Genomic DNA, 70,380 nt, shown 5'->3' with positions numbered 1-70,380 from the left:
ATGCTATATTGATTAAACTTAGTTCTACTCGTTGAAAACGAAGGATAACCCACAGTTTAATCATTTAGCACATATGGCCTCATATGTGTTTGTGTGTGTACGTATACTTTAGAAACACGTACCAAATATAATGTTGAGATCGAAATGTGTTACACGCTTTGCATCTGTTTTGAGCACTTCATAAGTAAGAACCGATACTTCATTCATAAGTAAGAACCAATACTTCATTCATAAGTAAGAACCGATACTTCATTCAAGTGGTAGAAGTTCTAAACAATCTTAGATAAATTGTTTGTTTGTTTGTTTGTTTTCGAATTTCACGCAAAGTTACACAAAGGTTATCTGTGCTAGCCGTCTCTAATTTCGCAGTGTAAGACTAGATGGGAGGCATTTGTTTTTGTTTGTTTGTTTTTGAATTTCGCACAAAGCTACTCGAGGGCTATCTGTGCTAGCCGTCCCTAATTTAGCAGTATAAGACTATAGGTAAGGCAGCTAGTCATCACCACCCACCGCCAACTCTTGGGCTACTCTTTTACCAACGAATAGTGGGATTGACCGTAACATTATAACGCCCCCACGGCTGGGAGGTCAAGCATGTTCGGCGCGACGGGGATGCGAACCCGCGACCCTCAGATTACGAGTCGCACGCCTTAACACGCTTGGCCATGCCAGGCCGACGATGGGAGGCAACTAGCCATCACCCCAACTCCAACACTTGTATGTTTTTAGTGAATTTTGCTGTTGTACAGTTGATACCACATGAACGAAACCCACCATTCCAACGGAACACTGAACAACGCACACTTAATTTACGAGTGTGACATTTACTAATTACATTACTTTCTTACTGCTAAAATAAAAAGTGCAAAATATATTTTTAGAATAAATCATAAGTAGAAATATCAGCCAGACATTTTTTTTCTCAAACATATAGCTACAAACCTGTATCCCAGAACTGCTGGTATGGGTATTAACACTTTTATTAACAAGTAGCGAACAACGTTTCGACTCTTCTAGGTCATCTCCAGGTTAAGAAAGAGGGTGTTTGAATGTGTCCGTAGACGGACACATATCTTAGGGACAAGAGTATAAACGGGTACACGATTGTATGGGGCGTTGCAGGTGGATATTATGATATTAATTAGTGTAGGTATAACGGTGTTTCTTTATATTGATTTAATTTTTAGTTTTAGTTGCAGTACAATTCGGGCTTCACCCTTTCTGGATTATACATTCCCTGGAACTCAGCACATGAAACAAAACAAAAGTAAACCAAATAAACACAACCACAAAACTATGTTCATCTGATAACATTAACGATGAAACCAACAAAATAAAACAACACATTATTAAAATCAACAAATTTCCTCAAACAACCGTGGAAAAAGTTATAAGCACACACCTAGACCAACAACAAACAAATAATAATAAATCCCAAGATACAATAATCGACAAAATCTTATACTAGTGCATGCCATATATTCCCGACATCATCTAAAAAATAACCAACATTTGGAAACATTCCAGTAAACACCAAATTTATTCAAAAACCAGGTACAAAACTAAAGTCCGTACTACGTAAAAACTACACTGACAAACACCACACCAACATTATTTATAAAATACAATGTGATAACTGCCACGACTTCTATATTGGAGAAACAAGTAGAAAAATGGAAACCAGATTCAAATAACATAAAATACACCTTCAGACGTTTTTAAACACTGCAAATCAAATAAACACAACATAACCATAGAAAACACCTACATATTAATCAGAGAAACAAATATAAACAAACGCAAAATGGAAGAAACCCTATTTATACAGCAACTAAAACCAAAATTAAACTAATATAAAGGAACAACTTTATACCTATACTAATTAATAATCTAACATCTACCTGCAACGCCCCCTACAATCCCGTACCTTTTATACTCTCGTCTCTGAGACGTGTGTCCATCAACGGTCACATTCAAACTCTCACTTTTTTGACCTGAAGATGACCTAGGAAGGTCGAAACGTTGTTCTCTAGTTATTAATAAAAGTGTCAATATCCATACGAGCAGTTCTGAGATACATTTTTATTTCAAGTGGGTTTTTCGTCATCAAGAGTTACAAACCTGACTAGGCTTACTGTATTTATTATGCTTACGTATGAATTAAAATCTAAGAAATATTAAGTAAATTCCTAATGTGTAAGTTCTACTTTGGTGTGACAAGCTATTATAGTTACCGCTAGTTCTCATGTGGAACAAAATGTAACACTAAACATGATATTGGAAGTGTTATTTCTCTCTCTTCATTTGTGTTTTTGAAATTTCACGCGAAGCTACACGAGGGCTATCTGCGCAAGCCGTCCTTAATTTACCAGTGTAACGCTAGAGAGAAGACAGCTGGTCATCACCACTCACCGACAACTCTCCGGCTACTCTTTTACCAACGAATAGTGGGATTGACCGTCACATTATAATACCCCATGACTGAAAGACGGAGATTCAAACTCGCGACACTCAGATCATGAGTCGAGCTCCGTAACCACTTAGCCACTTGAACTTTATGAACAGTTTATGTATGCATTCTAACATTCGTATATATCACAACACTTTCACTTCTCCCACTTTTCGAGAGTTAATTATCTTTTTATTACAAGTAGTCGAATAGAAATAGCAAAATCACTTAGTGAGCAGTAAAGTTGTCACCTATTTTGTGTTATTGTAATCCAGTTTTTCGTGTCATTCGTAACAAAGTAAACAGAGTATACACCCTGTTATTCTGTTAGAAAAGTGAACATAAATGTTGACTGATATCCTTTGCTTTTCGGTGAAGATGAATACAAGCTGCGATATGTAGTGGTACATAACACTAATTAAGAATTTGTAATATCCATAATAGGGTAAGTAGCCAAGATTAATTGTCTACTGCCAGTAACCTGTTCATATAGTGGTTCTGTGTTTAGGTAACCAGTCTTCCATGTAGCCTTGTTATCATATTTTTCAGGTGTTTTTGACACTAATTACTTCTTCGGCCTGATTTTCTGTTTAGTATTTCCTCTTCCCTGTCTATTAGTGTTGCCTGGTCCACATACAATTCATCTGCGAAAACTAAGAAACACAAGCTAAAAGTCACGTGTGTAATCCTTTAATTACTTTGAAATGTTATGCATTAAATTATTAGGATGTTTGGTTCTTGTTTTAGTAGTGGGATTCCCAAGAATATAGCGAAGAGGAATTTCAAGCATAATTAGTTACAAACAAAGAGTTTCGATGGAAAATATTCTGTGCCATCAGTTAATTACGTTGAACCTTACTAGTTGAACTCATGTCTTTAAGTGATTTCAAAATATTCTTTAGGCTTACTTCACCATCAGGCTAAACAATCGAAGGCTTTCTGCATTGTTTTCGATCCTTCCAAAACCTGATGAGAGGCTAAAGTTAAAATATCGATATGGATGTTTACCCTTTACCGTACAATACATTTTCCTATATTTTTGCACATGTATGATTTAGCTGATAGATTGTCTATTATTATCTACGGCTGAACAGATAGTCTACAGATAATCCATTCTGAAAGACCATGCGCAAAACGTTAAGGTACAGCGTAAAAAAATGTTTTAATATAAAACTATGGAGGCAATAAAAACATTCTTTATTTTCATGCGAACGTTTCTTTTATATTTATATTCAGCGAAAGAGTCATACTCAATTTAAAACATATTTTTAAATGTGCAAGTTAATATGTACAGCTAATAATATCTAATTATATGATGTTTCTGTAATTTGTGTTTTAAATTAGGATAAGTTTCCACTGAAAAACTGCTCGTGTTGGAGAATGCTTTCTTGTCACTATTGTTGCATATTTTAATTGTTAATTAGTTTGTCTTGGATGCTTCGGTGCTCAACGAATCAAATGATTTATACAAATATTATGCATAAAATAGACTAAAAAGTTATAATTAGCCAATGAGATTTGTTTATCATTTGGGCTTTTACCATAAATATTCGATTACCCTTGTACCAGCCTCGAAACTGGACACAGTTAGAACATATGGATGTCATGGAAACCCTTGTTTCAGCTAATCCTGGAAACATCTAGAGAGCATATATGGATTACACTATAACCCTTAAAATGTGTGACATTAGCCACACGTAAATTAGGGATTTTGTGCCTCTATAAAGAAAAGTTGTTTTTTTTATTTCCCTCAAAGCTACTCGAGGACTATCTGTGCTAGCCGTCCCTAATTTAGCGGTGTAAGACTAGAGGGAAGGCAGCTAGTCATCACCACCCACCGCCAACTTTTGGGATACTCTTTTACCAACGAATTGTGGGATTGACCATGACATAATAACGCCTCCATGGCTGAAAGGGCGAGCATGTTTGGTGTCACAGGGATTCGAATTCGCGACCCTCAGATTATGAGTCGAGTGCCTTGACCACCTGGCCACTGTTGTGAGTAATGCATCTATCAGCTGGTCACGAAAAAGAGTTATTAGCCAATTAACAGTTTCATTAGTAAAAAAAATATGTTTCATGTTACGATTTGCCAAACGTTTAACGATATATATATATATATGCCTGCATCTTGTATTATATCATACTTAGATTAAACAAGACGAAACTATAAATAACAAATTTAGACTTCCCGGAAATGTGATAAAACCCTTGCAAGAAAGCATACTTATGTGCATTTATTCAGTTAAATTTAAGTTAATTCGGTAATAACCTGACTTCTTTCATAAAATGTTAATAATTAGTAGCCACGGGATGTATATTTTTACTCGTAAAAGTTCTCCAATCCACCCGACATCAAAATGGAATATGAGCAGATGGTGGATGGTGGACACTTTGGATTAAACTGATTTATTTATTCATATTTAAAATGTGTGATAAAAGTTTAGAAACGCAATCTTTTCACACACTTTCTGGGCGGAGAAAGTTCTTGATAGCCACATAACGCAAAACTCTGCACGTGCCTAATTTCACATCCTGCATGAGCTTCCTCTTCAGACTTATCTGTTGCCGCAGACATCTCGTCAAATTGAGAAACTGGTGTCAGTTTCTTGGAAAAACCCAGGAGATGAGTGGTGAGATACCATTTTCAAGTCTTATTAGATAGTGTTTTCTTAGTATATAAAGAAAATTTGCAGACTTTTTCCCCAATAAAATGTTTGATGGATACATTCGTTTTGTCAAGCGGAAACTAAAATGAGCAACATTTGAAAACGTACACAAAATGCTAAACCATTCGCCACATTTCAGGTATCGCTGGAGGTGGAAGTAATTACGCTGAGGATTTATGGATCATTTTAAAAGCATTTACTCTGATTATTTCCTATAGAATTGAATAAACATTACATACTATATTCGATATTAAGTACAGGCTATTAAGTAACAAAATCGTATAAGCAATTAGTTTATTATAAAAATGATTAAACCTATTACACTGTAGAAATTTATAGAATCACAGACGACATCTTTTTTAAAGACTGGAGTGTCATAACCGACGATCCAAGATGCATAACAATATAAGATAACAAAATACGTTATGATGGATATATGTTACAATGCAGAGTTATCAGTTTCAGTCTTACCTATGAAAAAGTCGTGTCATTCTCACACTAGGGTTCGTAAAATGTAATAAGTATCTCTAAACGTAACTACAATAAACTCATAATTTCATTTCTATAAATAGCTTTATTACTTCTGTTAATAAATTAAATGTTTGTTTTGGGTTTGAATTTCGCGCAAAGCTACACGAGGGTTATCTGCGTTAGCCATTCCTAATCTAGCAGTGTAAGACTAGAGGAAAGGCAGCTAATCATCACCACCCTCACCCAACGCTTGTACTACTCTTTTACCAACGAATAGTGGAATTGACCGCCACATTATAACGCTCCCAAAGCTGGCAGGGCAAGCATTTTTGGTATGAAGTGGATTCGAACCCACGACATTCAGATTACGCCATCAGAAAATGTGCTTTTCGTGAATTCGTTGGTGGTTACGCGTCAGTGCCTCATTAGTTTAATTTAGTTGTTTACTGTGAATATTATCTGAGTCACAAGTTGGATATTACTTGAATGATAACTTACGAAAGGTAATAATACTTTATAAGAGTCATGTTGGAGGTCCTTGCTGTCTTGGAACTTGTTTTCTATCATCAGTTTTGCTAAGCCTAAACGTATACTAACACATAAATGTCCGTTATTACTATGTTCATTAGCGAGAGGTTAATTTTAAACTTTTTACAGGACTTCAACTTACGCGGACTCCAGCGCTTAAGACGACGTCTAAATAAACCCAAAGAACAATGACCTATTTAACTTTCACTGTTGACAAAAGTTTGTTTGTGATTCTAATTTCGTCTAATTGAATACGACTATCTGAGCTGTTTATCCGAACCTCACAGAACAGATTCATGATAAGATACTGTACACGTTTATGGACCTACAACACTAACGTTCAGTGTTCGATACCTCCAAGTGGATAGAGCACCTAGTCCAAAGCGGCTTTACTCTGAAATAAACAAAGAGATGAAAGATGTAGGAATTATGTACCTGCGCCAGACAGTCCTGTTATTATTATACCTGTGCCAGACAGTATTGTTATTATTGTACCTGTGCCAGACAGTATTGTTATTATTGTACCTCTGCCAGACAGTCTTGTTATTATTGTACCTGTGCCAGACAGTCTTGTTATTATTATACCTGTGCCAGACAGTCTTGTTATTATTGTACTTGTGCCAGACAGTATTGTTATTATTGTACCTGTGCCAGACAGTCTTGTTATTATTGTACCTGTGCCAGACAGTATTGTTATTATTGTACCTGTTATTATTGTACCTGCGCCAGACAGTCTTGTTATTATTGTACCTGTGCCATACAGTCCTGTTATTATTATACCTGTGCCAGACAGTATTGTTATTATTGTACCTGTGCCAGACAGTATTGTTATTATTGTACCTGTGCCAGACAGTATTGTTATTATTGTACCTCTGCCAGACAGTCTTGTTATTATTGTACCTGTGCCAGACAGTCTTGTTATTATTATACCTGTGCCAGACAGTCTTGTTATTATTGTACCTGTGCCAGACAGTATTGTTATTATTGTACCTGTGCCAGACAGTCTTGTTATTATTGTACCTGTGGCAGACAGTATTGTTATTCTTGTACCTGTGCCAGACAGTCTTGTTATTATTGTACCTGTGCCATACAGTCCTGTTATTATTATACCTGTGCCAGACAGTATTGTTATTATTGTACCTGTGCCAGACAGTATTGTTATTATTGTACATGCGCCAGACAGTCCTGTTATTATTATACCTGTGCCAGACAGTCTTGTTATTATTGTACCTGTGCCAGACAGTCTTGTTATTATTGTACCTGTGTCATACAGTCCTGTTATTATTATACCTGTGCCAGACAGTATTGTTATTATTGTACCTGTGCCAGACAGTATTGTTATTATTGTATCTGCGCCAGACAGTCCTGTTATTTTGTACCTGCGCCAGACAGCTCTGTTATTATTGTACCTGCGCCAGACAGTTTTGTTATTATTGTACCTGCGCCAGACAGTATTGTTATTATTATACCTGTGCCAGACAGTCTTGTTATTATTGTACTTGTGCCAGATAGTCCTGTTATTATTTTACCTGTGCCAGATAGTCTTGTTATTATTGTACCTGCGCCAGACAGTCCTGTTATTATTGTACCTGCGCCAGGCAGTCATTTTATTATTGTACCTGTGCCAGACAGTATTGTTATTATTGTACCTCTGCCAGACAGTCTTGTTATTATTGTGCTTGTGCCAGACAGTCTTGTTATTATTGTACTTGTGCCAGACAGTCTTGTTATTTTTGTACCTGTGCCAGACAGTCTTGTTATTATTGTACCTGCGCCAGACAGTCTTGTTATTATTATATCAGCGCCAGACAGTATTGTTATTATTGTACCTGCGCCAGACAGTATTGTTATTATTGTACCTGCGCCAGACAGTATTGTTATTATTGTACCTGTGCCAGACAGTCCTGTTATTATTGTACCTGTGCCAGACAGTTTTGTTATTATTGTACCTGCGCCAGACAGTATTGTTATTATTATATCTGCGCCTGACAGTCCTGTTATTATTGTACCTGTGCCAGACAGTGTTGTTATTATTGTACCTGCGCCAGACAGTTTTGTTATTATTGTACCTGCGCCAGACAGTATTGTTATTATTATATCTGCGCCTGACAGTCCTGTTATTATTGTACCTGTGCCAGACACTCTTGTTATTGTTTTTCAATAATTTCAACTCGGGCAACAAGTAGTTAAGGTATCTGACTTGCCCTTTAGCCTCTGAAACGCACACAATAGTATTCATGCTGAAATTACAAATTATTACACTTTGGACCACTTTCACATGAAACATCTTACGAGCATTTTCCTTGAAGACCCTCTTCGGCTTCAAATTTTCACTTATTATATTATTAATGGAATTGAGAGATATTTCCAGCTTCAATGATTTTCTAAATCAACTGTTTCTTTGTTTGTTTTTAAGCGCAAAGGTACACCAGAGGTTATCTGTGTTCTGCTCACAAACAGTTTTTAGCGGTGTGAACCTTCATACTTGCTGATGGGGGTTCCTAAGTCAAATGGTTCTCTTTAACTACCGCCCGACGAAAGCGTTGACTTTGGTTTCCAATAGTTTTTTTCTTAAATTCTCTGCTGTGTGTATTATGTCTTTCATAAGGTCCATTTTTTGACCAATACATCAATACATGTTCCTTAGACAAATTACCGTATTTTATTTACCTGTACCAGAAACACAAATACTCTATACTGTACAATGTCTTGAAAAGTTTCAATTTATGCCCCAGAGACCATAAGTTTATGGACTTGCAGCTTTACAATTCAGGATTCGACTCCCTGTGGTGAACAAAGCTCAGACAGCATAATGTATAGCTTTGCGCTAAAACAAAAATCAGTTCATCCGGGAAGAAAAAAAACATCAAAGTATGGATATTTAGAAAGTTAAAATGTGGGTTTAATGTACTAAAGTTATATTGTTTTTTGTTTGTTTTTTTGGAATTTCGCACAAAGCTACTCGAGGGCTATCTGTGCTAGCCGTCCATAATTTTGCAGTTTAAGACCAGAGGGAAGGCAGCTAGTCATCACCACCCACCGCTAACTCTTGGGCTACTCTTTTACCAACGAATAGTGGGATTGACCGTAACATTATAACGCCCCAACGGCTGGGAGGGCGAGCATGTTTGGCGCGACTCGGGCGCGAACCCGTGACCCTCGGATTACGAAGCGCACGCCTTAACGCGCTAGGCCATGCCAGGCCTAAAGTTATATTAATTCATTGATGTCCCCGTATGTAATAAATTACAAATAATTATTTTCAGTATAATATTCGATTTATAATATGTCTTCATATACATAAGGTAAGGTATCTGTTTTGAATAGTTTCTTGTTTCTATTCTCTAGAACTTTCTATTGCGAATAATAATATTTAAATTTTAAAAAATAAACGACGTATGAAATCGTTAAATAACGTTTGTTTGTAATTGAGTACAAACAAGCAGAATGGACTATCTGTGCCCTGCCCACCAAATCCCTCTTTCTAGCGTTGTATGTCCCTCTGGAGGGAGAAGGTATAATGAACCGTGCCTGTAACCAAAGACATGCATACATTTTTATATGGCTTTTTGAGCAAATACATTTTTAGTACATCAACGCATTTGGCTTGTTATAAAATAATCTATTATTACATATAGCTAGTTCCATTAACTATGTTTCTTATGAAATACCTATCTCAGCTCCTCCCAAAATAGATTAACATATGCTTCCCTTCCTGCTTAAAGGATCGACTAATTCTTCGAAACCTGTGCACCATTAGATTACAGCATGGTATAAAAAGCCTTCATTATTCACATGTATTCACCAAGCTCTTCAGAGGAAGAAGAACCCGACACCAGAAATGGAGAAGGTAGAGATAAGTATATAAAATTTTTATTATGAGACCTCGTGTTTTGAGTAAACTGTTTCATTGTTAAATCTGTTTGATTAATTAACTTGTTTCTTAATATCACCCAAAGCTACACAACGGCTATATGTGCAAATACGTCCCGAATTTAGCACTGTGGCTAATTCTTCAACTCTTCCTATTTGATCAAATTATGTGGTTTGTTTGTCATAGGCCCGGCATGGCCAGGTGGGTTAAGGCGTTCGACTCGTAATCTGAGGGTGTTTGGGTCGAATCCCCATCGCCCCAAACATCTCGCCCTTTCAGCCGTGGGGGCGTTATAATGTGATGGTCAATCACACTATTCGTTGGTAAAAGAGTAGTCCAACAGTTGGCGATGGGTGTTGATGACTAGCTGCCTTCCCTCTAGTCTTACACCGTAAAAGTAGGAAGGGCTAATTGTTTGTCACTGTTATATCGCTCGCATAACCCCATAATTCAAAACATCATGTTGCACCAACGGATTGCATATAATCTGAGTTTGAGTCCAGATACGCTTAACTCTCGGCCACGTCCGACTAATTTTATTGTTAACAATCATTAAGTTTTCTTATCAGTGCTTTTTTAACAATAATTTAGTTTGTAAATCAAGCAACGTTTTTACTTGTCGTTTCACTGTCACAATTATCCTATTTATTACAGTTGAAAATTTCGCGCACAAAACGAATCATTCAAATTTTACAATCAACTGTTGGAAAAATACATTATGTGTTCTGTACTGTTAGTAATGTTATGGATATTCGATAAAAGCCAAGTTTCACCTTTATTCCACCCTCGGGTATATTTTCTTTTTAAATACCCCTCTCTTACAAAGTTAGCTATAAATTTGAAAGTCTAACAATTGATATATCCGATCTTTCTTCTCCTACACAACAAAGAGAAATATGAAATACTTGCTTTCAGCTGTGTTGGAACGTAGTTACTTTGACAAATAACAACAAAGGAAAACGTTTCAAACATGTCTCTTACTGGAGCAGTGTAAAACAAAGATAATAGGTTTTACTTTGAATTTGTTTTATCGCTTCACCAAAACATGGCGAACTTATTTGAACTTCTGTCTCAGAAGTTCGTTAAATTTGGAGTTAAATTATGACTGTAGTTTAGGGTCACACTCTTACGTCAGTATTTTATAGCTATGGTAACGGGAAAACTTCATTTTAAAAACTGCTTTAGACTCGTTAAAAGAAGACTTTTTATGTATACTGAAGTTTTTGATCAAACTGCTTAAATAATCTTAATATTGTTTTATTCATTGCACTTTGAAACCAATACATTTCTAAAATAATTCTGCAGTTCCGCTGTATTTTGTTATTCACAGAACAAAAAACATATTTATTTTTACAACAAATTTAATATTTTTCCACGATATTCTTTATATTTTTGGGTTTGTTACAGTGATTATGGTACATAAAACTCTTTTTAACAATGGTATTAGATTGAATGAAAACTTCTAAAGAATAGTATTTGAATATAAAAATAACGTTTTAACAATAGCATTATATTATAAAAATAGCTTATTAACAATAGTACCAGATATCACAAAACAATTACAATGAAAACGCAGTCTTCAAACGCATTTTCTCAGTAAGAGATGAAATAAAAGGAACACATCTTAGGGGAAGTTTGCATTGCTGTTAGGCCTTTATGAACTTTGTTAATAATTTTAATAAAAACGTTATATTCTGGTAATTTTATCAATCATATTCTTATTTAAGACAAGACTAGACGCTCCTTGTTTGTTTCCTTATTTAGTTCCTTAGAAATGTTTGTATATAAAATAACTTACACAACGAACACATTGTTTAATACAATGTTATATTATTACTGATTAGATATTCAGAGGTTCAATTAATGGACACATAAATATAGAATCTCTTTTTTGTTATAGCTGCTAACAATCAGAAAGTTTGCGTGACAACAGATTTCCCTTAATAAAACAGTTCGAATGAAATGGACGAACAGTCCATGATATTATTCATTGAGTAATGGCTTAATTAACATAGTCAAAACTGCATGCATATTTCAAACTAGACAAGTGATATTTTATTTAGACATGGTTTGCACGTGTGATTTATATAATTTTAACTGTCTTGAACAGCTTTAAGTTATCAAGCATTTCGGTATTTTTTTTTAATGTTTACATAAATGTACGTGATGTGATTTCTATTTGAGAAACAAATATCTGACCAAGTGAAAAACACTCTATTTATATTAACAGATTTTAGAAGATACGTCTTTTATGTCTACACATTAATTCAATAGATAAGTTGTGTAACGAGTATTCATTGAAAAAATTAGCTTGTTGGTAGGTGTGAGTGAATCGAAAGTGGTATAAGACTGAAATTATCAAATAGTCCTAACAAAAGGAAGACAGTGAGCTGTTGGTGAGTTATTACTAGATTGTGATACTTTAAATCGCTTTAGTAATTTGTATTTTTCACTTTTATTTTTCTAGAAATTGTTTGGTATCGCTTTACTCTTAACTACTGTAGCCTCAGTTTTGGCCGCCGATACAAACGCCCCAATATGTCTTTGTGACGAGCCAGGAGTTCTAGGACGGACTCAGATCGTGACGACGGAGATTAAAGAGTAGGTCTTTGATTTTTAATTATTTCATTAATTGCTTCATAATTGTTTGACACTTGACAAGATTTTTCATTACTTCTTCAACCTGGTTAAAAAAATATTTTTAATTATATGGAGTTTTCTGTTACGAAACAAGATGGCAATTTTACTCTATTTCTACATATAGAACGTAAAGAACTTCCTATACTTTTGCTAGTTTACATTTAATATTTTAAAGTTCAAGGGAAGGTATATATTTAAAAGGGATCGGTAATTTCTGGAGGGTGTAGAAATACCTTTGGATCACCTTTCCGTTCCCTTCAAAGGTGAGCTGTATATCTGAATAAACCAAGTACAGCAAGGATCAAGAAAGTAATATTTCATAAAAAATATTAAAACTTCAGCTAACGAATGTGAATTAAAAATATTAAAAATTCAGCTAACGACTGTGAAGTAAAAATAAATTTTATTAACATTTAACATTTATAATATATTGAAACATTGTATTAACATTTAACATTTATAATTTATTGAAACATTTATTTCACAGTCAATTACTTTAAAATTCTGGTTATTATGTGAACACAATATTTCAGAAAATTCATGATGTTATGAAAGAATTAGATTAAATAAGTCTTAACAGAAATGAAGTGCTGGGAATGCTTCTGAAAAATAAAGGTTTTACCTTGTGAAAGCGCCCGGGTTATACAGTTTATATTTCACATTTTAAAAAAAAATTATCATTCACATTTAATAATATTTGTACATTCGTTAAGTTTCTTAAAACAACAAATCATTTATATATTTTTTTTTCTGTTAAAATAATAATTCGTTTAATATATTAGTAAGATCGAGAAAGCTGTCGAAGCTGTTGCACAAGAGAGTGGTGTATCAGGAAGAGGATTTTCTATATTTTCTCATCATCCTGTGTTCAGGGAATGTGGCAAATACGAGTGTCGAACCGTGAGGTAATCAGTTTTCTAACAGTAGACTAATTGAACCTGGACACACATGTAGCTTTATTTTAACTAATTGAACCTGGACACACATGTAGCTTTATTTTAACTAATTGAACCTGGACACACATGTAGCTTTATTTTAACTAATTGAACCTGGACACACATGTAGCTTTATTTTAACTAATTGAACCTGGACACACATGTAGCTTTATCTTAACTAATTGAACCTGGACACACATGTAGCTTTATTTTAAAAGGGTTTTTTATCTACAACTGCTAAGTGAACACGGATTAAAAGTGCCTTCATACGTATGTGGAGTTAGTTCAAATATACAATTTTACATTTCTCTCTGATTTATAATGAAGAGAGTATGGGGGGTGTTTTCTCATAGCAAAGTTCACCAAGAGGAATCGAACTTCTGATTTTAGTGTTGTAAGTCCATAGACTTAGCACTGTTCCAGCGAGGGACACGAAGAGAATATGTTCATATTAAATGTGGGCAATGGATAAAATTTAACATACTGTGGGAAATAAGATAATAAAATAAAAATATATATTACTAAAACTTGGTAACAATGTAAACAATACCACATGTTCGGCGGGGAAGGAAAAGACGTACGCTGAACCTTAGATCTTTGTGGTCTAAAACATAAGCTGAATTCAGACAAAGAAGGCAATGTTTCAAGTAAACAAAGATACACGATAGTTAAACAAAAAGTATTGTTTCTGGTCAAATTTTGAAAGTTAACTGTACTTGTATATGATTGGCTTCAGACCATTTTTTAGATGGTTTATATTTTCCTGTCGCATCTTAGGAGAATAGTTCAGTTTATAACATGGAATATTTTATAGTAATTTATATTATTGAATTTTTTCAATGTGTTTTTGTAGTATTTTCGGAGTCTTTCAACCAACGGTTTGAGAAACTAATGTAAACCTAGGAAATTGTTTCAAAAGTTTAGACTAACCCTTGATATTTTCTACTTATTCGTTTTTTTTATTATTAATTACAAGTTTGTATTGAGAAATACTCACTTTCATTTAACATTTCTCTAATTTAGGCCTGAACACAGCCGTTGCTATAACTTTCCCCCGTAAGTATATTTTTTCGTATAATTTTAAATAATATGTTCTGTATATAACTCTTAACAACTAATTCAATTTCTTCTAGGTAATAAAGTGTTTTTGATTCCTATCTTAAGAGTTATGTTTAAGTTGAAAATGGTTATAAGTTGGATATATTGTTTTCTACCATTATCATTAAGTCTTACTTTATAATTAATTTCTAAAAAAGCTAAGCACCCAAGTGAAAATACATAACATTAATTATAAAGAAACGTATAATATAACATGTGGTAATAAGGGAATTATACTAAACTATACCAAATCTAACCTTTCGACATAACATTGGTCTATCTTATCATGTTTATAAGTCGTTGTTTCTAATGTTAATATTATATTAGTATAATTTACTCAAGAAATGCACGTGCGTATAATTATATCTTTTATTTCTGTTACAATTTTACGTCAATTTTAGGTTTTACTGATATATATTCTAAAAAAACGCATAAATTATGACAAATATGCTAAATATATAAATAGACAGTTATCCATATTAGTCGAACCAAACACTCACTTACTTAACGACATTAAAAGTTTGAATTTACTTCGATCGATGAGAAAAAGTTTCAATTGTTTATTTTTGAATTTCGCGCAAAGCTACACGAGGGCTATCTGCGCTAGCCGTCCCTAATTTAGCAGTGTAAGACTAGAGGGAAGGCAGCTAGTCATCACCACCCACCGTCAACTCTTGAGTCACTCGTTTACGAACGAATAGTGGGATTGACCGTTACATTATAACGCCCTCATGGCTGAAAGGGCGAGCAGGTATGGTGCGACTGGAACTCGAACCCGCGACCCTCATATTACGAGTCGAACGCCTTCACCCACCTGGCCATGCCGGGCCAATGTTTTTAATATACATGCTTTAAAATGTATTAAACGCGAATGAGTCTAATTTGAATTAAATTAATAAAGTTATCAAATAAAAAGTAAAAATAGGGCTGAGCTTAAAACGTACGAACTATTGAATAAATACATAAAAACGTACGAACTATTGAATAAATACATAAAAACGTACGAACTATTGAATAAATACATAAAAACGTACGAACTATTGAATAAATACATAAAAACGTACGAACTATTGAATAAATACATAAAACGTACGAACTATTGAATAAATACATAAAAACGTACGAACTATTGAATAAATACATAAAAACGTACGAACTATTGAATAAATACATAAAACGTACGAACTATTGAATAAATACATAAAAACGTACGAACTATTGAATAAATACATAAAAACGTACGAACTATTGAATAAATACATAAAAACGTACGAACTATTGAATAAATACATAAAAACGTACGAACTATTGAATAAATACATAAAACGTACGAACTATTGAATAAATACATAAAAACGTACGAACTATTGAATAAATACATAAAAACGTACGAACTATTGAATAAATACATAAAAACGTACGAACTATTGAATAAATACATAAAAACGTACGAACTATTGAATAAATACATAAAAACGTGACGATGACACATTGTATGCAAAATATAAGCACTTATTTGATTCAATAAAGTTCTTTGATTAAGGCCAAGTTGAACAATCTAACTTTTTTGAGAAATGTTTTATTAGCATGTCTAGTTTTCCAAGTCTGTACGTAGAACTATAAGTTGGAGTTATCAGTTGAAATGAACTACCTTAACAAATAGTTAGTTTTAAGATAATATTGAGTTTTGTGGTTTGTTTCGAAATATTTCTATTAACGACATGTTTTTACTAGGTTTATTCATTTCAAGTCAGAATGCCCTGTTTCAACTCGAGACTGTGAGCCAGTATTTGGTTATACGGTAGCAGGAGAGTTTAGGGTTATTGTACAGGCTCCAAGGGCTGGGTTTAGACAGTGTGTGTGGCAACATAAGTGTCGGTAAGAGAAGAATATATGGTTATCTTAATTAAAGTTTTCTAATTTCATATTTAAAAAATATCGATGTTTGTTTGTTGTTAAGTACAATCATGGGTATCGAAACTCGATTCGTAGCGTTATAAACCCCACACTTGCCCTCAAACCCCAGAGATGGGGTTAAAATAGTAGATTTATTTCTAATAAGTCTTTATGGTGACGTGAATAGACTTTTGTTAAAGATGGTTACCTAAAAATGAATGCCTATGAAACGTGACAATTACACACAGGGGCACGTGTATAGTTTCTCAAATAGACCGTTCCTCGGAGGCATTATTACCACTAACCCCAAAATATCACATTCTAGTTGTGGAGAGAGATAGACAAACAAACATAACAAAAAGTGTGTGTGTGTGAATGATTCAGGAAAAAATTAATTTAAAAACAGAAACCATTTTTTTTTCTCCCTCTCACGTGACTGAATACTCTAATACGCCACCTATCATTACACATAATCACTACATTTTGCTAATATTCTGAATTTTAAAAGATGGAAGTATGGTTGTAACTTTGCCTTTTGTACAAACACAAATAAATAAGTACGGGTAGTATTTAATATAAAAATCAGAATGTGACAATATTTGGTTATAATTTAGCACTAATAACCAGATTACTACCTGAGCGACGTTTGGCATAAAAAACTTTACCCCTTCCCCTGAAAAAAAGTTTCATTCTTGTTTGTTTTGTTTTTTTTAATTTCGCACAAAGCTACTCGAGGGCTATCTGCGCGAGCCGTCCCTAATTTAACGGTATAAGACTAGAGGGAAGGCAGCTAGTCATTATCACCCACCGCCAACTCTTGGGCTACTCTTTTACCAACGAATAGTGGGATTGACCGCACATTATAACGCCCCCACGGCTGAAAGAGCGAGCATGTTTGATACGATCGGGATTCGAACCGGCGGATTACAAATCGAACGCTTTAACCCACATGGCCATGCAGGGCCGTTTTATTCTTTCAGAGAAATTAAATATTTCTTTTTGAGGTTTTTTTTTCTTGACTATTACAATAAAGGTTGTATAAGAGAGAACGTCAAATGTTTTATTTACTTTCTTAGATTCGGTAGTAACAGCTGTGGTTATAATGGGAGGTGTACTCAGCAGAGGTCAGTGGTTCGTTTGGTGACCTACAACTTGGAGAAAGACGGTTTCTTGTGTGAAAGCTTCCGAACATGCTGTGGTTGTCCTTGTCGTAGTTTTTAAGCCTAACTCATGGGTTTTAGTTCTTAAGTCTAACTCATTAAGACTAAATTGTTAAGCCAAACTCATGAGTTTAGACACAAGGATTATTCAGTACTATCTTTGCAAATATTACTTTTTGATTGTTAGTTTCGACAAATTAACGATGCTTGTTCAAATTTTAAAACATTCTAAACTACAGAACTAACATTCAGTAAAATATAATTTGATTTCGTAATTACAATAAGAACGTAACATGTATTGTTATCACCTTCTCCATCCAATCATTTTTTATACTCTGTATGAATAAAATAATGTATGGAATGTACTTTGTACAATAAAGTTAAATATATATCTATGCCAATTATGGTCTGTGAAATTTGTAATTTGCTTATTTTCAAGTTTCCAACTCGGAATTAAAAACACCATAACAATAAATATATATCTACTTACATCAGCTTTTCAATTGTTTATCGTAATACAATACAGAACACACGATGTTCAACATATTGTTTAAAATTATTAAAATATTTGGATGTCAAGTTTATCACGTGATGTACATAGATATGTTTATCCTTCACATATGTGTTATTTTTTACGGAAAATCAGAACATTCTCAATAATGGCAGTGTTTTAAGGCCAATCTACTATTAATTAAGCTATCTGGACTGAATCATCCACTTTGCTATCTTAAATTTGAAGATTCCCTACATCTATAAAGGTTTATCCTGAGTCCACAACACAATATCGTACCAACCAGCACGCGCACAGTTATCCATCTCATATGATATTCCGGATTGTACCAACCAGTAACTTCGAACCATCACGACAAGTTGGAATGTTAAGTAACGTACACTTACAAGGGTTTTAACTCATCGCCTTTAGCTCACGTCTTTACATGAAACTAATACTTTACTAACTGAGTTGTCAGGATTCAAACAACGAACAGTATATATAGGGTTGAGTACATTACATACGAAAAATGTGGGACGTGTAATTCGATAAGTCACATGACAACCAAATTATTTGGCGTTGTGTGAATAGTGTGATGCGGTCGAATTCATAAATATGTGTATTAACTAGAGGAGCCAGGACTACTGTAAAAAGCACCTGCAACATTTCGTATCTCGTCTTCTCAGATAAGGATTCACAAACATAAGGATTCGTGAAAAATACATCCACGACTTGAAGATAACAGTTGGCAACATAATTAAGAAAGATCTTATGTGTAAAAGCGACTCAAGTTCCGAGTGCGTGTACACAGCCTGCTTCCACAACACGTTCTTTTCAACTGTTGCAAACCTCAAGCAGTTGAGAAATGAAACTAGTATTTAGGTCGTTCATTACAAAAATATACAAGTCAAGTTGTTAGATGACGGACTGTTTAACCACCAGTTTTGTATACTGGGCGAATTATAAAATACTGAGATTAAGAATTATGTGCTTTGTACCTGACAATTTAACAACAAAATTTTTGTCAACAAACCTACTCTGTTCGGCTCTTCTATAAATGTATGGTCATTAAATAAAACATGAATAACAAAATGAACTGTAACGACATGGTGAGGCTGTAAGTTTGTTTTAATATCCTTAACGTAACATTTAATGTAATCATATACTCTTCTCATACAGTTTACCTTACACGAAAGCTATCTGCGCTAGCGGTCCCTAATTTAACTGTGTAAGACAAGAGGGAAGGCATCTAGTCATCACCACCCACCGCCAACTATTGGGCTACTCTTTTACCAACGAGTAGTGGGATTGACTGTCACATTATAACGCCCTCAAGGCTGAAAGGGCGAACATGTTTGGTGTGACTGGGATTCGAACCCGCGACCCTCAGATTGCGAATCGAACGCCTTAACCCTCTTGGCCATGCTGGGCCCCTCACACTTTGGAATTGTATTTGTCCTCATTGATTTTGTTATCTCGTGTACAAATGAAATAAGAAACTTATGTTTTAGCGACTGGCTCACAGAGCGGAACTAGTTTTACTTTGCTTTTCTTGAAATTTAAAAACCTTTTCATAAAAATAGAAACATTAAAAGCCAATTTTTGGTGTAATTATGACATTTCTTTCGTAAATTGTAAGCGTAAAAAAACGTTTGTACAATACCTGAGTGAACCGTATCATTAAAGCCTGATTAAAACTCGGCAGTACAGTGAATCTCCCTTACACTACATTGTTATCTCTAATTGCCGAAGAGAATTATTTTCAGGTTAAGAGGAAACAAAATAAAATATTCCAAACTTGAAACAACTAATTACTTAAAGAACTGTATAACTCAAGAAATTGTCTTTTTCAGTCGAATTCATTAAGCCTAAAACCTCTTCAAATAATCAGCAATCGTTTCTCCAATAACTGACTAATTTATTTATTATGGTGCATGTTTGCTTATAAGTGCATAGCTACTCACTGATGTGTGTAGTACATTGCAGGAATCAAAACTCAGTTTTTAGCGTTTTGAAAGCGATAAAAAATGTATTGAAGTATTTCATGTGAAAGATGATTTAAAATAGTACTTAGTTGATTATTAATTAAACACATTTTGTCAAAGTAAGCTTACCACACAGATCTCAACCATCAAAGTAGCTAACAGACCCCCCTCCAGTGTCTCAGCGGTATATCTGCGGACTTACAACACTGAAATCCGGGTTTTGATACCCGTGGTGAGCAGAGCACAGATATCCTAGTATACAGCTTTGTGCTAAATTCAAAGCTAACAGACCAATGACTCGAATTTTACCTATTAAACAGATGGACAGACATTAATGGTGTATACAAATGCATAGGAAAATTGAAACTAAAGTGATTTATACTGAATAATTAGTCAGGTTCACTTCGTATTAAAGACATTTGGACAAATTAAAATATTTCTGTTTGTTCTATATGGTTTCCATAAGATGTAAAAGTTGATAAGAGGAAAACAAAAGTAATAATGATATTTAAAATTATTCTAACCAATATATGAATGATATTAATGTTAATAAACAATGAAACCAGTAACTAGTTACAATAATGTTTAATCCCAACTATTCCATTTGATATCTGTAGAGCTTACTGTTAGATGAAACCATTGTAGTGATAAAAATATAAATTGAAACTGACCAGAGAGACGCACACACTAAAAACGTTAAAAAAAAACACTTAATAAAAACGTTTTAAACTTAGGCTATTTATGTTATTCAATTATTATTCTTGTCGTGTTATATTTTTAAACAACTGGTTGTATTGTCGTTATAACTATACTGAATAAATACAAGATTTCCTTTCATTTAATAATGTTCCCTACTTTTAACATATTTTTAAACAACTGGTTGTATTGTCGTTATAACTATACTGAATAAATACAAGATTTCCTTTCATTTAATAATGTTCCCTACTTTTAACATAAAATTTTGAAATCTACTATTTGATGATAAATCTGGATTCTGAATTAGTTTGTCTCGTTACAGGAGCACAGAGTAGTAAACTGTGCATGTTAGCTAGAATTATTTTCTGTTGGAGCCCACGCTTTAATTTCTATTCTTTTATCATTCGCTAATTATTATTTATCACATCAATCAAATATTCTTTTAAAAATAATTGGACTGGCGTTGCCTAATGTTTAGACTCTTAGAATCACAACTTGGAGGTCGCGAGATCAAACCCCGTCGCTGAACATGCTCGACCTTTCGGCTGTGAAAATTTTATAATGTGACGATCAGTCCAACTTTTCATTAGCACAAATGTTCGTAGTGTTTACTAGCTGCCTTTCGTTATGTCTTCAAGTTCTAAATTACGGACGGCTAGCCTAATTAGTCACCGTGTAGTTTGACGTACAATTCATTAACCAAACAAACTGAATATAATTAAGAAACAATGTTTTAAATTCCATCCACAAAAATACATTTGAAACACTCAAAAGGCGCCGTAATATATTAACCTACCAATATAGTCTGTATAGGTAACATTTCTTGCATCAATATTACAAAATGTTTTGAATATCACCTAAAGGAATGGGGCCAGTAGTGGCCTGTCAGTTATCGTTCTTGGACTGCAGGGCATAGGTTGGGTGACTGTTGCTATAAAAAGATGCTCCGCAGTTTGAGGTCAGTGTGCTCCACAACAGCAACAGCCAAACCTTGTTAATCGATCACACACGATTAGTCCATACGTGCTGTTGGTTGGCTGCCTTCCCTTTTGTCTAAATTTCAAAATTAGTTTTTTTCTCTAGATTTGAGAAAAATACCGAAAAGAAACCGTAAACGAACATATTAACAATTTGTTCAATTATGGCTTTCTTAATATTCACGACTTTTCATTTTTTATTGTGTTCATTTTCTTTTTCCCAATATTTTTGCAACAACAAATATTTCATATTGTCCCCCAGTATTGTTGCAACAAAAATTTTTCATATTGTCCCCAGTATTGTTGCAACAAAAATATTTCATATTGTCCCCAGTATTGTTGCAACAAAATATTTCATATTGTCCCCAGTATTGTTGCAACAAAAATATTTCATATTGTCTCCCAGTATTGCTGCAACAAAAATATTTCATATTGTCCCCAGTATTGTTGCAACAAAATATTTCATATTGTCCCCAGTATTGTTGCAAGAAAAATATTTCATATTGTCTCCCAGTATTGCTGCAACAAAAATATTTCATATTGTCCCCCAGTATTGTTGCAACAACAAATATTTCATATTGTCCCCCAGTATTGTTGCAACAAAAATATTTCATATTGTCCCCAGTATTGTTGCAACAAAAATATTTCATGTCTCCCAGTATTGCTGCAACAAAAATATTTCATATTGTCCCCAGTATTGTTGCAACAAAATATTTCATATTGCCCCCAGTATTGTTGCAACAAAAATATTTCATATTGTCCCCAGTATTGTTGCAACAAAAATATTTCATATTGTATCCCAGTGTTTCTGCAACAAAAATATTTCATATTGTCCCCAAGTGTTGCTGCAACAAAAATATTTCATATCATCCTTTTGCTTCTTAAGGTCTATGAAGAATAAATTTACGTTCAAAATTCATAAATTCTTGCAATCCATTCTCTTACTTTCAGCAGTTCTATTTCATTAAAAAATAAATTCGGGTTAAAAGAAAAACCCATAGGTCTCACTTGCTGAATAATTTCTATCCTCACCTAACTAGGGACCAACGAAAAAAACGTAACCAGTTGCAAGACATGAATTATGGGATTTTTAGATTCTCTCCTTGTGTATGTATGTGTGTGTTTTCTTTTAGCAAAGCCACATCGGGCTATTTGCTGAACCAACCAACGGGAATCGAACCCGTGATTTTAGCGTTATTATTCTATAGACTTACCGCTTTACGAGCTTGGAGCGGGAGCGTCTTCCCCCTCTTAAATATTCTCTCTCAGTTAAGTAAGTGGGTCTTAAAACTAATAAACAAAATCCATTTAAATCCAAATAGTTGAAAGGATTATTTAAGATTTGTTTACTCCTTGTGATATCAATGTCATTTTTTTCATGGGTATCTAAATATGTTTTTATTTATTTCTAACGGTTGCGAAAGAACATGTGTTTAAGATAGAATAACTTGTGAGAAGGAAACACGGAAAGAAAGATATAAATAAAGTTCAATGAGAACTACAACGTAGATTTGCTTAAAATAAAGTTAATTATTTCACTGTTGTTTAAGATTTGCATTCAACAATTAAGAACTTTCGTGATATAAAATATAACTTTTTCATTTTCGTAATTTTAAAACTTGCAACATAACTGTTGGTTTACGCAGGATGTATAATTTACGACACTTTAATCAACCAAAAAAGCATAAAAATACTTTATTTATGACTTAAAAATTTACTATGGATAATTAATACCTATATAGACAATTTTAATGGGAAAACAGACAATGTTACTATCGTAAATCCTATACACCATTAATTATCTTTGAATTAAGAGATAATAAAAGTAAGTTCCTTTTAAGCATATACTGGTAGTAAGTTTAATTGTTTGTTTTGAATTTCGCGCAAAGCTACTCGAGGGCTATCTACGCTAGCCGTCCCTTATTTAGCAGTGTAAGACCAGAGGGAAAGCAGCTAGTCATCGCCACCCACCTCCAACTCTTGAGCTACTCTTTTACCAACGAATAGTGGGATTGACCGCCACATTATAACACTCCCACGGCTCAAGGGGCGAGCGTGGTTGGTTCGACTGGGATTCGAACCCTCAACTCTCAGATTTTTTTTAACTATATAGCATATGTTAAACCATTCTAATCTGTTCTGTTTCAACTTCTTTGTTTTAATTATATCATTCACCAACAGACCTATCGAGTTGACATTAACATTCTGGTCATTATTTGTTGAGTACATGTTAGAACAAACAATATTTTCCGAAGGATTGAACCCCACCAAAATACTCATATTCTTACACTATATACCATCCATTTTATTGCCAGTCTCCGTTTGTAAATGAATCGTGTATTGAGTGTTATCATAAACATCCTTCCGTGCAAGTTTGGATGCACAAACAGCTCCGATATGGCTGAACAAGAAAGAAAGGCCACCTTTCCACTGTCCTGTCCACGAAGATTTACTGTATCCGGTCATCCATCAAGAAACAGTCTTTGGGTGGAACGTTACTTGCCTTTCACTCGATTTCTTTCTTTTATCGAAAACCGTCTTCTAAGTCTGGGTTCAGTAATCAATAGAGTGTTTGCCCCTCTGCTGAAAAGTGAGATATTGAAGTGTTATTTCTATACATCTCACGTAGTATTTATTAAATCAAAGCTCCAGACATCAGGCCATTTTAAAAATGGTTTTAAAAATGATTTTTCCAAACTATATCTTTGTATAATAATTTTAGAATTTAGTCTAGCAGAACTTAATGCATTCAGGCAGTCATAAGATAGTTAAAACTTAAGTAGTTTAAAACTGTTAGAATAAGATTACAATTCGTCAGAATCAGAGTTATCAAATCTGGCCAACGTCATGTGCAAAAGCTCATGCACTTTCGAAATCTGAGTACAGTTAGCTGGTTGTTTTGGTAAATAGTGAATAGCGCAAGGCTAGACAAGGGGTATCTACTTTAGTCGTTCATAATTTTTAACTAATAGACTAAAGGACGCTAACCCTTGAGTTACTCTAATCAAATTATGAGAGATGACTGTCGTTCTTATATCGCATCCACTGCACCAAAATGCGGGGAGCGAGTTTGGCAGCAAACACTCGATCCCTGAGATCCACAGTCTGTTGCACTAATAACAAGGCCAAACCCGGTTCACCTCTGAATTTGGGGTTAAAACCCATCAGATTTATAATATCTAGCCATCGTTCCACGATAAATTTTATTTGTTTTCAAACTTCAACTGTGCGTGACATTCAGCAAAACCATCACTTGTAACTTAATGTCATATGCAAAACATGTACAATTCGCTGATACTATAGTAAATATATTTCCGAAAAAAAAGCAAATAAAATAAGCACATTTATTTATAGGATTACGTTTGGTTACTAACTCTTTTAAGATAATGAATATACTTATTGTAAAATCTGGAAAATGTTGCTGAAGCTATTCACGTATATCATTTTTTCTGTGAGCTGATCCGGCCTGGCCAGGTGTCGCTCGACTCGTAAACTGAGGTTCGTGGGTTCGAACCCTAATTCTATCAAACATGCTTGCCCTTGAGCCGCGAGGGCCGTTATAATTTAACGTTCAATTCTACTATTCGTTGCTAGAAGGGTTGCACTACAGTTGGCGGTGAGTAGTGATAACTAGTTGTCTTTCCTCTTGTCTTAAACTGCTAAATTAACTGCGCAGAGAGCCTTCCACACATGTCTTTCTGGGCCGACATGGCCAGGTTGTTTGGTTTGTTTTGAATTTTCGCGCGAAGCTACACGAGGGCTATCTGCGCTAGCCGTCCCTAATTTTGCAATGTAAGACAAGTGGGAAGGCAGCTAGTCGTCGACACCAAGCGTCAACTCTTAAGCTACTCTTTTACCAATGAATAGTGGGATTGACCGTGAATTATATCGGCCCCACACCTGAAATAGCGAGTGTGTTTGGTGTGACGGGGATTCGAACCCCTGACTCTCAGATTATGCGTTGAGCGCCTTAACCACATGACCATCCCTGTCATACTAAACACTCTCGCTCCTTCAGCCGTGGGGGCGTTATAATGTTACGTTCAATCCCACTATTTGTTGGTAAAAGAGTAGCCCAAGAGTTGACGGTTGGTGGTGATGACTAGCTGTCTTCCCTCTAGTCTTACAGTGCTAAATTAGGGACGGCTAGCGCAGATAGCGCTAGTGTAGCTTTGTTCAAAATTAAATGCAAGCAAATAAGTTTTCAATAATCAAAAGATATTCACTCAAGTAAAGAAACATGAAAAAGGTACATACTCTAAGATAAGTATTAGACATAAATTTGTTTAATTGTAAATCTACACCATGAACAACTAGCACTGTGATCACAGTAGGTATTGAACCAATATTTTAAAGCCTACTATTGAGCCACTAAGAACTCCAATTAAATAGCCAAATTAAGAAAATACAAAATTACATGAAAATAAAACTTTAAGTGAATTCTAAAATTCGAGCCACGCATGGCCAAGTGATTAGCGAGGTGAACTGAAAACCCAAAGGTCCGTGGTTCGCTTCCCTCATTGCTTAAACTTCGTGCTTCACTTCCTTGGGGTCATGTGTTCATTATAAGAATTATGATAAAATCCACTTCCTTGGGGACATGGGTTCATTATAAGAATAATGGTCAAAAATCAATTTGCTTAGGACCAAGGGTACATTATAAAAATTGTGGTAAAATCTCTTGCCTCGGGACCATGAGTTCATCTTAACAATGATGCTAGAGATCCACTATTCAGTCAGTGTAGCCAAAGGTCGATAGTGTTACTGAGAGCTTTCAACTCTACTAGGCCAAACTGATGAGTTAACTCAGATTGTCCTGTTCATGGTGCGAGACAAACAAGTAGGTTCAAAAAGTCTTAGCACAACGTGATAAAAAACTTATTACCTAAACGATTCCAAAAGGCGAATATTTCATCTTTATTTTACCCCTGAAGAACGGTACACTTTTTGAATTCGCTTGGATTATAATTTTTATCCTTTCAGTTCTGTGTCGCTTTGAGCAAATCCCTGAAACAGTATAAATGTAATCTGGTATTATTGTGTGCGAAATATATCAACATTAATAAAACACTATTGTTGTAATGTCATTCCCAACAATAGACGCATAAAACTAAGGTCTTCCAGTCAAATACCAATCATTTTAACAATCAGATACAACCAGCAAGTCAGAATGAATACTTTTTTTTTTCATAAACCACCTTAAAAGGTCTTAAAACTGTCTTCTGCCATTCTTTAGCTCTAAGAAATTAGAAGAATTTATAACAATGAATATTTTCAGTGTAAAAAGTGTAGCGTTGTAACAAGATACCAAACATGATTACGTAAATCTCAGGCACCCTCTTTCAATTATATTAATACTTTGTACTTGAAAGAAATGTCAAGAACAAGCGGCGCGTATCCATGGCTGTCACATCCAATAAAAGTATAAGACGCTTTGAGAGATTTTACAAAATCCAATTGTTACCAAAGAAATGAAACAAAAATTAACACACATATAAATCGATGCTAAACCACCTAAACGTTCAATGGGTAACAACTGAGACCCGTGTTCGAGTGACAAGTCTAAGCGACTTTACTTTTAGCGATAAAGAGTTCATCTTTTGCACGGTAATTCGTTCACCAGTGAACCTTTATTGTATACTTAACGTTGTTCCCTATGGAACACATATTAGCCATGTAGAGAAAAGAACTTCGTTAATGTGAATGGTAACAATAATGACGACTTCTGCAAAGAAATGTAAATGAATATAATTCAGTTGAAAATACATGACCACGAGCAAGGTTTTCACTATAAATAAACTTACCTGACATTGTTTTATCTAAATGAGTAAGTTAGAGTGACAGTAGACAAAAAAATAAACGAAGTAACTTTTAATTTCATATTATACACAGCCTGAAAAGTGGTGTTTCAACTCATATCCCTACGTTATAATTATACTGTTTTGTACACAGCCTGAAAAGTGGTGTTTCAACTCATATCCCTACGTTATAATTATACTGTTTTGTACACAGCCTGAAAAGTGGTGTTTCAACTCATATCCCTACGTTATAATTATACTGTTTTGTACACAGCCTGAAAAGTGGTGTTTCAACTCATGTCCCTACGTCAGAATTATACTGTTTTGTACACAGCCTGAAAAGTGGTGTTTCAACTCATATCCCTACGTTATAATTATACTGTTTTGTCTAAATATATATACACACATCTACATCTGACGGGAGAGTTTTGCTCAGGTGATTAGGGCGTTCGACTCGTAATCTGAGGGTCGCGGGTTCGAATCCCCATTACACCAAACATGCTCGCCCTTTCAGCCGTGTGGGAGTTATAATGTGACAGTCAATCCTACTATTCGTTGGTAAAAGGGTAGCCCAAAAGTTGGCGGTAGGTGGTGATGACTAGCTGCCTTCCCTCTATTCTTACACTGCTAAATCAGGGCCGGCTAGCGCAGATAGCCTTTCGTGTAGCTTTACGCGAAACTCAAAACAAACGAATAAGATGATCCCTTAGATACGAATTTAAGTGGTTGAAAATTCCCCACAAAGAGCCATGATAAAAGAATTCTGTATTTAAAGATTACGTAACTTTTACTTGTCTAAATATATATATGTATTTTAAATATTACGCAATAGCGTTGTTTAACTAAACCAAATAATTAATTTTCACTAAAGTTCCCTAACTTTCATTATTTAAGTCGCAGTGTTTTTTGCATACTCTTTCGATCAAACGTTACTAAATTTTTAGTCACTTTAATGGCGAGAATGTCTGACAAGAAAGTCTCAGAAGTCTTGGTACGTTACCAAGTAAAAACATAAATCAGACAAACATATATAATCGTCTTCGGAACATAAAAATTAAAAAGAGAAGTTGAGTGAAATATTTTGTTATTTACCAGTTATATTTAAAATGCAAATATAAATACATACAAATTGGAAGCAGTTTCCTACATTAAAAGAAATAGGTGTTTTAATAGGAGCTTTATGGTTTGTTTTAATAGGAGCTTTATGGTTTATTTTGGTTTGGTTTTTTTTTGGAATTTCGCACAAAGCTACTCGAAGGCTATCTGTGCTGGTTTATTTTGAGACAGCAAAATTCTTCTTAGTACCTCTCAAAAATCTCAAATCCATTACTCTTGTTAAACAGGGTTAGTACGGTATGTACTTCAGGTTAAATTAACATACCTAACAGCTCAGTTCTATGATGTTGTACACATGGATGGCATTGTCATGAAGGATGTTATTATAAACTAACACATACTAAAAATTAAACGTCTGTTAATAAGAATTCATGATGAGACAGTTTTAAGTAATTTCTAAAATATTTGTATTGGATGACGACAACTACTACGTCAATACCCTAATACAAATAACCGCAAATTTCCCATTCTTCTCAACGCTAAAAACCGGGTTTTGATACCTGAGTGGACAGAGCACAGATAGCCCATTGTGTAGCTTTTCTAAGAGCAAATCCGCACCGTGCTATCTGCTGAGTCCACCGAGGAGAATCGAACCCTTCACTTCACAGTTATAAATCCAAAGGTGGACGCATCTTCCCGTAAAATATTCTTTCATACATGAACAATATAATCAAATCAATATGACTCCAAAACTAATCCTTTAATCGAGATCCGATCCTTGCTATGAAATTCTGAAAGGTAAACAAGAATAAGTCTACAGTTTCTGAGATACCTCAGGAGTAGCCTTAAACCTGGTAAATACAGGCTAATGTTTTATTTCAGTGTTGTTATTTGAGGAGTAGCCTTAAACCTGTTAAATAGAGCCAAATGTTTTATTTCAGTGTTGTTATCTGAGGAGTAGCCGTAAACCTGTTAAATACAGGCTAATGTTTTATTTCAGTGTTGTTATCTGAGGAGTAGCCTTAAACCTGTTAAATACAGGCTAATGTTTTAGTTCAGTGTTTTTATCTGAGGAGTAGCCTTAAACCTGTTAAATACAGCCAAATGTTTTATTTCAGTGTTGTTATATGAGGAGTAGCCTTAAACCTGGTAAATACAGACTAATGTTGTATTTCAGTGTTGTTATCTGAGGAGTAGCCGTAAACCTGTTAAATACAGGCTAATGTTTTATTTCAGTGTTGTTATCTGAGGAGTAGCCTTAAACCTGTTAAATACTGGCTAATGTTTTATTTCAGTGTTGTTATCTGAGGAGTAGCCTTAAACCTGTTAAATACAGCCAAATGTTTTATTTCAGTGTTGTTATATGAGGAGTAGCCTTAAACTTGGTAAATACAGACTAATGTTGTATTTCAGTGTTGTTATCTGAGGAGCAGCCTTAAACGTGTTAAATACAGGCTAATGTTTTAATTCAGTGTTGTTATCTGAGGAGTAGCCTTAAACCTGTTAAATACAGGCTAATGTTTTAATTCAGTGTTGTTATCTGAGGAGTAGCCTTAAACCTGTTAAATACAGACTAATGTTTTAATTCAGTGTTGTTATCTGAGGAGTAGCCTTAAACTTGGTAAATACAGGCAAATGTTTTAATTCAGTGTTGTTATTTGAGGAGCAGCCTTAAACCTGTTAAATACAGACAAATGTTTTATTTCAGTGTTGTTATTTAAGGAGCAGCCTTAAACCTGTTAAATACAGACAAATGTTTTATTTCAGTGTTGTTGTGTATTACATACAGATAAATATAAAGTATGGAAACTCTGGATGTGCTTTCAAAGTAATATTGTAATTCAGTTAGGTACAAGTTTGTAGCAACAGCTAGCTTGTTTGTTTGTCCAAAATAGATATATGGTAATTGAGTAGATAAGAAAATATAAATAAAAACTTCTTTAAATCTATAAAAAACGTGTTTGCAACAAAACTTGCTGTGAGACACAGAAATTATTGTGTTAAAAGGTATTTCAGCTTAGACCATCTTAAGAGATATTTCAGTGTAGACATAGGAATTACCATCTTAAGAGATATTTCAGTGTAGACACAGCAATTACCATCTTAAGAGATATTTCAGTGTAGACATAGGAATTACCATCTTAAGATATATTTCAGTGTATACACAGGACTTACCATCTTATGAGATATTTCAGTGTAGACATAGGACTTACCATCTTATAAAATATTTTAGTGTAGACACACGACTTACCATCTTATGAGATATTTAAGTGTAAATACAGGACTTAACATCTTAAGAGATATTTCAGTGAAAACACAGGACTTACCATCTTATGAGATATTTCAGTGTAGACACAGGACTTACCATCTTAAGAGATATTTCAGTGTAGACACAGGACTTACCATCTTAAGAGATATTTCAGTGTAGACACAGGAATCACCATCTTCCCAGATCTTGTGATGTGGATAGAGACACTGTAATCTTAACAGCAAATACCATGTTGTTAGAAGCATTTAGTCTCAACAGATATTATACTTTGGCATTCCAATCTTAATAGATAGTGTATTGTGGATAGAGCTGTTATCATCTTAAAAGAAACTTTTCAACATTGGAATAGGAACTCATTTCCCAGAATACATTTCAAGGTTTTCTTTGTATTTTCAAATTAAGTTTCTTCTAAATTCTTATCATATCATTATTACAAATATTTAAAATAAATATTAAAGATGAAAATGTTATTGATGTGATGTCAACAGTTGCTTCTTATCTTAGGGTTTCAGATGAATTTCTTACAGCCTTATTTTAATATCTTGTGCATTATGCACTGAGATTCACCCTAGAATAACTGAAGTTGAGTCCAAAATGTATCTCAAGACGGCTGGTATAGGTATTAAGACTTTTATAAGAATAAAGTCAAAATGTTGTTCTCTACCCTATTTTAATAAAAGTTTTAATACTCATTGCAGCCGTCTTCACATAGATTTTTACTTCAAGTGGGTTTCTGGTCATCATGAATCCAAGTTGAATAAAAAAATCAAGAACACATAAATAACTTCAGAAATTAATATAGTGAATAACATTTAATGAAATTGTCATAAATTACTTTTTCATAACAACTAGGTTTAACTGTTTGGCGGTCCGACATGGACGGGTGGTTAAGGCGATCGATTCGTTATCGCGTCCCCGTTACACCAAACATGCTCGCCCTTTCAGACGTGGGGGCGTTATAATCTAACGATAAATCCCACTACTCGTTGATAAAAGAGTAGCTCAAGAGTTGGTGGTGGGGGGTGATGACTAGCTGCCTTCCCTCTAATCTTACACTGCTAAATTAGGGACGGCTAGTGCAGATAGCCCTCGAATAGCTTTGCGCAAAATCCAAACTAGACTTTCTTAACTGTTTGGCTAATGTCATGATGCGAATGAGTTATTTTGGAAACATAAAATACTATATCATTTTGTCTGTCTTGTTACTGCCAAAAATCAACTTAACACTCATATGGATAAGAGAAAAGTGCTTCTGCAGAATGTTAAGGATTTCGAAGAGTTTAAGATTTATATATAATATTGTATATCGCACAGCAATCGATTTTACTTCCTGTTTATAAAAACATGTTGATGAATTGTTAATACGCGGATTCGGTTCTTAATAATTTATAAAATCATATATAACTTTACCAACTTAAAAGACTATTACATCTCTTTAGATTTGATGTTTCTAAATATAAATTTGTCGGTGAAAGATTGTATCATCTAAACAAAAGACACGATACAATAGTAAACCACGAAATCTTTGATAAAAACAAAAGAATTTGCTCAATGTTTGTACGATATGGAGCTAAAACTATATACATTATTTATGAAATATTAAACATTTAAATAAAACGCAGGACGTAGTGCAAAAGTTTCTGTGCTTGAATCTTTCCGTACGTAGAAATTCTGAAATGAACAAAGGTACAAGCTATGCTGAGGGAACGCAGATATTAAAGCTTTGCTCGTCTTTTGTGTTTCACTAAAAAGATAGACAGCACAATAGTAAAAAATACAACAACACAAGAATTACAATTTCAAAATTTTACGTTCATGATATAAAGAAATAATTCTGTAAATTATCCACAGAAAAGGAATTACTCATGAAAAGATAGAAAGAGATCTTGGTCTCATCTACCATTTATAGCTAATTTCAAAATAAACTACGAAAGCTCCAGAGCAGTTTCTTATCTACCAAAAATAACCTATTTCGAAACGTAATATAGTAAAGGAATAAGGTAAGGGAAACTTTTATAAGTTGAACATTGGTTTTGTTCATATTTCTATTTCCATTAAGAGTAGAAATCCTAATGTCTTCCTAAAAGTTTTCGAAACTTGAAAACCTAATTTATCTTCATCTCCAGTAGTTTCAGTCCTAACCTAATTATTTGTTCCTGTTATGAGGTAGATCGAAATAAAATTACCAAAAACCGTCAACAGCCAGCAATCTTAGGGTTTATTTAATAGAGCAGTGAAAACCGTCAACAGCCAGCAATCTTAGGGTTTATTTAGTAGAGCAGTGAAAACCGTCAACAGCCAGCAATCTTAGGGTTTATTCAATTGCAACAGAAGACAATTTAAAAAAGGTAGAAATAGTGAAAACTAGTTTAAAAAAAAAACTGTTTGATACCAAATATCAATGTAAACAAAAGTTTTCATGGCATTCTGATGAATAGACCTGGTTTGTCCAGAACTAATATGTAACCAAGGGTTATTGGAAGATCATCCACTGTATCGTTAATTTTTCTGATGATAGTTCTTCAATGATACAGAACATCTTCTTTTACTTTTAAAAGATGGGTCTTTCTTCATCAAAGTGTTAAAAGATAGGTCTTTCTTCATCAGAGTGAGTTTTACAAACAAAGCCGATAACTCATGCATCTTCAGAACATAGGCCTTCATTCCACAGAGCGAATAAATTACGAAATTTAAAGACTCATAGGCAGAACTTTATTAGGGTCAAGTGTACGAATACATCTAATTAACTTAGCACATTAAGAATGTAAACCTTCCTTCTTCACAGTGTTACATTTAATGAGCCCATCAACTCATCGACTGTCAGAACGTAGGCCTATGTTCATCAGAGAGGCATATACAATAAACCCGATAACTCGAGTGATCTCAGAAGGTAAGCCTTCTGGAGTCGTCAATAAGAAAGAAGAATGAAGTGTTTTATAAACTTGAGATACTTACTATGACAACTTACAAGAATAACTAATACTGAACTTAGTGATGTTTCTTTGCTTTTGCTGTTTTTTGTGCGTTTTTTTGACAGATCCAAGTGCAGCTGAGCTCTTGGCTTTATAGCACATAACGGTTGAGCGCCCATGTTGTGTCGAGTGGCATTAGACATGCCTGGATACATGTAGTACTTTTCTTTCTGAGAGCGACGTGCTAAAGCTTTGAAAAAAAGTTATTCCTTAACACCATTAGACATTGTTGAAGCTCCAGGGAATATTTTGTTCTTTTCAGGTGCCCAGAAATTCTACACAATGTTATATGGTTTACTGCTCACAAGATAAACAAAAATTGTTTTAATGCAAGATACTCTCCATGTCAGTTAATAGTTATTTGTCAATAGCAGATAATACAAAGTTCAAGACCATCCTCAATCATTACGAAATATAGCATATATCATTTAAAAGGAATTTTTTGTTTTCTTATGAATTTCGCGCAAAGCTACACCAGGGCTATTTGCGCTATCCGTCCCTAATTTAGTAGTGTAAGACTAGAGGGAAAGCAGTTAGTCATCACCACCCACCGTCAACGCTTGGGCTACTATTTTACCGTCACATTATAACGCTTTCACGACTAAAAGAACGAGCGTGTTTGGTGTGACAGGGATCCAAAACCGCGACTCTCAGATTACGAGTTGAGTGCCTTAACCATCTGGCCGTGACGGGCGCCATTAAGAGGGGAAATGCTACGAAATATATACATGTATATTTTATAGTCTATCTAGCTCGGATGTGTTTAATAAAGTGAAATGTAATTAAAACTTTTAAAATGCTGTAAAAACTCTTTATTGTTATTATGGGAAGCTTAAAATAAATAAATAAATAGATCAGTTTCCAAGGAATAACAATGTTATATACAAATCAGTGATGTCGAGAAAACTCACTTGTAGAGAAAAATATATGTAAAAATATATATGTAAAAACGACTCGTTTGAGTTGAGAAAATTTTGTATGTAGAGGAGCGGACAACGTTACGACCTTCTTCGGTCATCGTTCGGTTCACTTCTTTGCAAGACTGACCTCACTTCCTTTTTTAATTTTAAAGTTTTAAACATGTTTTAAACTCCCTCTATATGTTAAAATATATAATACTTGTGTGGTTTTTAATTTATCAAAAATAATTTTCATAAAATAATTTTTTACAACTTAAATATCTGAGGAAAGTGTGACATTTTTCCAATAATACACTTATTAATATGTTTGTTCACAGGTAGTTGCATATTATTTGCATTTTTACGTGAAATTTGTAAGTTTATTTTTAAACGAAAATTCGTGTCTTTTCAACGTATATGTGTTTATCCACAATCATTACAAGTTAATATATATATAGATATTATTACTTGAACTACAACTAAATTTATAGTTTGTGAAAATACGTTCTCACCAGTAGGTCTTGTAATATGATTTATGCATGTAATATTTTCACAAAATAAACCCCACACTCTACCCTTTGTAGATCTGAAAGCTTTTCACGCTAAGATTGGGTTTCGATAGCTCTTAAATACAAACGTACATAAATATAACAGTCTGTTTATCACAAGATACATTCAGTTCTAGTTTTATTTCTATTTTTTTTCATAATAATTTTATCAGAAGTTCTATTCAATGTTTTGATATCATTGATTTAATGTTAACTCGATAACTGATTAAGGAATTGTGATTAATAATTATGAAAAGACCAATTTATTTTTCTTTTATTTAATTTATACGATATTAGGACCTGGTATGGCCTGGTGGTTAGGGTGCTTGACTCGCTATATGTGGGCCGCAGATTCGAATTTATTTCACAGAAAATATTCGCTCAAAGGTTGGCGGGGGAAGTGATGTTCAGTAGCTGTCTTTCCTCCAGTCTATCACTGCTAAATCAGATACGGATACCACAGATAGCCCTCGAGTAGCTTTGCCCGAAATTCAATAAAAATTACAACGAATTATGATATAAGAAGGCCTACAGTAAGTAAAACTTGCGTCTTAGCGATGACCTAAACTAGTTCTTATAAGAAATTTACAGAGCAATAATAAAAGCACTACTTCCCGCGTTATGACGAATTAGCTTTTAATAAGAACATCTATCTTGCACTTATGATGTACTAACTATTAATAGGAACATGTATTCCCGTATTTCTTACGGACTAGCTTTTCATAAAAATCTATCCTGTATTTATAATGTACTAACTTTTAATAGGAACACGTATTCCCGTATTTATGACAAACTAAATTTAAATAGGAACATCTATCCTGTATTTATGACGTAATGAACCTATATTTATGACACCACATAAACATTGTTATGTAGTTCTAAGTGCATTCTTGTTTCGTACATAAATAAACAAGAACGTAGTGTTCATACAATGTGTGTGTTAAAATATGTCAAATACTAAACAATAGGGGGCTACTGTAAAGCAGGAACAAAAAAGCGAGATATTAGTATGAATAATAGCTTAATTCATTTTATACAACTCTGCAAAAAGTTGAACTTGTTATATTAAAGCAGCTTTGAATATGAAGATAAACACGTTACGTAACAACAACGCTCGATATGAAGTCGCAAGGAAACAACTATTAAAACTACATTTTTAAATCGTTTGGAAATGTTGTGCAACAGAATTTTACTATACAAAATATTAACACACACAGGTTATAACTACATGTTTAGATCGTGTATTAAAGTATTTTCAAAACGAGGTTATTCCGTACTTAATGTCATTGGAAAATAGCATAATATGGATCAGTCTAGGGTACCAGAAATATCCATAAATGGGTTAGATCTGCGACAAGTCGAGCTCTAGCCATTGTAAGCAAAGTGTAGCTTTTATAACAGGTGTTAATTCACGAATATAAAAGTCGATGGCAAAAGTACGTAACAAAACCGAAGAAGATACTCATCTGGAAACAAGACCAACAGGGTATGGATTTACCAAGATAAGACTTACAGTCAAGCCGTCAAACAAAGCAGCAATAAATTTCTATAAGATAGAAGTATGTTAAGGGGCGCTAGGAGACCTCTGACCTTGTGTGCTATATAGGTTATGAAGAGCCTGCAGGAATGAGTGAAGAACTATCAACATAACCATCTTATGATGGAACCCTTTAACAATATAAACTACACTACGAGTTATTGTTAAGATAAATGGTCGTCAGATAGAGCGTGACAACACGTGTTAATATGGAATGTAATGAAATGGTAAATGTGTTTAATATAACGTACATAACTTTTGTGTTGTTATGGTTAAATGTTTTATATTTGTTTCTATGGCAATCTCTTTTTTTTTTTGCTCATTTCGGATAGTGTTAACTTTAAAGAAAATATTCATAGCTTTTTCATACGATGTAAGCAAATATGTAGAAATGAATCCTTTAACGTTTACTTGAATAATAACACAAAAAGGGACACAGTCTAGTTGAAATACTATTACATATTCTTCCTCCATTTATAATACCCGAGAGGACTGAATAAAAAATGCAGTGTTAAAAATACAACAAGCCTGACATTAATGTTTTATAACAAGTGTAATTAATTATGATAATGTTCGTCACATTAAAAAAAGACTTTCACACCATGGCAGTGATATTAACAATACAGAATGATTGAATATAATTACTTATAAAAAATCCAGTAATTAGTGTTAGAAACTCGTACTCATTTCAAAAAACGGTTTGGTTTGTATTCTCAAGACAGCTAGTATAGGAATTAACACTTTAATTAAAATAAAATATAGAACAACGTTTCGACCTTCTTAGGTCATCTTCAGGTTGTTCTGTATTTACTTTAATGGATTTCTCGTCATCACGAATGGTTTGGTTTGTTATGAATTTCGCGCAAATCTACACGAGGGCTGTCTACACTAGCCTTTCTTAACTTTGGAATGTAAGACTAGAAGCAAGGCACCTAGTCTTCACCACCCACCGCCAACTCTTGGGTTACTCTTTTACCAACGAATAGTGATATTTATCGTAATATTATAGCGTTTCCACGGCTGAAAGAGCGAGCATGTTTGGTGTGACGGAGATTCGAACCTGTGACCCTTAGATTACGAGTCAAGCGCCCTAACCACCTGGCCATGCAGGGTCCATTTCAAAGAACCTATAGGGGAAAAGAGTTGAAATTTCGGTTGAGGTTTAAAGTTACATTCATACCAAGTGGACTCGCAGGTTTTAGCTTGCTGGCGTATCATGAAAAAAAAATAGCATTTTAGTTATACAAAACAGGAAACATACTGGAGATGAACTTTACAAAATAAACTATAACATTCAGGGCTGTGAGGAGAAACTGGGCAAATAATAAATAAATTAACATTGTGATTGTGGTGCTGCAAATAATGAGACAGTAGAATACTGTTGCGTTGTTAAAAGGAGAGAAGCTGATAAGCTGTGGATTTATTCTTCCATCGACAATGAAATATAAAACATTTAGTAAAGATATAACTTCACTTTTAATGGTATATTTTCAGAAATTGGCTTTCACTTCTCTCGTCACTATACTTTGTTTGTGTGTTAAATAATATCTGGGCTCCCATGGCAACGTTTCTCATTTGAGGTTAATATTTTTTACTTTTTAAAGATTCATTCTCCAATGAGCTAATATTAACGTCTCGTCAAAATATTAATCAAAATACCTAATGTAATAAACTATCCTTTCATTCTACATGGAGTTATGAGAATCTTTGTTTAATCATTTTTCTGTACTTTCTGTTAGTGTTAATTTCAGCCGTTATCGCATTCGTGCTAAGAATATTTATTTATGTAATGGTAGTGGTTATTCTCTCTCAAAAAAGTAAACACTTGTCTTGGCCATATTTTACCTCGACGTTCTAAGTTTTTTTTTTTTAATCCTTTACATATAAGCCCATCAAATCGTGACTTATTACAAAGTTGTTGTTGTTTGCTCATTTCTATGAAGATTTATACCGAGGTATGATTGAGTCAAGGCTAAGGAATACTTGAGTATTGTATGCCACGTTAACTGTTGACCAAAAACAAATATCAAGCAATGTTATGGAAAAGTGGGAAGAAATAAGAAAACCTTTAACAAAGACGGCTGAGAATAATACTGTACGAGATCCACTGGCTCACCATGCCAGATTTAATACAAGTGTTTGAGAGATCCACTAGCTCACCACGCCAGATTTAATACAAGTGTTTGAGAGATCCACTAGATCACCATGCCAGATTTAATACAAGTGTTTGAGAGATCCACTAGATCACCATGCCAGATTTAATACAAGTGTTTGAGAGATCCACTAGCTCACCATGCCACATTTAATACAAGTGTTTGAGAGATCCACTAGCTCACCATGCTACATTTAATACAAGTGTTTGAGAGATCCACTAGCTCACCATGCCAGATTTAATACAAGTGTTTGAGAGATCCACTAGCTCACCATGCCAGATTTAATACAAGTGTTTGAGAGATCCACTAGCTCACCATGCCAGATTTAATACAAGTGTTTGAGAGATCCACTAGTTCACCACACCAGATTTAATACAAGTCTTTGAGAGATCCACTAGCTCACCATGCCAGATTTAATAGAAGTGTTTGAGAGATCCACTAGCTCACCATGCCAGACTTAATACAAGTGTTTGAGAGATCCACTAGCTCACCATGCCAGATTTAATACAAGTGTTTGAGAGATCCACTAGCTCATCACGCCAGATTTAATACAAGTGTTTCAGAGATCAACTAGCTCACCACGCCAGATTTAATAGAAGTGTTTGAGAGATCCACTAGCTCACCATGCCAGACTTAATACAAGTGTTTGAGAGATCCACTAGCTCATCATGCCAGATTTAATACAAGTGTTTGAGAGATCCACTAGCTCATCACGCCAGATTTAATACAAGTGTTTGAGAGATCAACTAGCTCACCATGCCAGATTTAATACAAGTGTTTGGGAGATCAACTAGCTCACCATGCCAGATTTAATACAAGTGTTTGAGAGATTCACTAGCTCATCATGCCAGATTTAATACAAGTGTTTGAGAGATCCACTAGATCACCATGTCAGATTTAATACAAGTGTTTGAGAGATCCACCAGCTCACCATGCCAGATTTAATACAAGTGTTTGAGAGATCCACTAGCTCACCACGCCAGATTTAATACAAGTGTTTGAGAGATCCACTAGCTCATCATGCCAGATTTAATACAAGTGTTTGAGAGATCCACAAGCTCACCATGCCAGATTTAATACAAGTGTTTGAGAGATCCACTAGCTCACCACGCCAGATTTAATACAAGTGTTTGAGAGATCCACTAGCTCATCATGCCAGATTTAATACAAGTGTTTGAGAGATCCACTAGCTCACCATGCCAGATTTAATACAAGTGTTTGAGAGATCCAATAGCTCACCATGCCACATTTAATACAAGTGTTTGAGAGATCCACAAGCTCACCATGCCACATTTAATACAAGTGTTTGAGAGATCCACTAGCTCACCATGCCAGATTTAATACAAGTGTTTGAGAGATCCACTAGCTCACCATGCCAGATTTAATACAAGTGTTTGAGAGATCCACTAGCTCACCACGCCAGATTTAATACAAGTCTTTGAGAGATCCACTAGCTCACCACGCCAGATTTAATAGAAGTGTTTGAGAGATCCACTAGCTCACCATGCCAGACTTAATACAAGTGTTTGAGAGATCCACTAGCTCACCATGCCAGATTTAATACAAGTGTTTGAGAGATCCACAAGCTCACCATGCCAGATTTAATACAAGTGTTTGAGATGCTGTGAGAATTGTTGTTGCCCATTCAGGCAATGGTGGAACATTGAACGTGAAATATTGACTTTACCATGGAATAATGTGTTTACCATGACATATTGAGTTTAGTATGGAATACTAGATTACCATGAATATTCACTTTACCATGGAACAACTTATTTACTATGGAATGTTGCCTTTACCATTTAATAATGTATATCTAGCAAGTCCATGGAACTTAATGCCTCTAATGTTATTCAATATAAGGATATGAGAAACTTGTGACGAAACAGAAGAATAAACAACAGGGCAAAAAATAAGTAATTCTGTAAGAAACATTGTAAAGTGTTTACCTGAAGTATAACGTTAAGTAGATAAACTAGCACTACGACAATATGTTAAAATGTGAAGAGTTATATTGGAAGTCAGGATTATATATTTATTATTCAACTCATTTAACAGTATGAAACTAATGTAATTAAAACGTAGGAGTTTCTATCTAGCAAATTATGTAAATCAGACCTTGTGTCAGATGAGGAATGTGATGTATTACACTGTTCGTCTTTGTCGTAGACGTTTACTTAAATAGGATTGTTCATCATTATGTAATTTATATGTCCTTAAAAATACGTCTGTGAAACATGAAAGGTCTTCATGTGATAACAAGGTATTTGAAGTAATAACATACAATGCATAAATCAGGAAACAATATCTTTATAATATTTATATATGCAAGACTAAAATCATTTCCTGTGAGTTTGGTAAGCCATTAAATACTAAAAAAAAAAATATTTATCTTGGTAATTCTTTGCGGTTGAATTACATTTGTTTCTTCAAAGAAAATGTTCCTTGTTCTTCCTAATGACTCCCTGGAATACAAAGATAGTTTGAAATAGTAACTATCTAGAACTGGGATAATCAGGTTTATAAATAACTATGAATCAGAGTTACGTGGTAACAGTTACATTATCAGAATATCGTTCACTACATTGTGTCGTACAGTGTTAAGTCTCCAGCTAAGAGAAGATTAGAGAAAACTCTAGATATTTCTCTTACGATTCCTTCAGAACATTTTATTTAAATTTGTATGAAAAATAATCTGTGTAACTTTTTTCCAGTATGAGCCATGTAAAATTCTGGATCTTTAACCGTATCCTCTTGTGGCTGAATTTCATGATTTACGTTATTCTGGTACTCCCATTGTAAAATATATCTAACACTTGTTCGGGATAAATAAAAAACAACAACATTTTTAGGCACAATGAAAGGTGTAATATTTATTATTACTTACAGTCGACTAGTTGTTTACAATTATCAGTACCAACACATACAATGTTAGTTTAGGATAGAGTCAGCTGCAAACCATTAAAGGGTGAGTTTATTTTCAAACACGGCGTAGGAAAACATGGGGTGGAGAGTAAATAGTAAATGAGACACTACGTAATTAAATGAGAGATACTGATTGGTTCATTGTCTCTATTTATAAACATACATCTATTTTTATTTATATAAATGTTCTGCTTTAAGTTTCTTCCTGTGTTTCTTTGTGCAGTTTTAAGATTTTTGCCCTTCACGTTATAGTTACGATCATAAATGTTCAGGTACACAAGGGAGCATAGTCTTATGTCATACCAGAGTTCATTAGTATCAACTTTAATTTACTTTTTTTGTTTCAGGCCCGGCATGGCAAGGTGGGTTAAGGCGTTCGACTCGTAACTTGAGGGTCGCGGGTTCGAATCCCGATCGCACCAAACGTGCTCGCCCTTTCAGCCGTGTGAGCATTATAATGTGAGGGTCAATCCCACTATTCGTTGATATAAGAGTAGCCCAAGAGTTGGCGGTGGGTGGTGATGACTCGCTGCCTTCTCTGTAGTCTTACACTGCAAAATTATGAACGGCTAGCGCAGATAGCCCTCGAGTGGTTTTGCGCGAAATTCAGAAACACAAACAAACTCTTTGTTTCTCCGTTGTACATTTTAACCCATCTACAACTGAGATGGTAAATCCCATCTTTATTTACATTCTCTGTTAGATCTTTAACTGTTTCTAAATTGTTGATAGTTTTGTTTGGGGAGATAAGAACATTTTGTTCTTAGTATTACGTCACTAGATGTTTATCGATAATTTTAGGGAAAGCCCTGCCAACATGTATAATGTTCACTTAGTGCTCCTACTTTTAAATACATTTTTCATTGTTTATATTCGTGGTATTATAACATATATTAATGGAATGTCAAGCATATATGTACAAAGTTTTAAATTTGTGACTTAAAAGTTAGTGGTAATTTGACGGTTAAAGGTTTCTAAAAGACACTGTATTTTTTAAAGACAACATTTAAAAAAGCCAATTTATGTTCATTGTCATCCATATTGAAATGACCAGGTAAGTTAAGGGGTTCGAATCGTAATACGAAGGTCGCGGGTTCGAATCCCCGTCGCACTATATTATGCTCATCCTTTCAACCGTGGGGGCGTTATAATGTTCCGGTCAATTCTACTTTTCGTTGGTAAAAGAGTAGCCCAAGAGTTGGCGGTAGGTGATGATGACTAACTGCCTTCCCTCTGGTCTTACACTGCTAAATTAGGGACGGCTAGCGCATATAGCCCTTGAGTAGCTTTGGTCGAGATTCAAAAACAAAAGAATACCAAGTAATCTGTTAAATGAAATATACATCGTTTTATCCCCGAAATATCCCGGATTTCAAAGTCTTTGAGTTGCTTCACAAAATCAGTGCAATATTTAATATTATGTTTACATTTCTAAGTTAGCACTGAAGTTTAACCCTAATGACGTTAAGTGTGTTACTGGAATTAGTCGGCTGTGCCAAATAATAAATATTTTACCTTTCATTTAAAAGTATGAAAGAATAACAGACAAAACAAAATGCTGTTTGTCTGTGAGCCACTGCTACAACATGATGGTAGGCTAGTCTAGAACAAGGTCCTACCAACGTAATAATAGCTTTTGTACTAAGTTAGATTTGAGAAACTCTGATAGCGAATAGTGAATTTCTACGGTCGATATGGAGATACTTGAAAATAGTTTTAGTTTAGTTTTGAGGATAGAACAGCTGAGATGGACCAATAGGTCCCATGTTGTCCCAGAACATTATATTATAGTATTTTGATTCTGAACAATTAACTTATCTACAATAAAATAAAATTTCTGTAAAGGAAGGCTGCACAGAAAGTTAGATATACGATAGGATTAGCATCAAGTCTGGGAAAAATACAGAAATCAGACATAAGGTGTTTTTTGTTCTTATTTTACTCGGCTTGAAAGGATCACGTTAAGATTAATGTTTCAACCATAGTTCAGTTTGTCACGAACGAGAATTTGAAATCTTCACAACTGATGCTGGAAATAAATAAATTGTGTCCAAACTACCCGAACTTTGAAACAAGATAAGGAAGTTGATAATATGTTTATCATCTCAGTTATTCTGTAAAATTATTATTAATAAATTTTCCGTTAAATACAAAATCGGGAAAGGTTGAATAGTTTCTCTTTTGTTTTAGGTTTTTTTTTAGTAAACTTTACATGAACACGAGTTGTTTAATCTAGACCCTAAAATGTTTCCTTCCTGTGAGCTTTAGATAGTTCTGGAAGTATTTGGATATCCATTTAGATAGTTATGACGTAGAATAGTTTTATTTTGATCTTCCAGACAAGAATTAAACTATCATATCCGTCATTGTCAACCAGTAAGTTTAGGAAAATCCACTAAACTTTAAATATAAAATCGTAATTAATATGGATTTATCAGAAACCTTTGTGAGTTTATTGCCGAACATTACTTGGTGTATAAAATGTAATTAGGATAATTCGTTTTTCGTGTATTCAAATGTGAAACCTTTACCGATAGAACAGAGAATCACCACATTTGAGGTACTTCATGGAAGCGGTGACACAATACGAGTAAGATTCGATAAGGCCCAGCATGGCCAAACGTGTTAAAGCGTGCGACTCGTAATCTGAGGGTCGCGGGTTCGCATCCCCGTCGCGCCAAACATGCTCGCCCTTTCAGCCGTGGGGCATTATAACGTGACGGTCAATCCAATTATTCGTTGGTAAAAGAGTAGCCCAAGAGTTGGCGGTGGGTGGTGATGACAAGCTGCCTTCCCTCTAGTCTTACACTCCTAAATTAGGGACCGCTAGCGCAGATAGCTCTCGAGTAGCTTTGTGCGAAATTCAAAAACAAACAAACAAACAAAGATTCGATAATCAGTGGAATATATTCTCAGAGTATTTTCTTATGAGATCTTTCACACTGTTGTAGTATAAAAATATGCTGTGAAAGTTTTTCAGCTCTGACGTATATCTTCACGTGGCTGTATAGTGTAAAAAGAATATTGCTGAGTCACTTCATTTGTGTCCTGATGTGTAATTTGTTTGGTATAATATTTACCTGTTTACATCAACTGAATAGGAAGTCATCACTTCATTTGTGTCCTGATGTGTAGTTTGTTTGGTATAATATTTACCTGTTTACATCAACTGAATAGTAAGTCATCACTTCATTTGTGTCCTGATGTGTAGTTTGTTTGGTGTAATATTTACCTGTTTACATCAACTGAATAGGAAGTCATCACTTCATTTGTGTCCTGATGTGTGGTTTGTTTGGTGTAATATTTACCTGTTTACATCAACTGAATAGGAAGTCATCACTTCATTTGTGTCCTGATGTGTAGTTTGTTTGGTGTAATATTTACCTGTTTACATCAACTGAATAGGAAGTCATCACTTCATTTGTGTCCTGATGTGTAGTTTGTTTGGTGTAATATTTACCTGTTTACATCAACTGAATAGGAAGTCATCACTTCATTTGTGTCCTGATGTGTAGTTTGTTTGGTATAATATTTACCTGTTTACATCAACTGAACAGGAAGAATTTCTCGAAATAAATGGAAGTGTGTGTGTGCGTCCATCAATTATTCTGGATAATTATCCAGTAATTATCCTAAAGCTTATGCGGAACTAAGAAATATTTATAAATTAATGCCACAGAAAATAAAACTTTAAGTTCTTTCGTCGTTGTACGAAGATAAATAATTGTTAGAATGTCGAAAGTTGTGTGCTAGATTAAGAAAAGAACAAAGGAGTGTATGAAAATAGCATGTCGGAAGTTCTGAATTATTAAATAATGGAGCCATTTGTTGTGAGAACCGAACAAAATTAACCATGGCTTAAATCACGCATAAAATAAATAACCGGCTTGTTGGAAGCCCTGGTATTAACCCTTCACATGATTCTGTTAATTTGATTCATATAGGTGGCGCCACCACATTTCCTCTAAACCTATAATGTTAATGCAAATCTCGTTGAGTCTCGTTTCTGAGTCTTTCTTCTGCTTTCGTCTTTTCTTTGGGTATTTGCGCCTTTATCGCTTTTTGCCCTGATTACATGAGGTAGTTTTAAGCTCTTAAATGTTCGCTTTAATAAAGGGAGAGATGCTTAAAAAGTTGTTTGTCGACAGAACGTTGTTGATGTGGACAGTGTTTAGATTTACGTTATTTATTTACGTTACGAAAATATTATGTATCAGACCTTATGACTGTTAGCAGTTGGATTAGCAAGTCTGTATTAACAGGGATCATATATTAAATCGTTGTTTTTCATAATATGAAAGCAAACAAGTTGAATGGTGGAATGATGATTGCGTTTTGGGTATTCACACATTTTTATTGATAAGCAGAGAGCAACGTTGTTCTCTTCTTAACAATAAAGGTGTTAATACCCATACCAGCCGTTCTGAGATACATTTTTATTTCAAGCGGGTTTCTTGTCATCAATAAAATTTCATTTCAAATCATTTTGCAAACATAACGTTTAATTGTTCTATTCGTTGCACGAGAAAATACGTATTGTTGCGATTCACATACCAAACGTATTTTGCATTTATTATATTTAATTGAGAAACAACTGCTTATAAAGAAATTTTATTTTAAACCACTGCGTATGATAGCGATCGAAGACAACGTGATACGGATTACGCAGGAAAAAAAATCTATACTTCAAAGCACGAACGAAGCTCAAGAAACCAGAACGTGATGAAGTGCGGGTTCGACAAAAATAAATAAATTCCGGTTGCTATAACTTGTTTGTTCAAAGCTGAAAAGTAATTTTTTTTCCAAATAATGTCGATGATTCTCGTCTGTTTTTCTTTAGTAGCCAACAAAACCCACGTATTGCTACACTAAAAATATATCTGAGGGTTTGAAGTGAATCATAACAAATAGCTGAGATTTTTGCTACAGTAACGCCACACGTCCTTCAGTCAATCAGTTCTGTAATTTGATTAAAGTAATCTGATTAATTATGTAATTGTTTACTTTAATGATTGCACAAGCCTTCGAAAACATCTTAACACTAAGAACTGAACTACTGAAAATGAGTCTCTGCTATCACATTTGCTTACCCTTACGTATCACATCACTATACGGACCTTATTGGTTTTTGGTATAACTTTTGTGTTTGCATAACTACCAGTATAATTACCAGCTCAGCGCCTTTTGTTAAACACACAGTAATGTAAAGTCGAATAAACTAAGAGTCAGACTGGATCTGATTAATGTGTTTAAGATTTTAAAAGAACTGATAATGTTGACTCATCAACATTTGTCATGCATAACAGCGAATATTATAGAACTAGGAGACGCAAATATAGTTGTAGGCAAGGTGTAAGGTGTCTTCAACTTAGCCAATTTTATATTTCAAATACGGTTGTTGGCCTATGAATGGATTGCCTTCATATGTTGTGGAGGTTGTTCTTAAGTATTATGTTACACGTTAAAATACTGTAAAATCTAACGATCTACCAAAGCTTAAAGTGGATCCACATATGATCTCACCTGTTAACAACATCAGTACAGCTAGTGTTTCCCACATAAAATATTTCAGAATGAGTCACATTATTTAGTGTAGCTTTGTATCTTAAAAAGTATTTATTTTATGTGTAAATTTGTTTTGTTTTACCTCTCGGTAACCTAATATATATTTGATCGAAATAATTCAAAGCTTGTTGAAAGTATTTGTTTTTCTTTAGTTTGAGCTAATATTCCTCATAGAAAGAATTATATCGTGACATCCAGACTCAATTATATTTCTAATTACACGAAAACTAAGCTATATCACACGAGATTGGTTCACGTCTACTGGTTCATCAGCACTAGAGAACAACGTTTAAACAACATTAACAATAAGATTAACGTTCACATCGTAAATATTTTTTGTATTGTTAGTAATTCATAAACTTGTTCATGTTTAAAAATAACGAATCTTATGCTGTTGTTATATTTGATGCTAAAGCTCTGTTTATAATCCTGTTATTGGTCAACAGTGGTGAATTTTACATAATCATGTTTAGTGTTCATGAGTTGTGTATAATCGTGTTCATAGTCAATGAACAAACAAAGAAGGAATTGTATTTAAGCAAACTCGAACATCAAAGGATCAGTTGTATTGTGTGTTGAATGATTATAAAATCAATGAGCATAGCATCCTGAGCTAAAGTTCGTACTGATTAATTATTTAACAACAAAATACGACATTGCTCAGAAGTTTCTGATTGAAAGCGTGCTGATAAATGTAACTAGGAATATTCGAAGTATGTGTTGAGGAAACAAATGACCATTAAACTGTTCCAGTTGGTCTGATGATTACCGTTAAACTGTTCCAGTTGGTCTGATGATTACCGTTAAACTGTTCCCATTGGTCTGGGGATTACTATTAAGCTGTTTCCATTGGTCTGGGGATTACTATTAAACTGTTCCCATTGGTCTGGAGATTACTATTAAACTGTTCCCATTTGTCTCATGATTATTGTTAAACTGTTCCCATTTGTCCGGTGATTATTGTTAAACTGTTCCTATTCGCCTAGTTATTACTATTAAACTGTTCCCGTTCGTCTAGCTATTACTATTAAACTGTTCCAGTAGGTATGATGATTATTGTTAAACTGTTCCTATTGGTCTGGGGATTACTATTAAACTGTTCCAGTTGGTCTGATGATTACCGTTAAACTGTTCTCATTGGTCTGGGGATTACAATTAAACAGTTACAATTGACTAGAGATTAGTATTAAACTGATCCAGTTGGTCGGATGATTACCGTTAAACTGATCCAGTTGGTCTGATGATTACCATTAAACTGGTCTTATTGGCCTGAGGATTACTCTTAAACTGTTCCCTTTGGTCTGGGGATCACTTTTAAACTGTTTCCGTTGGTCTGGGGATTACTATTAAACTGTTTCCATTGGTCTGGGGATTACTATTAAACTGTTCCCATTTATCTGGTGATTATTGTTAAACTGTTCCCATTGGTCTGGGGATTACTATTAAACTGTTTCAGTTGGTCTGGGGATTACTATTAAACTGTTCCCTTTGGTGGGGATTACTATTAAACTGATCCAATTGGTCTGGGGATTACTATTAAACTGTTCCCATTTGTCTGGTGATTATTTTTAAACTGTTTCCATTTATCTGGTGATTATTGTTAAACTGTTCTCATTTGTCTGGGGATTATTGTTAAACTGTTCCAATTGGTCTGGTGATTACTATTAAACTGTTCCCATTGGTCTGGTGATTATTGTTAAACTGTTCCAATTGGTCTGGTGATTACTATTAAACTGTTCCCATAAGTCTGGTGATTATTGTTAAACTGTTCCCATTCGTCTGGGGATTACTGTTTCCATTGGTTTGGGGATTACTATTAAACTGTTCCCATTTATCTGGTGATTACTATTAAACTGTTCCCATTTGTCTGGTGATTATTTTTAAACTGTTCCCATTTATCTGGTGATTATTGTTAAACTGTTTTCATTTGTCTGGGGATTATTGTTAAACTGTTCCCATTGGTCTGGGGATTACTGTTACCATTGGTCTAGGGATTACTATTAAACTGTTCCAGTTGGTCTGATGATTACCGTTTAACGGTTTATATTGGTCTGGGGATTACTATTAAACTTTTCCCATTTGTCTGATGATTATTGTTAAACTGTTCCCCTTCGTCTGGTGATTACTGTTACCATTGGTCTGATGATTACTATTAAACTGTTCCAGTTGGTCTGATGATTACCGTTAAACTGTTCTCGTTGGCCTGAGGATTACTCTTAAACTGTTCCCTTTGGTCTGGGGATTACTTTTAAACTGTTTCCGTTGGTCTGGAGATTACTATTAAACTGTTTCAGTTGGTCTGATGATTACCGTTAAACTGTTCCCTTTGGTGGGGATTACTATTAAACTGATCCCATTGGTCTGGGGATTATTTTTAAACTGTTCCCATTTATCTGGTGATTATTGTTAAACTGTTCTCATTTGTCTGGGGATTACTATTAAACTGTTCCCATAAGTCTGATGATTACTATTAAACTATTCCCATTCGTCTGGGGATTACTGTTTCCATTTGTTTGGGGATTACTAGTAAACTGTTCCCATTTTCTGGTGATTACTATTAAACTGTTCCCATAAGTCTGATGATTACTATTAAACTATTCCCATAAGTCTGGTGATTATTGTATACTGTTCCCATTCGTCTGGGGATTACTATTAAACTGTTCCCATTTGTCTGGGGATTATTGTTAAACTGTTCCAATTGGTCTGGTGATTACTATTTAACTGTTCCCATAAGTCTGATGATTACAATTAAACTATTCCCATAAGTCTGGTGATTATTGTATACTGTTCCCATTCGTCTGGGGATTACTGTTACAATTGGTCTGGGGATTACTATTAAACTGTTCCACTTGGTCTGATGATTACCGTTTAAAGTTTTTTTTGGTCTGGGGATTACTATTAAACTTTTCCCATTTGTCTGATGATTATTGTTAAACTGTTCCCCTTCGTCTGGTGATTAATGTTACCATTTGTTTGATGATTACTATTAAACTGTTCCAGTTGGTCTGATGATTACCGTTAAACTATTTTCGTTGGACTGAGAATTACTCTTAAACTGTTTCCTTTGGTCTGGGGATTACTTTTAAACTGTTCCCATTGGTCTGGAGATTACTATTAAACTGTTTCAGTTGGTCTGATGATTACCGTTAAACTGTTCCCATTTGTCATGTGGTTATTGTTAAACTGTTCTCATTTGTCTGGGGATTACTATTAAACTGTTCACATTTGTCTGGTGATTATTGTTAAACTGTTCTCATTGGTCTGGGTATTACTATTAAACTGTTCCAGTTGTTATGATGATTACCGTTAAGCTGTTCCCTTTGGTGGGTATTACTATTAAACTGATCCCAGTGGTCTGGGGATTACTATTAAACTGTTCCCAATTTGTCTGGTGATTATTGTTAAACTGTTCCCATTGGTCTAGGGATTACTATTAAACTGATCCCAGTGGTCTGGGGATTACTATTAAACTGTTCCCAATTTGTCTGGTGATTATTGTTAAACTGTTCCCATTGGTCTAGGGATTACTATTAAACTGATCCCAGTGGTCTGGGGATTACTATTAATCTGTTCCCATAAGTCTGGTGATTACTATTAATCTGTTCCCATAAGTCTGGTGATTATTGTTAAACTGTTCCATTTGTCTGGTGATTACTATTAAATTGTTCTCATCGGTTTGGTGATAATAGTCAGAGTTACTGTAATGTTAATTATATTCAAAAGTCATGAGGTGTCTTCATTCAGCTTGATATTCCACTAAACTTTCTTATCGTATCAATAACGCCTGAAAGAATCAATCAATACAATATAATATTTTAATCATTTAAAACCAAGAAAATTATAAAACGAGAAAGTCATAAACACGTTCCTATCCGTCCCAAATATTCAATAAAGAACGTTGTTAAGCTATCTGTTTATATATCACCATCTTGTAGCTGCTACATCTGTTTCGAAAATAAGCTTAACTCTCAAACAGTTGAACAATTCATGATGACTGTTTAACTTTCACGTGGCGCTGATGAATGCAACTAAAGAGTAAATAAGACAGATATTTTCTATCTTCTTGAAATAAGAACCAGAATAATTCACGTATTGCTGGAATTTTAATAAATCACATTAAATAAAGTCGTTATCCGAAAAAAAAGAGAAAAAAACGGCGTAAATATCAGTTATTGAAACTTATTTCCTGTGAAGAAAACTATAACTGAGTTGAAAGATGAATTATTCTGAAAAAAAATTTTCTTCTTGAACATAATATATATATTATCTATCTTAGTGCAATACCCGGTGTCTGTGACACATGACTGCTAAGCTGAGATGATACATATATGATATGTGGTATCCAAGAAGGATCGTGTTAGAGTTGGTTTGACGGTTCACTTTGTCTTCCCTGTATACCCAACTTTCATACGCTATAATTTCAAACGAGTCAAAGGATTTTCAGAAATAACATTTGTTGGAATGTTGTGCCATTTATATTGTCATAAACTAAGGAGAACCTTAGCGCTTCATAGAAACTGCATCATTTCTAGTACAAATTTAAAGGTTTTTTTTTTTTTTTTAGGAAACTTAACTGATTCTCAAAATAGTTCGACAAGATTTTCTACATACCTGATATAATTTTAAGTTAATTTACATAAGTTCTGTAAGGACGTGTGTAACTTCAAAGTTAACATTAATTCACATAAGTTTCAAGCATTTCATTGGTGGGCGATGTTGGTGTTTTTTGACACGTGCCTTTGATAGTATTTGATGCGAATGACTTGAATGTTTAAATTACGTTTCTTTTTAAATCCTCTGACGTGTTGCTTTACTTACATTGAAGGTTTACTTCACTTGACCTCAGAGGTTGTGTTGTTGTTTTTGTAGTAACTAGAACCGTAAAGAAATTGCTTATGAAAGCAACTAAACATTCTTAAGTTTACTTACTAAGAACAGATTATTTTTTGTGTGAACACTGAAGCTGTTAAAACATACGTTTGTTTGTTTTGGTTTTAATTTTGCGGAAAGCTACACGAGGAATAACTGCGATAGCCGCCCCTAATTTAGCAGTAACAGACTGGAGGCGAAACAGAACATGTTCACGTGACATTCTATTTCTTTACTTTTCTTGCAACAATATGTTTTCCTTGTGCTCGCTATTCGTAATTCATTATTATAAAACGCATTTAATTCCATTAATTAGAGTATTTTTTATGATTTCTCACTAATGTTTTTTTTAAGTTAGTAATTAGTTCAATTTGAGAATCATTTAAATATATTATTGTGATTTATATATTCTGTCCTAGAATATGCAACAACACGGTACTAGTTACTACATCAAACGATAAAATACACATAAATAACATTCTGTTCTTGCTTTAAGACATAAAATGGTTAATATATCAATCGATTTGAAATGATATATTAAAACAACATTAGATACAGAGAATTGAAAATCTTAAATGGTTTAGAATATATGTTACAGTTTACAGCGTTGTCTTCGATTTTGTTCCAGCTCTTGGGAAATTAAACAAATTGTCAACTATCAGGGGATCGCCTGGAATGTTTGAGTTCTTTTGTAGCCAATAGTGTACTAAATTAACGATAGCATGATATACAAATAACACAAATACAATATTGTCTTTATAGGGTAAGCATACATTTTCTTTCAAGTGCTATCCTTTTGGTAGCATGGAACTTGAGTACAGAGGTTGAGTAAGTTTTATTAAAACGAATAGATTAAGAGCATCACCACGTCTTTACAGTCCAAGTCGCTAAGTCAGTGCGTCAAGACAATATTCATAGAGTACAGTTTCTATTGTACAAAGCTCCGTCGTATGATTATATTATCCAAAGGCTACTCCTCTTCCCTGTTGGCTTTCAATAGTCCGCTTGCATGGAGGGCCACGGTTTCTCAGCGCCTGTTTCAACAGTTTGATTGTAGAGAAATTCATAGTAGTCCATGGATTAGAAAGCAAAACCTTTTTCAGTTTCATGGCACCTCTTTTTCTGAATTTTATAGTATAAAAAAAATGTTTACCTTCAACATTTTAGAAGTCATCTTCTAATATCATGTATAGTACCTTAATATAGTTCATTTGAAAAACTGTTGTTAAGCTTTATTGTTAAAAGATGAAATACACATACGATAGGTGGCCAAAGTTAATATTAACGCAATGCCTAAACAACTAGCTGTACGATAAGTACAAGGCTTGCAACCTGTTGATTTCGGGTATCTTAACATTCGTTGATGTTGAGACAGTGTGAGAAAAGATCTGGTCTTTGGCAAGTCTCTAAGGAATTATGAAGATTAGAATACTCTATGTTATAAGAAAGTGATTGGAGTAAACTGTTATTGAGACAGCGTTCCTCAGTTCAGGCTGTGTAGAGAGCATAAGATCCTCTTGGAATAAGTTCAGTGACAAAAAGGACTTGTTCGGCGCGGATTTGAGAAAGTAATATAAAAGGCAGGAGTTCAACAACAACGAGAAAAAGGAATGAGGGAACCGAGAGTTGTGAGAGAGAACGAATAAAAGAAGAGTGGCGAAGGAAGAAAGTGATATATTTCTCAGAACTGCTAGTATGGATATTAATACCGATATCAGCCGTACTGAGATACATTTTTATTTCAAGTGGGTTACTTGTCATCAAGAAAGTAATATATTGTCAGTAAGAAACAAACCCTGTTTCTAAAGAGAAATTTGTCTGTCATGTGTAAAATAGATTGAATTAATTCTTAGTATGAATAAGTACAACCTAAATAATTATGATGAACACAATTATGAAAATTGAAATACAAATATAGCACAACTGATAACTTTACTGTTTTGGCCTGGCATGACCAGGTGAGTTAAGGCGTTCGACTCATAATCTGAGGGTCGCGGGTTCGAATCCCTATCACATAAAACATGCCTCTTCCTTTCAGTCGTGGGGGCGTTATAATATGATGGTCAGTCTCACTATTCGTTGGTAAAAGAGTAGCCCAATAGTTGGCGGTGGGTAGCGATGACTAGCTGCCTTCCCTCTAGTCTTACACTGTTAAATTAGGGACGGCTAGCACAGATAGCTCTAGTGTAGCTTTGCACGAAATTCAAAACAAACAAACAATCCAGTCTGTTATATTTTAATCGCGGTATAGCCGATTTCTGCTTTTTTTACACTGATGTAAAATACACTTATTAACTGAAAAAAAGTTTGAATATTATGGATTTATATTTTAATATATGTATGTGATTGTGATATCAAGTGAGCTCAAATTAGTTTTATCATAAAAGTAAGTTTCTTATGGTATGTTTCTAAGCCTTTATATGTTAATCTGTTGTAAAATAAAAATGTAATTTATTTGGGTTCGTGTCAAAGGACATCCATGTTAAATTCTCTACAAAATTAAGATATTAAAATAACTCGGTATATATATATATCATTTTTAAGAATTTTCTTTCTTTTACCTGTATGCTTTGTTTGGTGTGTTTTGAATTTCGCGCAAAACTACACAAGGGCTATCCGCGTTAGCTGCCTCTAATGTAGTAGTGTAAGACTAGAGGGAAGACAGCTACTCATCACCATCTACCGCCAACTCTTGGGCTACTCTTTTACCAACGAATAGTGGGATTGACCGTCACATTATAACGCCCCCACGGCTGAAAGGACGAGCATGTTTTGTGTCGTAGGGATTCGAACCCGCGACCCTCAGATTACGAGTCGAACGCCTTAACCCACCTGGCCACGCCAGGCCTACCTGTATGCGTAAATTCATTAAGCGTCTTCATTAAAATAATAAAACTGAGCAATTTCGGATTTTATAGAATTGAAGATTAGGAAATAATAACATTTCTTTGGCTTTTATTAAATTAAAATTTGATACTTTGTTTTTAATGTATATCTTTCTTTTTTCTTCTATTACGATATCAAGTTGAAAAAAACAGACTTGTCTGACGAAGTTTCTGTTAGTTTGAAGTGATCCAGGAAAGTATGGAAAAGCAGATCGTTTCAAGAGAAAATATGTGTAATATGTGATGCACAATTTAATACTGCATTGAGGTAAAATTATTTACCGAAATTAATTAGACAAAAGTACTGAATGTTTTGCAGCAAGTTCTAGAAAGCAGTAAAACAGAAAATGACGAGTTTTGTTATAATGTTTTCTGTCTTCTTGATACAAATTAAATCATGGGTTTCGTACAGTGCCGAAGGCGACAACAACCAAGAACTATCTTGAAATGGAGATGTAAGCTTCATTGGCCAACGACTTGCAAACGAAAGGAAAGAAACCATGCTTCTGAGATAATCTATCGAGATGCCTAACTCAAACAATCAATGATTCACTAATAGCAGTAGCTGCATAAACAAGTGATGTGTGTAAACACGATAAACTGGTAAAGTGTTTGTGTATGTTGTTGAATATGATGAAGAGGGAATCATGAAATGTTCCCATTTGGAAAGAATGAATATTAAAGAAAAATATTATTCATTCATTCATCTTGAAAATTTTCTAGTTTACTGTAATCCAAACTACAGAACGTTTAAAATAAAATAAAAACAAATAAATATTTTCAGTAAACAGAATAACGATCTAGGTATCCAAACAACAATTGGTGTATTGATGTGAAATATTAGCTTTTGAAACAGTTTTGGGTAAAACGCTGAATTGGATGAGAGACGACATGTTTATAATTGGTACTTTAGGGTGATATTGGATGCCATAAGAATGGCCAAGCGTGTTAAGGCGTGCAAATCGTAATCTGAGGGTCGCGGGTTTGCATCCCGGTCGCGCCAAACATGCTCGCCCTTTCAGCCGTGGGGGCGTTATAATGTGACGGTCAATCCCACTATTCGTTGGGAAAAGAGTAGCCCAAGAGTTGGAGGTGGGTGGTGATGACTAGCTGTCTTCCCTCTAGTCTTACACTGCTAAATTAGGGACGGCTAGCACAGATAGCCCTCGAGTAGCTTTGTGCGAAATTTCAAAAACAAACAAACATGGATGCCATAGGAGATTCACATGACTTGTTCTTGTCCCCAGCTTCGAATTGTTTAAACAGATCCTTCTCCTAAGTTCGATCCAAAAGACAGACCAATTTTAACCATCTGCTCAGGACATTTGTTTGATTATTTTGGTTATAATGCGTCGTATATAATGTAGTTGTGACTTGAAACTATCATGTATATTATCATAACTGCCTGTAATAGAAGCATCTCTTTAACTATAAACCCTTAAAATAACCTCGTAACCAATCTTTGTTTGAATAGTTTTGACTCAAGTGAGGCGAGGAACTCTCCTGCTGTTACTACTACTTCAACTCACAGATGATGTTTACCAACTGTGAACATTCGACCCAACAGAACGAAAAGCTTGTTTTGAGCCCAAATTGACATGGATTATTGTCAACCAAGTCGTTAGATGCAAAACACTTGAAATCAGTTGTAGATTACATATCACCAATAAATTCCTTTAAAAGGAACAGGAGAAGTCTCAACGAGCTTCATGAAAATTTGAACAAAACAATTGTAAACTTTGGCATTTTTTTTGCTCTGGATGCATGAGTTGTTTGGCAAAGTTTGCCAAACTGTAAGTACGTCTAGGAACGTTTCATACAGTCTTAATATTTTGTTTCTTTGGAAAAGGATTTGTTTGTGGCTCAGAGGTTGAGGAATTTTTTATTGATCACTGCGTTCGATCTGTTCGTTTGAAGAATATACCAATTCATGTTGCAGATTTGAAGAGGAATTGTGAAATGTTTGCCATTCAAAATCTTGGCAAAAACAGTATGACGAAATTAGTTTAGAAAGAGTCTTGTAAAGTAATGTTTGGAATAACATGTTTTCAAGGAAAAGGTAAAGAATAGTGATCGTGGGAAGCTCTCCAGGTTTGGATTTAATGAATGTACTGGACATAATCGCTACCAAGGTTCCTCTAAGCTACAAAAATTAATCACTTCAAACTGCATTTAAGATATTTTTCCTTTGCTATTCATGAAAATCATGCTGGGTATTTCTCTTCTTGAATTATTGTATTTGTTTTCCTCTAATCAGACGAGGTTTAATACTTTTATGTTTTTAGTTTTAGCTTCCAATACATAACAACTTTTCTCGAACTAGCTGTAATGGAAGAATTAGATGACTCATCTCTGGGATCAAAAAAAGGTGTTCACGAAGTATTGCATTATTTTTCAAATGCTATCAATCCATACGATTCTGTTAAGGATGATTTAATTTGCTTACCTACTGGTGTAAAGGCACAGTTTCCATCGATAGTTATTTGCTGTCATCAGAAACTGTCAACAGAAGGACTTCAAAGAATTTGTTCAAATAAAACCTGCGTACCAACCCATAGCTTTCTCTGGCCCTTTGAGAAGAAAGTCCCTCAATTTATTCAGATGTCTGCAACAGTAATCTAAATTGAAATCTTTACAATAGAGAATTGTTCAAGTCATAGCACAAAGAAAGATTTATGGGTAGTTTTTTGATGTTATCGCAATAGAATAATTTTCATCTTTACCTCCTGATCCTGCATCCTGGACATTAACAGCTTCTGGTGGGCCATTAGTGGAAATTGACAAGTCAATACTTCACAAACAAAGGATGAACTGGCTCTGAATGATGATTTTTCTGTCAGGATAAAATTAAAGTTTATACAGTAAATGAGAATGTTCCCTCAAAGTCTCTTGTTGGTCGGTTCCATGATTTTGGTGACTTTTCTCAGAAGTTGTATTTGGTTTTCCCAAACATTTAAAGGGTCGACTCTGTTACTGGTATATACAAGAAATATCCAGTTAAATTGGCAAAAATAATTTAAAAGGGTTCTTGTGAACCATACTTTGTCAGAGGTTCTTTAACCAAAATTTCCACTACATTGGAAATAATTCCCACCCAAAAATGAGAACAAACAAATCTTCGAAGTTACTCATGAATAAATATATTCCTCTCAGCTTCGAAACAGTGAAATTTTCTTTGTATTTGAGAAATCTTGTGTTCCTTACCCCAATCATGGTGCGGCTATACACCATTAACCTATTCCAGATTATTTGTGTCCCAGAAAGAAGTCCATACCGAGATGCATCTTCATTGTATTTTGAAGAAGTCGTTGTAAAATGTAGAATATTATTCTGTAGTTTAAGAATAAAGTTTCGTTTGATATAAGTGTTGGAAATAAATCACAATATCAGAACATTTATTGAGGGAAACGTTAAACAGTTATGTTCTGCCCTTTTAGAATTATAGCATTACCCGGATTAACACTAGAATTCTGTCAAAAAGAAGACCAACAAGTCATTAAATGTAGTCAAAAATACGAAAGGTCATGAGCATTTTAGTGAAAAAGATATTTCAAATTCTTTAACTTTAAAAACAGTTGGAGCTAGTTGTTTTATATTTGTATGGAATGTCAAAATATACCATTGTAAACAAACTTGGGCATAATTTTAAAACAAATTGCAAAAGCTCAATCGAGAAATGATCTTCTGCTCTCTTTTTAGGATGATGAAATTTACGTTTGTCTTTTTACCGCTCTGAAAACCTACTTGAACAGTTCTTGTGTTGAGTTTTTTCATATATAATACTCTGATACTCTCAAGACGGATAATCATAGAAAGACACTATAAAGTGGGAGTAGGGTATAATTGGTGGATTATTTTTTTCAAAGGGAATTAGCTGGTATCTGATCAGATGTGGAAGAAGAAGAAATATTATTGGGATAAAATAATAATGATCATGATTACGTAGCCATCAGTGGTTTGGCCAATCAGATTATTTAATTAGTCGAAGAGAGAAATGATGGTGAGGACAAAAAAGACTCCATTTTGTTATAATTGAATTTATATTGTTTTTATTAATGCAATTAGAATCCTAAATTATTTGACAAATATAGTTCTACAGTAATTCAAAAACTATAGACGATGTGTCCCGCGACTTGATCGTATGATTTCGTATGGAACTGTATTAGCACACAATTCATTCTCCAGTTGTGTGATGACTGGGCGAATATGCCATGAAAAGAGCTTGTATCATTTCTACAGTCAGAAATCCTATTTTCTTAAGTTTCGAATGATCTCTCTGCTCATTGATTCTTGTACTTTATAAGATTCCGTACTTTGTTCACCATGAGTGGAGTACAACTTCTTGGAGGTCTCTTTTTGGATAGTCCTGGTATTCCCAAACTGATCTATAATATATTCCTATATTTTACAAGTACAAGATATATCCCCGTCTTGGATATTTTAAACCCCATATCAGTGCACCTTTTTATTTCCTGAGTGTATGGCTATTCTTGGTTGGAAATGGCTGTTACTTGCCCTTTATTAAAGAGATTATTTATCGATAACATTATTACTTACCCTTTTTGTTCCTGACGTTAGAAGTGTAAAAAAATTACTACAAAATTATAACATTTTTTAATAAGTAAAAAACCTGAGTTTTAAAGAAAAGTAACTGTTCAGTTCTATTGTAAACTAAACTAACTACAATGTTGTTTGACGAGGGACTAACCAAACATTTTAAAAATGTAGTATTTCAGTTCATACAGAGACTACATTTTGAATTCTTGAGAATCGATCTTTGAATAATTCTTCCGATGAATCTGTTTGATAGTTGAAATGGATCCATGGCAAAAACATTGGAATTTTCAGCAAAGAACTACAGTCATAGATAAAAACACTATTTTTGATCTGTTTGTGTCACATACTTCTTTACTGACGTCACTATTTGCCTAATATTAAGCCTATTAAGCGATAATAGTACTTAATGGCTGTGTGATGGTTACGCGCGAAACTTAATTATGAAATGGAAATTAAATTTAAAAAGTTATTTTATTCTGAAAAAAAAAGTGGGTTTTATTAGTGATTTGTTAAGTGGTATACATTGCCTACATCGGTTCACGTAGATTTTGAAAAGATGAAAATGTGCAAATGTTCTACAATTGTGTTTTAAATGAACTTTCTCGTGAAGTGTTCCTGCATCTGTAAACTTTGCGTATTTTAGATAAATATATATCTTTCATTAACTGTGTAGATACTGTTGGACCAGTTAGAACCCCACCTCCTTTACAGTCATTAACTGTGTAGATACTGTTGGACCAGTTAGAATCTCCACCTCCTTTACATTCATTAACTGTGTAGATACTGTTGGACCAGTTAGAATCCCCACCTCATTAACAGTCATTAACTGTGTAGATACTGTTGACCAGTTAGAATCCCCACCTCCTTTACAGTCATTAACTGTGTAGATACTGTTGGACCAGTTAGAATCCCCACCTCCTTTACAGTCATTAACTGTGTAGATACTGTTGGACCAGTTAGAATCCGCACCTCCTTTACAGTCATCAACTGTGTAGATACTGTTGGACCAGTTAGAATCCCCACCTCCTTTACAGTCATCAACTGTGTAGATACTGTTGGACCAGTTAGAATCCCCACCTCCTTTACAGTCATTAACTGTGTAGATACTTTTAGACCAGTTAGAATCCCCACCTCCTTTACAGTCATTAACTGTGTAGATACTGTTGGACCAATTAGAATCTCCACCTCCTTTACAGTTATTAACTGTGTAGATACTGTTGGACCAGTTAGAATCCCCACCTCCTTTACAGTCATTAACTGTGTAGATACTGTTGACCAGTTAGAATCCCCACCTCCTTTACAGTCATTAACTGTGTAGATACTGTTGGACCAGTTAGAATCCCCACCTCCTTTACAGTCATTAACTGTGTAGATACTGTTGGACCAGTTAGAATCCGCACCTCCTTTACAGTCATTAACTGTGTAGATACTGTTGGACCAGTTAGAATCCCCACCTCCTTTACAGTCATTAACTGTGTAGATACTGTTGGACCAGTTAGAATCCCCACCTCCTTTACAGTCATTAACTGTGTAGATACTGTTGGACCAGTTAGAATCCCCACCTCCTTTACAGTCATTAACTGTGTAGATACTGTTGGACCAGTTAGAATCCCCACCTCCTTTACAGTCATTAACTGTGTAGATACTGTTGGACCAGTTAGAATCCCCACCTTCTTTACAGTCATTAACTGTGTAGGTACTGTTGGACCAGTTAGAATCCCCACCTCCTTTACAGTCATTAACTGTGTAGATACTTTTGGACCAGTTAGAATCCTCATCTCCTTTACAGCCGAATAGCCATTAGTTCTTTTAAATGTGTGTTTTTCTGATAATTATGAAACCTTAAATATTTATCTTTGTTCTTGGATAAACGGTGGAAAATTATGGACTATTTTATGATTATTTTCTTCCATAAACTGTAATGTTACCAGAAATGTTAACTTCGCTATTTGAGCTTTCTTAATTCATCATTGGTGGTGCTGGCCCTTATGATGCAGGTAATGAAATTAACTTTTTACAAAATCTTTTACTTATAACTGTTTTAGTTGCAAATGTATTCCTTCAACGCTAGGAAAGACAAAGAAGTGAGATAACAGGAAATCATAAATACTATTTCCAAATGACATTTCTTGGAGTGTTCTAAAAGTGCTCTTTAAATTTGATAGAGGTCAAAAGAATAGAACTGGCAGCACATAGGGCCTGTAGAATTACTTATTTTGGTTAGATACAAACAAATGTCCCACTGTATGAGTATATTCTATGGTTGGTTGAGATCGAGTTATAATTATTGGCTTTCACGTAGCTGGACAATGGCCAGCCTATAAGTGGCATGTATAATTATAGGTTTTCACGTAGATGGACAATAGCCAACCAATGAGTGATATGTATAATTATAACGCGTTAAACAGTGGCCAGCCTATAAGTGGTATGAAGACCCAGATCCGAACACCGATTTTTCTATGTCACTTTCCAAAGGGCTTTAAAGGTACGACTTCGGTGACAATCGGTCCAGCGGTTCGTCATTTAAAAGCTTACACATTTTTCCACGAATTATACTTGCATCTGTTTGTAGCATCTAGGGAATGTGTTGATGAATTTAATGAGATTTGTTAACGTGAATATCTATCTTCATCTTCCATTGTCATTGTTTAACACATGTACATTGTAAACATAACTGTTTCAGAAGTGTTTGTTTTTAACAGGGGTATTTTTTTTCTCTCTGCAACAATTCAATGACTTTTAGCATATTATATTAACGTGTTTGTGTTGTAAGACAGAATACTGTTGCTTGTTATTTTAGCGAAGAAAACTAGCCTATAGATACAAACACAGTCTCTGTTGGTTTGACAAGGAAAAATCAATACAAAGACCCTACTACAGTACAAAAAGAATTTCAGTCGTTTTTAAACCGTTCAATAAAAACAAAGTATTGGGGAAGGACGTATTAACAGAAAAACGTACGATATAAATATCAACCTCAGGTTATGATCAAATCGTTAGCAATTATTCTCCTGAGTTTAATGTTCACAGAAACTCAGTATGAACAACTTCATATACTAAGACCAAAGGTAAGAGTCTCGAATTTGGGAATGTTTTTAATAGGAATGTTGAAAAATCAATGACAGATTGGATTTGAATTGTATTAACACAAAATTACACAATGTAAAATCGAACCCCGGATTTTAGCGTTGTAAGTCTCTAAGTTTACCAATGATCCATATGACTGACAGAAATATATATTTTATCTCAAGTGGACGTGCTGATTCCATGTAATGCTAAGACTTGTTTCTGTTACTTTAAAGGGCACAATATGTTAACAAAAATGTATCATTATTCCACTGCATATTACTGGGCGTTACTCCATTGGAGTAACATGTGAATTCGACACCTCACTAGGAGACACAATGATATAAAGGAACTGAAGGAAATTTAATGAAAATTGGTGATTTGATAAAGTATTAGCGATAATAGCGATAACAATGCTGGGATATTTCATGCGCTAAAATAGAAAAACAAACAAACCAGAAACACCAGTAGGTTTGTTAAACCAAAGTAACTGTCTAGACTTTAAAAAAAAAAAAAAACGATCTTTGGTTCATGTAGAATTTGAAAAGCGTTATGTATCTGGGTTACATTCATTACCCGGGACTTTAATGAAGTCCAAGATTTTACTTCATCTCTTTTCTATTTGAAATTCAATCTGTTCGATTTATGGACTCAGTACAACAACGAATGTTGTGTATCGGGTTCGAAGTTATGGTGGAGGACAATGTGAAACCACCACGAGATTAGATTACTACAGCTATTTATTATTTGTGTCCTGTCGCTGTGTGACTTCTTTGTTATAAACATATTTGTACACGAAACAAGTTTAACCTAGTTGAAAGAAAAGATGATATGTACATATCCTAAAATATAAAACTATGCTACTCTTTTATAAACGAATAGTGGGATTGACTGTCACATTATAACCGCCCCCACGGCTGAAAGGGCGAGCATGTTTGGTGTGACGGGGAATCGAACCCTCGATGCTCAGAAAGATCATCTGGAAATATCAAAAACTTTATGGCGCTGTGAGGACGTAGTCTACTTGGTTATTTTTAATATCTGACATTATGTGTCACATACATAAATAATGAATAAAAATCTTCCTGTGTGTCATTCAATAATGATCTTTGATTTTAAATACAATTTTATATGAAGACACGTGGATATCTTGAGCATAGTTTTGTATTCTATTTCACAATTTAAGAGAATAAATTCAAATAAGAATTCGGTGAACAGCATTTAGTTGTTTTTTTTGTTATTTGTTATTATGCATAAAGCTATAGAATGGGATATTTGTGCTGGGCCCATCATGGATATATTTAGCTAATAAAAGAGACTAAACAACATTATTCCATGTTTATTTGCCAGTGGTTCCAACTTAAATGTTCGATTGAAAACATTTTTTCGAAAACTTTAATAACCAAACCAAGCAACATCATGTATATTCATAATAAATCTCTAAATAAAACCTAGGATTAAGTTTATATGCAAAAACGGCTCGTTTGGGTTGAGAAAATATTTTACATAGAAGAGCGAACAACGTTTCGACCTTCTTCGGTCATCGTCAGGTTCACAAAGGTTTGTGAATATGTAAAATATTTTCTCAACCCAAACGAGCCGTTTTTGCATATAAATTTCTCAACAAGTGGGTTTCTCGACATCACTGACTAGGATTAAGTTTATTAATTTGGAATTACGTATTAAACAGGGACAATTAAGTTTCAAACTTACTACCTAAATATTTCTTTCTGGTCTTTAGCTACATTATATTCATTCATTAAGAAACAGACCCATTATTTCTGATCGATTTCACATAACGAAATGTGTTGTTTCGTTTCATAAAATGGCGGAAGTAAAACCCTTACCAACTATACGAAGATGCTCGATTTGTTCAAGATAAGAATGATTTGTTTGACACCCCTTCAAACGGCTAGGTTTAAATCACTTTACACCTGATTAAAATATCTTATTTAATTTTAGACGGTTGTATTACATTTCACAGATTTTGCTTCAATGTTAACACTAGAATCCTTAAAACGAGTTAAAGAGAATTAGTCTTAATATCTTTAAATAAAACATATTGGTTGTTTTTATTAACTGAATTCAGAAACAGTTTTATTCTATATTTATGCTTTTTTCCATAATAAACGAAATATTCTACTTGATTAAACTCAAATCCAACTATATTTACCCAAGATGTATATTAAATAATTTTTATATTTAACACACACAATTTCTTCTCGTTTGGAACTTTTCCATAAAAAAAATTATAATTAGATGGTTTATAATTTTTATTAATACAGATCGCCAGATCACGACCCTCGAATAAAAAGCTGAGCACTTTATGAGCACTTTAACCATCTATCTCTGCTGGGCTTAGTTCTTAAAGAACTCAGAGCCAATGTGACATTACAATTTAACTTCAAAGAGAATTGCTGACCACAGTATTAATTCAGCATATTTTACAGTTTCTCACGTTACAGCTGACTTATAGTACATCAATATTCCACAAAGTCTAATGATTTTTCTTTATATTTAACACCTTCTACTCTGAGTGCATTTTCTGCACATAGTCGGTTAAACAAACAAAGCTTTTGGACTTCAACTTTCAAATATTAAAACACGGTTCACTAACTTCTTTCGTAGAGTTTTAAAGTAACAATGGTCCAGTTAAAATCCACTTAGTTGAGTGTTCTCCATATTATTCTTGAATTTATTTTTGCGTGAATTTTTGACAAAAACCTACACATTTTAAGTTAATAATAAGCTAATTAAAATTATGTTAAATATGTATTTAGTAGAAATATGCAAGGAAATTCTCAAAGACGGCTATAATAATTTCTATTTTAGCCTAGAGAAAAATATCTGGTAGCATGTGCACTATAGAATTTCATGTGTACCTTCTTAAGCAAGGCTCTTAACTTATGTTTTTTATAAATAAGGAATGTCTACCTTCTTAAGCAGGGCTCTTAACTTATGTTTTTTATAAATAATGAATGTGTACCTTCTTAAGCAGGGCTCTTAACTTATGTTTTTTATAAATAAGGAATGTCTACCTTCTTAAGCAGGGCTCTTAACTTATGTTTTTTATAAATAATGAATGTGTACCTTCTTAAGCAGGGCTCTTAACTTATGTTTTTTATAAATAAGGAATGTCTACCTTCTTAAGCAGGGCTCTTAACTTATGTTTTTTATAAATAAGGAATGTCTACCTTCTTAAGCAGGGCTCTTAACTTATGTTTTTTATAAATAAGGAATGTCTACCTTCTTTAGCAAGGCTCTTAACTTATGTTTTTTATAAATAAGGAATGTCTACCTTCTTAAGCAAGGCTCTTAACTTATGTTTTTTATAAATAAGGAATGTCTACCTTCTTAAGCAGGGCTCTTAACTTATGTTTTTTATAAATAAGGAATGTCTACCTTCCAATAGCGATATGATTTCTTAACTTATAATTGAGTTTAAAAAAGGAAAATTCATATTCCGAAAGCGATCTGATTTTTAACTTATGTTTAGATATCAAAAAGGAAAGTCACCGTCTGATAGTGACATATTTTTATAACTTAGATTTTGGTATGAACAAGAAAAGTCTACCTTCCGATAGAGATTGAGTTTCTTAGCTTATATTCGCGTATGAAGAAGGAATGTCTATATTCCGATAGTGATCTGGTTTTTTAACTTATGTTTAGGTATAAAGAAGAAAAGTCTACCATCCGATAGTGATCGGGCTTCATAACTTATGTTTGGGTATAAAAAAAAAGACTATATTCCGATAGTGATCTGCTTTCTTAACTTATGCTTAGGTATCAAAAAAAGGAAATTCTATACTTCGATAGTGATCTTGTTTCTTAAAATATGTTTCTATATAAAAAAGAACGTCCATATTCCGATAGTGATCTGGTTACTTAACTTATTTTTGGGTACAAAAAAGAACGTCTATATTCCGATAGTAAGCTGGTTTCTTAACATATATTTGGATATAAAAAGGAACGTCTACATTTCGATAGTGAACGGGTTTTTTATATTATGTTTGGGTATAAAAGAAACGTCTATATTCCGATTGTGGTCTGGTTTCTTAACATAAATTTGAGTATAAAAAAGAACGTCTATATTGCGATAGTAATCTGGTTTCTTAACATATATTTGGGTATAAAAAGAAACGTCTATATTCCAATAGTGATGTGGTTTCTTTACTTATGTTTAGGTAAAAAATACGTCTATATTCCGATAGTGATCTGGTTTCTTATCATTTATGTGAGTATCAAAAATAACGTCTATATTACGATAGTGATCTTATTTTTGAACTTATTTTTGGGTATAAAAACGTCTATATTCCGATTGTGATCTGGTTTCTGAACTTATATTTGGGTGTAGAAAAGAACGTCTATATTCCGATATTGGTATCTGGTTTCGTAACTTGTTTTTGGTTAAAAACCACGTCTATATTTAGATAGTGATCTGGTTTCGTAACGTATAATTGAGTATAAAAAAAAGTTTATATTTCTGTAGTGATCTGGTTTCGTAACTTATTTTTGGGTATAAAAAGGACCGTGTATATTCCGATAGTTATCTGGTTTTTTAACTTATGTTTGGGCATAAAAAGGAACGTCTATATTGCGATAGTGATCAAGTTTCTTAACTTATGTTTGGGAAAAAGGAAAACTCTATATTTAGGTAGTGATCTGGTTTCTTAACTTATGCTTGGATATAAAAAAGAACGTCTATATTCCGATAGTGATCTGGTTTCATAACTTATTTTCGGGTATAAAAAAGAACGTCTATTTTCCGATAGTGATATGGTTTCGTAATGATTGTTGGGTATCAAATAGAAAGTCTATATTACGATAGTAATCTTGTTTTTTAACGTATTTTAAGGTATGAAAATAACGTCTATATTGCGATAGTGATCTGGTTTCTTAACGTATGTTTGAGAATAAAAAGAACGTCTATATTTCGGTAGTGATCTTGTTTTGTAACATGTTTTTGGGTATAAAAAAGAACGTCTATATTCCAATAATGATCTGGTTTCTTAAAATATGTTTGGGTGTAAAAAAGAACGTCTATATTTAGAGTGATCTGGTTTCGTAACATATAATTGAGTATAAAAAAGAAAGTCTATATTTCGGTTGTGATCTTGTCTCGTAACTTGTTTTTGGGTATAAAAAAACCGTGTATATTCCGATAGTGAATTGGTTTCAAAACTTACTTTTGGGTACAAAAAGGAACGTCTACATTCTGATAGTGATCTGGTTTTTTAACTTATGTTTGGGTATAAAAAGGAACGTCTATATTGCGATAGTGATCAAGTTTTTAAACTTATGTTTGGGAGAAAGAAAACTTCTATATTTAGGTAGTGATCTGGTTTCTTAACTTATGTTTGGATATGAAAAAGAACGTGTATATTTCGATAGTGATCTGCTCTCTTAACTTATTTTCGGGTATAAAAAAGAACGTCTATTTTCCGATAGTGATGTAGTTTTGTATTGATTTTTGGGTATAAAATAGAAAGTCTATATTCCGATAGTGATCTTGTTTCTTAAAATATGTTTGGGTGTAAAAAAGAACGTCCATATTTAGATAGTGATATGGTTTCGTAACATATAATTGAGTATAAAAAAAACGTCTATATTCCGATAGTGATCTGGTTCCTTAACGTATGTTTGAGTATAAAAAGAACGTCTATATTCCGATAGTGATTTGGTTTCTTAAAATATGTTTGGGTATAAAAAATGAACGTCTATATTCCGATAGTGACCTGGTTTCGTAACTTAGTTTTGGGTATAAAAACGTCTATATTCCTATTGTGATCTGGTTTCTAAACTTATATTTGGGTGTGAAAAAGAACGTCTATATTCCGATATTGGTATCTGGTTTCGTAACTTGTTTTTGGTTAAAAAACACGTCTATATTCCGATAGTGATCTGGTTTCTCAACTTATTTTTGGATATAAAACAGATCATCTATACTGCAATAGTAACCTGCTTTTTTAACATATATTTGGGTATGAAAAGGAACGTCTATATTCCGATAGTGATCTGGTTTCTTAACTTATTTTTGGGTATAAAAAAAACGTCTATATTCCAGTAGTAAGCTGGTTTCGTAACATATATTTGAGTGTAAAAAGGAACATCTGCATGTTGATAGTGAACTGGTTTCTTATATTATGTTTGGGTACAAAAGAAACGTCTATATTCTAATTGTGGTCTGGTTTCTTAACGTAAATTTGAGTATAAAAAAAGAACGTCTATATTTCGGTAGTGATCTGGTTTCGTAACTACTTTTGGTATGAAAAACGTCTATATTGCAATAGTAAGCTGGTTTCTTAAGATATATATGGGTATAAAAAGAAACGTCTATATTCCAATAGTAATGTTGTTTCTTTACTTATGTTTGGGTAATAAACACGTCTATATTCCGATAGTGATCTGCTTTTTTAACTTATTTTTGGGTATAAAAGGAACGTCTATATTGCGATATGTTGGGTTTCGTAACTTATTTTGGGTATAAAAGAACGTCTATATTCCAATAGAAAGCTGGTTAATTAATATATAATTGGGTATAAAAAAGGAACGTCTATATTGCGATATGTTGGGTTTCGTAACTTATTTTTGAGTATTAAAAAAAGAACGTCTGTATTTTGACAGTGATCTGGTTTCTTAACTTATTTTGAATATATAAAAGAACGTGTATATTCCAATAGTAATCTTTTCTTAACATATATTTGGGTATAGAAAGGAACGTTTATATTCCCTTAGTGATCTGGTTTTTTAACTTATTTTTGGGTATAAAAAAACATCTATATTGCAAGAGTAATCTGGTTTTTTAATTTTGTTTGGGAAAAAAAAGAACGTCTATATTCCGATAGTGAACTGCTTTCGTAACGTATGTTTGGGTATAAAAAGGAACGTCTATATTCCGATAGTGATCTGGTTTCTTAACTTATGTTTGGATATAAAAAAGAACGTCTATATTTCGATAGTGATCTGTTTGCTTACCTTACGTTTGGGTATAAAAAAAGAACGTCTATATTCCGATATTGGTATCTGGTTTCGTAACTTGGGTTTGGGTAAAAAACTCGTCTATATTCCGATAGTAATGTGGTTTCTTAACTTATTTTTAGGTATAATAAAGATCGTCTTTTTTCCAATAGTAAGCTGGTTTCTTAACATATATTTTGGTATAAAAAACGTCTATATTTTGACAGTGTTCTGGGTACATAACTTATTTTCGGGTATAAAAAAGAACGTATATTTTCCAATATTGATTTGGTTTCTTAAAATATATTAGGGTTTAGAAAATAAACCTCTATGTTTGGACAGTGATCTGGTTTCTTAACTTATTTTTGAGAAAAAAAGAACGTCTATATTCCGATATTGATCTGGTTTTTTATCTTATGGTTAGGTATAAAAAAAGGAAAGTCTATACTCCGATAG

General features: G+C 34.0%; 1 protein-coding gene across 2 annotated transcripts; it reads left to right on the top strand.

Moving 5' to 3' along the window:
• Positions 1-9,824: 9,824 nt before the first annotated feature.
• Positions 9,825-18,121, top strand: LOC143231661 (coagulogen). 2 transcript variants are annotated; one of them, XM_076466232.1, is made up of 6 exons: positions 9,825-9,967; positions 12,459-12,592; positions 13,414-13,536; positions 14,590-14,622; positions 16,399-16,542; positions 17,637-18,121. In XM_076466232.1, exons 1-6 carry the CDS (start codon positions 9,959-9,961, stop codon positions 17,779-17,781), a joined length of 588 nt encoding a protein of 195 aa, XP_076322347.1. In that variant the 5' UTR covers positions 9,825-9,958; the 3' UTR covers positions 17,782-18,121. The 2 variants fall into 2 exon arrangements, with proteins under 2 accessions (XP_076322347.1, XP_076322348.1); XM_076466233.1 differs by lacking the exon at positions 14,590-14,622.
• The last annotated feature ends 52,259 nt before the right edge of the window (positions 18,122-70,380 follow it).

This window comes from Tachypleus tridentatus, chromosome 11, assembly GCF_004210375.1.
Source record: "Tachypleus tridentatus isolate NWPU-2018 chromosome 11, ASM421037v1, whole genome shotgun sequence".
Classification (NCBI taxonomy): Eukaryota; Metazoa; Arthropoda; class Merostomata; order Xiphosura; family Limulidae; genus Tachypleus; species Tachypleus tridentatus.
The sequence above is the reverse complement of the archived record's forward strand: the minus strand, read 5'-3'. Positions and strand labels throughout refer to the sequence as shown.

What these genes read in the sequence shown, in the direction of transcription:
- LOC143231661 (XM_076466232.1), top strand. An exon ending in CGTTGCTATAACTTTCCCCC is followed by an intron (nt 14,623 to 16,398) that starts GTAAGTATATTT and finishes TGTTTTTACTAG; the next exon opens with GTTTATTCATTTCAAGTCAG. An exon ending in GTGTGGCAACATAAGTGTCG is followed by an intron (nt 16,543 to 17,636) that starts GTAAGAGAAGAA and finishes TTACTTTCTTAG; the next exon opens with ATTCGGTAGTAACAGCTGTG.